At 40.3% G+C, this 72,089-nt stretch overlaps 2 protein-coding genes across 2 annotated transcripts; one reads left to right on the top strand and one right to left on the bottom strand.

Moving 5' to 3' along the window:
• The first annotated feature begins 30,418 nt into the window (after positions 1 to 30,418).
• LOC145045474 (uncharacterized) lies at positions 30,419 to 31,268 on the top strand. Its single transcript, XM_078993797.1, has one exon. It carries the CDS (start codon positions 30,514 to 30,516, stop codon positions 31,105 to 31,107), a length of 594 nt encoding a protein of 197 aa, XP_078849923.1. The 5' UTR covers positions 30,419 to 30,513; the 3' UTR covers positions 31,108 to 31,268.
• Positions 31,269 to 37,864: 6,596 nt separating this feature from the next.
• LOC145045014 (3-oxoacyl-[acyl-carrier-protein] synthase II, chloroplastic-like) lies at positions 37,865 to 41,362 on the bottom strand. Its single transcript, XM_078993367.1, has 13 exons — positions 40,562 to 41,362; positions 40,209 to 40,414; positions 39,933 to 40,136; positions 39,732 to 39,842; positions 39,510 to 39,605; positions 39,380 to 39,425; positions 39,219 to 39,298; positions 39,021 to 39,089; positions 38,799 to 38,883; positions 38,548 to 38,702; positions 38,385 to 38,465; positions 38,196 to 38,255; positions 37,865 to 38,095 (listed from the first exon to the last, which is right to left on the bottom strand). The coding sequence occupies exons 1-13, from the start codon at positions 40,974 to 40,976 to the stop codon at positions 37,976 to 37,978; spliced, it is 1,728 nt and encodes a 575-aa protein (XP_078849493.1). The 5' UTR covers positions 40,977 to 41,362; the 3' UTR covers positions 37,865 to 37,975.
• Positions 41,363 to 72,089: the final 30,727 nt, after the last annotated feature.

The following is a 72,089-nucleotide window of genomic DNA, read 5'->3' as shown; positions in this document are numbered from 1 at the left end:
AATTCAAGACTTAGGTACTCTCCTCCTCGATCGGATCGAAGCATCTTGATTTTCCGGCCCAATTGGTTCTCCACTTCATTCTTGAACTCTTTGAACTTTTCAAAAGTTTCTGACTTTTGCTTGATTAAGTAGATATACCCATATCTACTATAGTCATCGGTAAAAGTCACGTAGAAGCGGTTTCCATCCTTTGTGGTAGATCTAAACGGTCCACACACATCAGTATGTATGAGGTCCAATAGACCCTCACCCCTTTCGCACGTACCAGCGAAGGGTGACTTAGTCATCTTTCCAAGTAAACAAGACTCGCATGTGTCATCTTCCCTAAGGTCGAATGACTCCAACACTCCATCCTTTTGGAGTTGGGATATGCGTTTCTTGTTGACATGTCCAAGACGATAATGCCACAAGGATGCCTTATCCATACTATTGGAAGAATCCATGCATAAAACATCATTTCCTAAGTTATCAACAATCATAACAGTTTCATAAATTCCATTACACGGTATTGCTTCAAAATAAAAGACACCATTTAGATAAGCCAAAATAGAACCATTCTCAATATTAAAAGAAAATCTAAAACCTTGTCTAAACAAACCATTAAATGAAATGATGTTTCTAGCCATTTCTGGCGAATAGCAACAATTTTTCAAATCTAAACATAAACCATTCCTAAGCACTAAAGAATACACTCCAATCTTGGTCACAGGCGACGATTATTGTTCCCCATGATTAGACTTATCCTTCCATGCTCCACATCCCTATTTCTTCTTAGTCCCTGCACATCAGAACAAATGTGATAACCACAACCGGTATCAAGAACCCAAGAAATAGCATGAGATGAGTCGTTAGATTTAATTGTGTATATACCTGTGAAAGACGGCTTGATCTTTCCTTCCTTGATGGCTTGCAGGTACTCTGGGCAGCTTCTCTTCCAGTGTCCTATCTTGTGGCAGTGGTGGCACTTTACCTCCTATGGGTTAGGGCAGGGTTTATCAGGATCAACTTTGGTCGCACTAGAAGAGGCACCATCTCGGGGCTTAACCTTGCGATGGTTCTTAGACGAAGCCTTCCTCTTCTTTCCCCTTACTTGTCCAATAGCCAACACAGGAGCAGCGGGTGGATTGGGAGTTAGTGCAACAGACTTGTCCTTGAAGTTGCTTTCAGCGACCCTCAAGAGACCTTGGAGCTTGCTTAGGGTGACCTCTTCTTTGTTCATGTGGTAGGTCATCCTAAATTGATTGTAACTTGGAGGCAAAGAGTGAAGCACCATGTCGATCGCCAAGTCTTCCCCAAAGTCAACATTCAATTGGCGAAGACGGTCGACATACCTTTGCGTCTTTTGCAGGTGCACGGTAAGAGACTCTCCATGACCCATCTTAGCAGAAATCATGTTAGTGAAAATCTCATAAAGCTCTTGTCTCGCGTTTTGGTGGTATTTCTCCAACAAGTCTTGGTGCATTTTGTACGGATACATGTCCTCGTAGGACTTTTGGAATTCGGAGTTCATAGTGGCTATCATGATGCAATGAACCTTCGTTGCATCACTCTCATGAGTTTCAAAAGCAGTCATTTCAGCCGGAGTAGCGATTTCAGGGTTGATTTTCTCGAGCTTCTCATCGAGGACATACTACTTATCCTCATAGCGAGCAATCGTGCGAATGTATCTTATCCATTCGCTAAAGTTCGTTCCATCGAAGGTGACCTTTTGACAAAGGCTCATCAATGTGAATGAACTAGCAGCAGCGTTGTTAGCGTTCGACAACTACAAATAGAAAGGACAAAGATAGATTAGAATATGAATCCCTAATTATCACCCAATAAGAAAAATTAGGGCTAGGATCCAACAAAAATATTTACATATTAGAAAAGGGATGCCGTAATCTAACATGCAAACAATTTGAAGGTAAGTGAATGACGATTCACTAATTCTCCACCACAAAACATAACTTTAAGTCCTAAATGTATTGAGAATTCCTAGGCTTGGATGAGATTCATTGAAACTTTTCAATGGCATGTTTAAATCTCGATATGCCCCTCTTGTTTGTCACTGGGATACTGAGGATTACAAAGCGGGTGTGAATTACCATGCAAATTCACATGGTGCCTTCATTGTAACGATCACCTATTCGATGTGCCGATAAACCACACATGCTCCATCGAACTATGATAAACAATGAATCACCCTTTGCCACCTTCGCTTAGAACCAATTAGTGTGTCGGTAAACCACACACGCTCCACTAACTTCTTAGCAAGGTGCAAAGTGTAATTTCATGGAATTGCATCAATTCACTTTTCCTAAAGTAACTAGGATTGGGAAGTTTTGAAAACATTTAGTTACTTTATATTTCTTATTATACTTTTAATGAGAGGATGAGGTTGCCCTATCCTACCCGTTCGGCTAACGACCCTCCACCGATTAAGCAAGCGGTGGGTGTGAGTGTACACCCATTAAGTGCCATTTTATAGGCCGCAACCTTATACCCACCTTATAGATCGGCTTCGTGAATGAGGCCTACTAACGGTAAGACTAGCATTTAAGTTATACATATATACATATTAATCTTGTAATATTATATTAGTATAGGGTTAGATTTTAAACTTGTAAAAACTCTAGGGATTGAAATTTAAATTGTATAAATTAAACTTTTAATCACAAAACATAAATTTCAAAACTTGATGGCAAGTTTTAAACTTTTTAAAACATAAAGGATCAAATAACAAATAATTTAAATTAACAACTAATCACATAATTATCCATATTTGATATGTTTATGATTTCTTGAAAAACAATTTACCAATTTAATCAAAATAATTAATAATTATCACATAAGGAAATTAAATATTTTATTAATTGATAAATATCTTCAACTAGATCAAAAATATAGTCATATATATCATAAAATCGGATTTGGGTTGATCTAATATGATAAAGGTAAGTTTCCATAAGATAAATATCAAAAAATCCTGATTTTAGCTTTTCCTGACGCTTGGACTCGTCGAGTACCCACTATGGACTCGCCAAGTCAGGCCAACTTGCCGAGTCCACTATGGGACTCACCGATTCCATGACTCAGAAACAAAAAATTTGTATTTTGCAAGTAGAAAACAAACAATCATGCAACAATTTAATAGAAACCAATCTAGGATCTGATACCACTGATGGCTTATTTCCATATGAACATTCCTATGTGCACATGCAAACCCTAATGCTTGGATCTAGATTTCCTTAATTAAACATACATTGAATCCAAGACTTCTAATGACTAATAAGGTATAAGAACAATACAAAAATCAGAGTTAGAAGCTTACTTTGAAACACTTGTTTGATCTTCTTGTTCTTGGAGCTCTAGAGTCACAAATGCCACTCCTCTAATGGCTTACAAACACCAACTAGCAAGGAGGATGATTTGAGAGAGAGGACAAAATCGGCCAGGGTTCTTCCAAAGACACATGTGTCGATTTCCCCACCCCAAGAGGTATATTTATACTTGTAAGGCTCCTAGGGTTTCACCCTTAAACCCTAATTGGATAACTATTACTCAAAGCAATCCAAATCCTTTCCAAGATAAGCCTTGGACGAATTTGAGGCTATCCCAAGCCCTAGAATTCGTCCAACCCCTATCCCTTAAGGATTCACAGCCCAAAGTGTAACTATCAAACAAGTGATAGTTTATACCCTCTTATTTAATTAATCTCTTTAAATAACCAAATTAATTCCTAATTAATTTATGACTTATATTAATCAAATAATAATATTATTACTCCTTATATTATTCTCATAATATATTAATAATATTTATTCTCTCATAATAAATCATCCTGTCAAGTTGCTATGGTGAAGGCAACCCAAAAGGACCATGCACAATCGGGTCAAATACTTGTCTAATATAGTTGCAGCCTTAGATACTATTCCAACAAGGGATTCTCCACTTCTCATCTTAGCGGTGATCATGTTGGTGATGATCTCGTAGCGCTCTTGCCTTGCGCTTTGGTGGTACATCTCCAACAAATCTTGGTGCATTTCATAGGGATACATGTCCTAATAGGACTTTTGGAGTTCAAGATTCATAGTGGCCAGCATAATGCAATGGACTTTCATTGCATCACACTCATGGGTCTCAAAGACGGTCATTTCTTTGGGAGTAGTGATTTCCAAATTGATCTTTTCAAGCTTCTCGTCGAGGAAATATTCTTTGTCCTCGTAGCGGGCAATCATGCGAATGTATCTTATCCATTCGTTAAAATTCGATCCGTCGAATGTCACTTTTTGACATAGGCTCATTAGCGAAAATGAACCAGCAGCAGTGTTGTTTGCGTTTGCGTTAGACATCTGCAAATAGAAAGGGAAAAGTTTGATTAGAATTGAATCCCTAATTAAACACCCAAGATGAGAAATTAGGGCTAGGATCCAACAACATTATTTACACATTAGAAAAGGGATGTCGTAATCCAACTTGCAAATAATTTGGAGGTAAGTGAATGATGATTCACTAATTCTTCACCATGAAAAACATAAGGCTTATGTTTTAAATGTATTGAGAATTCCTAGATTTCTTGAGATTCACTGAACTTTTCAATGGTATATTTAAATCTTGATATGCCCCTCTTGTTTGTGACTGGGATGCCGAGGCTCACAAAGCGAGTGTGAATAACCATGCAAATATACATGGTGCCCTCATTGTTACAACCACCTATTCGATGTGCCGGTTAACCACACACGCTCCATCGAACTATGACAAACAACGAGTCACCCTTTGCCACCTTTGCTTAGAACCAATTAGTGTGTTAGTTAACCACACATGCTCCACTAACTTCTTAGCAACGGGTGCAAAGTGTAATTTCATGGGATTGCATCAATTCACTTTTGCCTAAAGTAACTAGAATTGGGAATTTTGTAAAAACGTTCAGTTACTTTATATAGTTTCATTATACTTAATAATGAAGAGAGGATTGCCCTATCCTACCCGTTCGGCTAACGACCCTCCATCAATCAAGGAAGCGGTGGGTAAGAGTGGATACCCATTAAACGGCCATTTTATAGACCATAACCTTATACCCCCCTTATAGATCGACTTCGTGAATGAGGTCTGCTAACGGAAAGACTAGCATTTTAATTATACATATATATTAATCTTGTAATAATATAATAATATAGGGTGTATTTTAAACATTTTAAAAATACTAGGGTTTTAATCTCAATTTAAAATTTTCAAAATTTATAACTTTTAAATTAAAATTTTAAATATTAAAACTCTTGATTTAATAATTATCTAAATTAAACAATTAAATCTAATTACTAAATCATAAAGGATTATTATAAATTAAACAATTAATTTTATCCTAACCCCTTATATCCCTCTAAATTTCGAAAATTAGGGAGGGGATAATTCAAAATCTTTAATTACCATATTTAACAATTAAAAGATAATTACAAGATATGGGATTATCCAAATCCCTAGATTTTAGGGACTTATCTTGTGGAGGAGGCAAATCTCGAAAAACTAGGGTTTGCAAACCCTAGATCTCGAAATCTTGGGCAACAAGGAAAAGGGTTTTAAAACCCTTCAAAATTTCGAACACAAGGGTTCAAGAACCCTAAAATCAAAATCCTAGCCTCCTAGGGTTTATTAGCCATAAGCCCTAAAGTGTCAAATTCATACAATTGTAAAATACTAATTGAAAACAATTCAACCAAAGGCTCTGATACCACTGATGGGTTTTGTACAAACAATCCTATGTGTGCATGCAACCCTAGGTTTGGATCTATGTTTTCTCTATTAGATACATAACTTTATAAACACAATAAGAACCCTAGCCAGCAGGTATATATTTCGAAATTTATATAGAAGAGTAGATCACATACCTCTTGTTGTTATATTGCAATAACAACACTAATCTTCAATCTCTTAGTCTTGAAACCAAGTACCATAAGTGTAGTACCTCTAATGGCTCACAAACACCACAAGCAAATACGTCCACCTCTCCCATAGGGCATCCATTTCCCTAATTTGCAACTATCAAATAATTACAATTCAGCCCCTGCAGTTTAATTAATTACATTTGATCACAAAAATAATTCTTAATTAATTATTGACCAATATTAATTAAACAAATATGATTTCTCCTATTAATATATTATTCCTATAATATATTAATAAATCATAATAACCTCTTTCTCTATTATTTCTCTAATCAAGTTGCTTTGGTGAAGACAGCCCAAAAGGACCATGCACAACCGGGTCAAGTACTTATCAAATATGGTTACGAGCTTAGACACCAATCCAACAGAGAATACAAGTAAAACACAAGAAAACTTGTGTTAAAATACAAACCGTTACATTTATATTTTTACAAAATATAAATATACTCATGGATACATATTTGATTACAATAAAACTTTAACCAATTTGTAATATGTCGAGCAAAAATGAATAATTATATAAGCGAAAATATATAATTATTCTGTTTCATTTTATTATCATGACAAAATTTTATAATAGTATACAAAGGGTTCACTATTTCAACGGAACATATATATAAACTATAATAAGTATAGTTTATGGAACATATACACTATTTTACCCGGTTGGGGGTACATAAAATAATTATTTAAAAGAATAATTATTTTATTGTTCACACTATGTAAACATTTCAAGAAAAATGAATTTCAATACATTATACGTAAACTGTTGATATAACTTTGTGAGACATTTTCTTCACGTACTTACCTAAGTATCAACAAAAGTATTATATTATAACCAGAGTCTCCTGCAGGGAGAACGTGACACTTGTGTACAGATCTATACGGGATTGACAATCTCGTACCTAAACTATTAGCTACAGTTAGACCAGCATGTCTGGGGTGATAAATGTTGTAACATTCTAACACCTGAAGAACATCGTAACAGGCCATCAGTCATCAAGTATGGTTATAATAACTCACAATTCGGTATTAACAATACATTTGGTTTACAAATACAAACATATATTCACTGATTTTATTTAACGATAAAACTACAAAATATTATTTTCCAGTACGATACAGTTCACATTTCTAAAAACATACATTTATATGGTTTTACAAAGATACAACTACAAAATATTATTTTATGGGAACAAGCATTCAAATGGTTTTATATAAGTATAAAACTTCATATTACTATTTTAAGTATGGAAAATACTTATACACAACGGCCTTGGAACATTTAAGACTACGTTACATACAAAACAAAATATTGGATTTTCTAGAAGCACACTACTATTTTCAAGGAACAAAGACACATATTTTTCATACAAAATGTTTATGAATCCGCCAACTTAAATATTGACACTTTTTCAAAACTACTTGTATTCTCAGTGAATCAATAAGACAGGTAACAACAAGCTTTTGAAGACAAGACGCTATGACGTCTGTCAAGACTTATATCATCATATTGTAATTGACTTTTGAAACAAGTCACACACACAAATCGTGTAGCTTTATCAATTATATTTGTGATATGTGTGTTTGTTTTAGTCTCTATTACTCAATTGCTATGATACTGTACATGACATCATCCTGCCTCCGGATGTTTCCGTTGTTTACTCAGTTCGAGGTGTGAGAGAAATTGATGAAGGAAGGACAAGGAGCGATCGACTGAATTTCGGTGTAGCTAGGTAAATTAGGATTAAAAATAAATGACTTTTCAATTCCATGTCGGGTATTTAGAACCGAATAAGCTCTTATTTGGGTAACCCGGACCGAAAACCCGAGAACCGAATAAGTCTAATATAAATATCCGAAATCCGAACCAAATTACTTATTTGGGCCTAATTCAGGTTTTCGATCCATAGGCTTATCCCTAATCCAAATTCTTTCATTTTTTTATGACAGTGTGTGTTGGTAATATTAGTGTCATCGTGTCATTTTAGTATAATGTAATTTATACATTATCAAAGAAGAGCAAATATTGATTTAAGACATGTTTATAGGTAAGACTAAACGGTGAAGGTCAAGGGTCTGTGCCCCCTTGCAGGGTTATAGGGGCAACCGCCATCCCTAATAAAGGTATAATATTATTTTTGGGAAAAAAAACTATGTAATTATCCTTGAAACCATCATCCATAATTAAATAGATACCATTATTATTTGATGTTGATTAATATTATCTTTGGTATTTAGAAGAATTTGAAAGGCTATAAATCCCTGGTTCTTGGCCTCGTATCAGTGCCTTGATAAAGACTGTTCCATGAAGATTGTCCCTATAATCCGAATTTCGTGTAACACATGCATATGGTCGAAATCTTTCAAGCAGATCTAAGCAATTCATCGATTTCAGAAACCTTCTTCTCATGCTCCCAAAACTTAACAATTTTCTAATCTAGATTTCGTATAACTCAAACATAGGGTCAAAATATCATATTTAAAAGGTTATCACATGATCCTTAAAGTAGATCCAAAGAATTCATCAATTTCATAAACCTTCTACTCATCATCCCAAATCCTACCAATTTTTTAATCTGGATTTCGTGTAATTCAAACACATAGTCAAAATATCATATGCGAAAAGTGTGAAGTAGGTCCAAACAATTCATCGATTTCAGAAACCTTCTTCTCGTCCTTCCAAACCCTAACATGATATCTTTATATCACATTTTGTACGGCAAAAACAAGTTCACCATAAAAAAATCATATTTCATTCATTTCAACATGAATTTGACCTCAATAACCTTAGTGTTATGCAAGAAAATGCATTAATTCTAATGTCACATAATTGATTATATGTGAGGTTATGTGTATTGATTTTCAACTTGAAAACTAATTTAACATATACGATAGAAGAAACCATACTGTTGAAGACTATTGTGTTGCGTCTTGGGCCCGTATGTTTTACAGCCGGATTGGGCTTGTCAATCCGTGTTTGTCTAGAATAGCCTTCTTTTTCTTAGGAAAACTGTTAGGGTTGTATTATAAATATATACATGCATGTATGCGTATAGTAAGGGTTGTCACTCTCATTGATTATTTGTAAACCCTAAAATCATCTACAGTTGATGTTCTTTATCGAGCTCTTCTGAGGATTGTTTATTAAATCATTCGATACCTTTTGATCCATTAGCTTGTTCTTAATTGTTTATCTGATTGTTTCTCTACCTGTTTCATAGATCTAATCGATCTTCAAGTTTGTTTTTAAACTCATCAATTGGTATCAGAGCAGGAGGCTGTGTAATCGATACACTTCTTTTTTGTGAAAAAGCTTCGATTAGGGTTATTCCGCATTCATTGATATTTATTGAGCCGTCATCTCATAATTGACGTATCTCAATATTTATTGTTTTTTCCCTAATTTGATATATTACAAGTCTGATCTTTGAACAGGTTACTCGATCAATTATGGACGAGTCGCAATCCAATCCCATCAATATTTCAAACAGCATTGGATCAACAACGAAGATTCCCATCCTGTACACCCATGATTATGAAGTCTGGGCGAATCACTTTGAAGATTATGTCATAGGATCTGAGGATAATGGATATCTCATATGGGAAGCAATTATCTCTGGACCGTTTTCTCATTCAGCAACTTCAAGGATTATTAAAACTCAAAAGGAGTATAATGATCTTCTGAAAGATGTTAAAGATGTAGCGCAAGACGAAAAAGTTAAATTTCAGTGCAATATCAAAGCGCTAAGATTGATTAGATTTGCCCTTCAATCCGATACTTTTAGGCTGGTAAGTTCATGCACAACTGCAAAAGAAATATGGGACAGGTTACGTGAATTGTACTCTACAGATGAAGATCTTGAACACTCCATTCAAACCTTACTCCTGTCTGAGTTTGGTGAGTTCAAGCAAGGAGCAGAAGAAACGGTGACTCAAACGTTCGATCGCTTCAATCATCTTCTTAGCAAGATGATCAAACATGACATTGAAAGGAAGCTTATTGAACAGAAGGTTACGTTTTTGAACAGGCTCAGGTCTGAGTGGAGAGCTATCGTGTCCATAGTCAAAGCACATGAGCAATTCAAATCCTATTCTTTGGCGAAACTGGTGGGCATCCTAAAATCTCAAGAAAAGATCGTACTGCAGGAGAAAACCATGGTTTCAAGTCTAGGTTCGTTGGCCCTCCTGTCGAAAAGCAAAGCTGTGATAGAGGACGAAGATCTCAACTTGGATGATTATGATCTCACGTCTGAAGACTACGCTATGATGGTGTCAAACCCTAAGAGATTCATCAAGAAGAGATTCCCCACCAACAGGAACCGAAACTGGCAAGGAAGCTATAGCGCTGAAAAGGTCAAGGATGAACCGAAAGCTGAAGAATCAAAGAAGGAACCGAAGGCAGAAGGAGATTCTGGAGTAAGCTGCTATTATTGTGGAGGAAAGAACCATTATGCAAAAGATTGCATCCTCAAAAAGATGGTAGATAAGGATGAAGAAAATGATGAAGAAGCTGTGTTGATGAAAAAGCTCGATGAGTTAAGGAAGAAGAAATATGCTGCTAACCCTTCCATGAATGCTTTAATTGTGCAGGGCTCGGTAGCTGATGATGAGTTCGGTGGCGTGGAGGTCTGGTCAACCGACTCCGAAGATGATGAAGTAAGGAAGCCTTCACATGGAAAGTCTTATGTAGCGAAAGAAGAAAGCAGTGGAGGAAGATGCTTGATGGTGTCCGACGTTTCTCAGATGAGGGGATACAACACTGATGGTGGAAATGATGACAAGGAACAGCAGAATCTGTGCTTTACTGCCAAACCACTCAGCGTGCAGTTCAGCGAACTTGATGAACTGATCAAGAAGGTACAATCAGTTTTTGTCTCATTTAAAGTCCCACTATGCTCTTATGAAAAGGAATTAAAAAGTGTTAATTCGAGAATCTCTCATCTAGATAGTAGTTTAACTCAAACTCGGGTCACCAATTCTAACCTAACTGATCAATTAAGCAGGGTGTCTTCGAAGAGTGAGGAACGGTGGATGTGGATCGAACTGAAGGAGTCGGAGTTAATCAAAATAAAATATGAAAACATTTATTTGCAAAGAGACAATTTAAAGCTTTTGAAACAGCGAAATGTTTTTTGTCTAATTGCCAAACGTCTTTATTCTAATATTACTCAGCTTCATTTGAATTGTGAAATAGGGCAAAAGATTCATCGCATGATTTTACCCTTTCTTGAGTTTAAGGAAGATGAAATTGATGCTGATGCTTATAATTGTGAGAGTATTATTTCGTCTGAGGATGTTAATCCAACATTTTTGTATCGACTGGACAAAATAGAATCTTTCACAAAATCCAAGGACCACAAGAACATGCTCAAAAACCTTTTGGATGAAAATGATAAACTGAAGCTAAGAACCGAAACCATACAAAAATTCGACTCACTGAATGTCAATTTAAGCTCAGAAAATAAGATTGATGTTGAAAATGCATCTAAGCTTAATGAAGATGATAATATGAGTGAAATTTCTGTAGAGGACACAGTTGATTGCTCAGAATTTGTCAAGAATGAACCCGAGAACCACAAAAATCTTATTTCAGAAAATTCTGTGGAGTTTGCTCGGTTGTCCCAACAAAAGTCCCCGATTCTTGAAGAGAAGGCAGTCGTATACCGAAAATTTAGAACCACTTCGAATCAGGTGTACAAAGTCACAGGTGTAACAGAACATCAGACTGCTGAACTAACAACTATTATGAACGAAGACAATGCTGATGGCTGTGACGAGTTCTTCTGGTCAGCTCCCATTGACAATGCTGATGAAACGGTAGGTCTGTCTGAAAGGACTTCATGGAAAAGCAAAGGCAGATACATACCAGAACCTTTAAATAAACCTGATGGCTTCAACGTGGCAAGTACCAGTGGAACTAAAGATGTCCCTCAAGAGAAAGAAATTCCTGCAAAAGAAGTCACATCTCCAAGTGAAACAACATCGGTTCAGAGTGGATCAGCCAATGAAAATCAAAAACATAAAGCTAACATCCATCATCAACCAAAGCAGATGACAAGTCAAAAACGGGAAAGGAATCAGAGATACAGGAAGAATCTCTCAGAAAGAAAACAATTTTGGCAATCGCAAAATGCCTATTTCTCACATCAAGACAGGAATTTGAAACCAGCGAAAAATCCTGTTGGATCGACGGAGGGTAATAACAACCGAAAGCAGAGTCTCGGTTCTGAGCGAAACAATAACCGAAAGCAGAGTCTCGGTTCTGAGCAAAACAACAACCGAACGGATAGATTCGGTTCAGAAAATAATATCAACCGAAAGCACAGGTTCGGTTCGGAGAGCAAAAGAGACCAAAAGTCTAGGTTCGGTTCCACTGATAATCAAAACCAAAAGAGTCACCTAGAATATCAAATCAAGAAATCATCTGAGTCTAAATTCTCTCATTCTAATTTTCATTCTTCTTCTCAATCTCATTCTAATTCTTCCAATCATTCCTCTTCTCAATCTCATTCTAATTCTCCAACTGACCTGAAAGGAAAATCTGAGGTTTCGTCAGTTAAATCAGAGACTAAACCAAAATCTCTAGATCTCACAAAGATTAAGGTTTACACCATCAAAAAGAAAAATGAAACAACTTCGATAAAAAGAACATTTTTTGTTGACATCTCTTTTTCTGCTCCTGTTTCTGTGAAAGGCTCACGTGGACCCAAGAAAATTTGGGTTCCTAAATCTGTTTAATTTGTGCAGGTTATCAGTGACGAGCAGTTTGACGAAGAATGGTACATTGATAGTGGCTGCTCGCATCACATGACAGGAAGGAAGGAAGAGCTAAGGGAATTCAAATCTCTTTCAAATGATGGAAACGTCAAATTTGGGAACAACTCCTTCGGCACCATCAAATGCTACGGGATGATTACAAACGATGATTTCTCAATCAGGAAAGTTGCATATGTAGAGGGACTACAACACAACCTCATCAGTGTATCTCAGCTTGTTGGAGGTACTGGTCTCAAGGTCTCATTCGATGATGATGGTTCAGAAATTATTGAGAAGAAGACGAACAAAGTTATTCTCAAATCAGAGCGCAAAGGTGAAATGTTTCCCCTAAATCTCAAACCAATCAAAGGAAACCCAGCCATCTGCCTGTTATCCAAAGCACAATCTGACGAAAGCTGGCTATGGCACCGAAGACTATCTCATCTCAACTTCAAAGATATCAACAAACTTGTAACTGGAGGTCACGTTAGAGGTCTTCCATTGCTCAAGTATGACAGAGATCATTTATGTGCCGCATGTGAAATGGGGAAGCAGAGTTGTCAAAGTCATCCATCTATAATTAACACTAAAGTTGTTGAACCAGTAGAATTACTTCATATTGATTTATGTGGTCCATCTTCTATAGAAAGCATTGGTGGTAGCAAGTATATTCTTGTTATTGTTGATGACTTTTCACGTTTTACATGGGTGTTCTTTCTGAAGCTTAAATCTGAAGCGACTCACAAACTAAAAGTGTTCATCAAGCAGATTGAAGTACAGCTGAAGAAGGTCGTTCATAATATCAGAAGCGACAATGGGTTGGAGTTCAAAAATAAAGAATTTGAAGAATTCCTGGAAGAAAAGGGAATTAGTCACAACTTCTCAGCTCCCTACACACCTCAACAGAACGGGATTGTCGAAAGACGAAACCGATCCTTATGTGAAGCTGCCCGAACAATGCTAAGTTTTGCTTCCTTACCTTTATATTTTTGGGCTGATGCTATTTCTGCTGCTTGTTTTACATAGAACAGGTCTTATCTTAACAAGCGCTTCACTCTCACTCCTTATGAGATCATCAACAACAAGAAGCCGAACGTGAAGTTTTTCCATGTGTTTGGTTCCAGGTGTTTCATTTTCAATTCCAAAGAACACCACAACAAGTTTGATGTCAAAGCCGACGAAGGGATATTTCTGGGTTATTCTCTTACTTCCAAAGTGTACAGGGTGTTAAACAAGCGTTCAAGGAAAATAGAAGAAACTTACTACGTGACTTTTGATGATAGCTATGTTAAAAAGCTAAAGGCTAACACAGACACAGCTGGAGAAATCTTTCCTCAAACTGGCCAAGTCACAGCCTCGATCGCTAATTTATTCGAGAAATTCATGGAGCTCTTTGATGAACCAGAGAAGGCCACTCTTTCTGAGGCCAGTGCAGCAGATAACAGGGTAGATCACTTGAAGCAACTTATTGACGATGCTGCAAGAAGAATGAATGAAGAAGAATCAGGTTCACAAGACCCACCCCAACACAATGCATCAGTCGAGGGGGAGTGTCCATAATCAGTCGAGGGGGAGGATCCACCTTCATCCCAACCAAGTTCAAAAGTTGAGGGGGAGCCAAGGTCTCAAACCGAAAGTGCTTCACCAACCGAAAGTGCTTCACAAACCGAAAGTGCCTCACCAACCGAACGTGTGTCACCATCTGAAAGGGCCTCACCAACCGAAGGTGCCTCAACGCCCGAATGCTCAACACCTCAAGAAACCACTATAGCTCAAGATTCACAAGACATTCCTGTAAGATCATCTGTCGAGGAGGAGCATGCTGATATGTCATACGACTTCGACAGTCTGTCCGAACCAGAAGAAATGATAAATGCTGAATTAGATCCATCTGTTGATCCAAACTTCCCTCCTCTCACCAAATGGACCAGAGATCATCCTGTCACTCAAGTTGTTGGTAATATCTCAGAAACAGTTCTAACTCGATCACAACTCAAGGCAAAACAAGCATCCTTGTTCTCAAAAGTTGAATTCTGCATGTTTAACTCATTCGTATCAAAAGTTGAACCAAAGACAGTTAATACTGCTCTTGATCACTCCGATTGGGTTCAAGCTATGCAAGACGAACTGAATGAATTAGAAAGGAACAAAGTCTGGCGACTTATTCCAACTCCTCCAGATGCCTTAGTTGTTGGTCTCAAATGGGTCTTTAGGAACAAACTTGACAAGGAAGGGAACGTTATAAGAAACAAAGCACGTCTGGTCGTAAAAGGATACTGTCAGGAGGAAGGCATTGACTATGAAGAGACTTTCGCTCCTGTAGCTAGGCTGGAGTCAGTGAGAATATTTCTTGCCTACGCTGCTCACAAAAACTTTGAGGTCTATCAAATGGACGTCAAGTGTGCATTCCTCAATGGCGATCTCGAAGAAACTGTGTATGTGGAGCAACCTCCTGGATTCGTGAATGAAAAGTATCCCAATCATTGTTACATTTTGGATAAAGCTGTGTATGGTCTGAAACAAGCACCGAGAGCCTGGTATGAAACGCTGACTAAATTTTTAAAGATGTCCAAATTCAAACAAGGATCGGTTGACCCAACCTTCTTTCGCAAAAAGGAAGGTAACCACCTTATGGTCGTTCAAATTTATGTCGATGATATCATCTTTGGCTCCACGAATCCTAGCCTAACAACTGAATTCAGGAAGCTGATGGAGACTAAATTTGAAATGAGCTCGATGGGTCCCATTAACTTTTTTCTTGGTTTAAATATTAGACAGGGACCTGAAGGCATCTTTATCAACCAGGAAGCTTACACAAAGACTCTCTTAGCTAAATTTGGCATGATGGGAGATTCAAAAGTCAAAGTCCCAATGGTGTCCGGCACTAAGCTCACCCCATCCCTAGATAAACCGGCTGTTGATATTACACTATATCGTCAAATGATAGGCTCTTTAATGTATCTTACTGCTAGCAGGCCTGACATAATGTTTTCTGTTTGTTACTGTGCTCGGTTTCAGGCAAATCCTCGGGAGCCTCACATGCTTGCAGTGAAAAACATATTACGTTATCTCAAAAGAACTACCTCTTTAGGTTTGTGGTATCCTTCTAACTCAGGCTTCTTCGTTCAAGCCTACTCAGATGCAGACCTTGGTGGTTGTGGTCTCGACAAGAAAAGCACCACTGGCGACTGCCAATTCCTCGATGGGAAGTTAGTTAGCTGGCAGTCAAAGAAACAAATGTGCGTGTCTCTGTCTACTGCTGAAGCAGAATACATCGCTGCTGCTTCCTGTACCTCTCAAGTGATTTGGATCCAGAGTCAACTCCGAGACTATGGACTCAATATGAAAAAGATCCCACTATATTGTGACTCTGAAAGTGCAATTAGGATTTGTCATAACCCAGTGCAACACTCCAAGACCAAGCACATCGCACTGAGGTATCACTTCATCAAAGATCACGTGGAAGATGGAAACATTGAAGTACACTTTCTTCGAACCACTGATCAGTTGGCTGATGTCTTTACCAAAGCTCTTCCTGAAGCGACTTTCAACAAAATTCTACAAGGCTTAGGTATGATGGTAGGATAGTCGGTCCCAAATCCTCAAATCTCTAACTAAGAATCAGGAACCGAAATAGCCAGATCGCTCGGTCTCTCTCTGCTCTGAAGATTTAATGGAACCGAAGTAGACAGACCGCTCGGTCTCTCTCTGCTCTGGTGATCTCATGGAACCGAAGTAGATAGACCGCTCGGTCTCTCTCTGCTCTGGTGATCTAATGGAACCGAAATACACAGACCGCTCGGTTCCTCTCTGTTCTGAAATTTTCATGTCACCGAAATACACAGATCGCTCGGTCTATCTCTGCTTCATCATTTTTTTATGTTGTACATTTTATCTTTCTGTTTTTATTTCTTTTTCAGAAACATTCCAAAATCACAAAAATATTTTATCTTTCTGTTTTTATTTCTTTTTCAGAAAAATTTTCAAAATCACAAAAACATTTTATCTTTCTGTTTTTATTTCTTTTTCAGAAACATTCCAAAATCACAAAAATATTTTATCTTTCCTTTTTATTCCGTTTTCTTATTCATTTTCAACTACTCGCAAGTTCTGGTTGGTATCTGCTTTGTGCAGGTAACTTCAAGTATCACCTTCGATAGTGTTCACCCAGGTATGTTCTATTTTTCTCTCAGATTAGTTAGTCGTCCCTAGAAGCATGCTGCTGTATGTTGTCACAAGCCTCTATGACCTTGAGTAAGCCTTAATGATTCGATCAATACCTATCGTTTCTTCCCGATCAGGTTATTTTTTAACACTCGGTCTAGAGCTACCTTACTCTTCTCATTTGAAACATGAGTTGCTCTGCTTTGTCCCACTTTTGTAGCAGAAGGTACATTCGGTCTCTTAACCACCTCCTCAAATTCTACATTTACCTTCAATTCCCTAAAGTAACCCTTGATGCTTTCGGTCTTTACCACTGAAGCTTATGGTTACACAACATATGTGTTTATGATCTTGGATTCGTTTACCACGTTCCTAGTGAAACCCAACATCCAATACCTAAAATGAATTGACGGTGTGTGTTATACTCAAAATGTTTCTTGGAAATCTCATTTTCTTTTTGCGTGATATTTTATGAAATCGTCTCTTCCTAAGACATTTCTTTCCAAAGAGGTCCAGCTTAATTTTTTTTGAGATTTCTGTTTATCCCATGCTTGTCACTAGATAATTCCCACCTACCTGTTCAACAGATCACATCGGTCTCACAGGTACCTCTGCCAACACTCAGTTTTATGTTGAGACTTGATGGTCGGTTAGAGGACAGCCACCCCACAGCCTATGCTCAAAAGATGCCTTTCATTGTTTATTAACAGACAATTGATCGTATTTCTAGGGAAACCACACAAGAACTTCAAGTCTCTCTTGGCTTTGAAGGAAGTGATTCTTGCCCGGAATCTTCCGCCTTCTGTCTTCTTCATAGACAACACTCACATCTCAAACACCTTTGATTTATTTCTTTATCTTTCACACTCTTATGCACGAAAATTAGTTTTTCCAACATTCTGATTGTTGTTTGGTATGTGGTTTTAAGTTACAGTTGTAACCAAACAAGGGCACAAGGGATTTCAAACGGTACAAAAATATGATTTGGGCACGTGCAGTTGATTCGTTTCACACCCACGTGTGCTGATGTATTCCTAGGATAAACCATAACATCCAATCGCGCTTTTTCAGGCGACGTTTTGGTTCCCTCATCATCACGATTTTCTCTCTCCAGTGAACGGTATAAATAAGGGGTGATCGTGTTCTTTGGCATTTACCACTCACGTAATCTCTCTCTCTGAAAAGTTTCCACTGTTCATCTTCTTCTTCAATTCAACAATGGCGACTTCTTCTTCTGCACAAGATCAAACTGCCTCGTCATCTTTGCTTTCCATCAAGCCTAATCAGAATATGATTATCGAGATGACCCCTTTCTTATATGATGCGTACATGCTCCATGTGGTGGAATGTCTCAAATATTCCCCATTGTTGTTGGCACTCACGTAGGTGGAAGCCGTTCCGATGTCCCTGCTTTCTCAAGTCTACACAACAGCAAGTTATGACAAACATAAAGATCGCATCTACTTCACCATCCATGACAAGAAAACCTCCGTATCAAAAACCAAGTTTTGCTCTCTTCTAGGGCTTGCAGTTGATTCTTCCGTCATCTCACCGGATTTTGTCACTACTACCCAACTGTTCTCGATGATGTACGAGATGGGCTATACCGATGTTCTTACAACAATCGCGAAGGTCAAGAAATCATGTCTTCCTTCTCAATGGAATGGCTTGCTTACCCTTTTAATCAAGGGTTTAGCGGAACGTTGTGGTGGTTCTGATACCACAAGTAAAGGATTTCTCACCATTCTTTATGGTCTTTACAACGGCATCAACCTCGATTATGGCTCCATAATTTGGTCTCAAGTCGTTCAGAGTCTAAACACCACCACCCGGTACTCCGAGATCTCTTGCGGATGTTTCTGGATGCTCATCACAAAGAAGGCCATGGATTCCCTAGAAATCCCTGTGATGAAGGATGCTCTTCTGGCTTCAATTACCTCTTACCACACGAAGAAGATTATCGTTTCTGATCCAAGTAAGTTTCTACATTATGGATTAATCCCTGAATCCATGTACAGATGTGTCACGCCTCACAGCCAGATCATGGCGGACTATAGCACCAGAATTCCCTTGCCTCCAAGGGTTCTGTCCGACGAACAAAAAGCCGCATTGGAAGCCCTTGATCAACCTGCCAACCGTGGCAAGAGGGCTAGTAAAAAGGAGAAAAAGGAGAAGAAAGAATCTGAATCGGAAAAGGAGAGAAAGCCAAGAGCCTCCAAGCGTAAACATGATGCAGATGATCTGAATCGGAAAAGGAGAGAAAGCCAAGAGCCTCTAAGCCTCCAAGCCAAGAGAAAGCCAACAGCATGCTAGTATAGGGCTAAGAATTTAGGAGAATGCCTTATGTGCCTGTTTATGTGTTACAGCTTTATGAGTATTGCATGCTAGAATTGAGTAGACAGCAGTAGGATAGCCTGGGTAGGTTATGCCTGATAGTACGAGCTTAGCATTCTATGCTAGTGCAGTTTCTTGTTATGAGAATAGTTGCTTGAGTCTGTTTTCCGTGTCCGAATGCTGCTTTCTTTGTGCTTAGTGGGGTTCCGAGTGATGGGAGTTAGCCATTAGGTGAACACGTCACACCACATGTGACTAGGATTGAATAATCTCAGAGTACTGGAACTGGCCCTATTGCGCAGCTCTTGTTTGAGTCCAACCGTTATAGGGACGGGTCTTTTACTCGAAGGATTATCTGATCCTCATCACATGTGATGGTGTTTAGGTAATGGATAATTGGCGTTATGAGGAAACCTTCAGCAGCTGAGGACCAGTGGTGTCGAGCTTGAAGTTTCCCTAGGGCAAGCCTAGGATGAGAATAGCAGAGAATGGCAGTAGTAGAAGTGACTTGGGGAAGTCAAGGCAGTTCTTGAGGAAAGTACGGATAGATGTAGAAGGTAGTAGGGGCCCATACTACTGAAAGCAGAGGATCCGTACTCGAATCAAGGAAGGCCAAGACAAGACCAGGAAGCTAGTAGTCGTATCATGATCCCTTGAAATGTTTCAGTGTTCTGATGTTGTTATGATATGTTTCAGAATGGTAGTTTTGCGTCCGAGGCCAGCAGCCGGCAGTTCATATGCCGGAGGGGGATCAGGATCGGGATCAGACCCGGAGGTCGGACAGATGGATGAGCAGACTAGGGAGTTCCTTTCTTCTGAGGTTACCCGCATCATACTAGAGCAGACTCCTGTGATCTTCGGTTCGATCAAGGAGGGTATTTTAGAGCTGATGGATGAGCGATTGAGTACTTTTCGGGCTGAGATGGCGTCCGTGATGGGGTCGCGCACTCTTACATTCAGGGAGTTCAGGGCGTGCGGAGCTCCAGACTATCATGGGGCGCGGGACCCCATAGCGAGTACTAGATGGTTGGTGGATGTGGCCAACACCTTCCGCACTAGCAGGTGTCCCGAGGGGGACAAGGTCAGATTAGCGTCCTGTCTACTGAAGGACAGGGCACGGGATTGGTGGGAGGAGGTCGGACACGCCATCGGGGATGATGCGGCGTTGGATGCTATGACCTGGACTGATTTCTCTACCAGGTTCAGGGCGGAGTTTGCACCGGTCATTGAGGTGCAGCAGCTAGCCAGGGAGTTCCAGGATCTTACTCAGACTACCGAGTCAGTGGCGGAGATCACCGCCAAGTTCAGGGAGAGGGCTCTTCTTGTTCCTCAGTATGCAGCCGATGAGGAGATGAAGAAGGCCCGTTATCATGAGATGTTGCGGAGTGATATCCGCATGTTTGTGAGTCGGTCCAGTTGTAAAACGCTGGACGACATGATTGCTAGAGCCAGGGAGAGGGAGATTGATCTCGAGATGGAGAGGAAGAGGAAACCGGAGGCGGTTTCGGGTTCAGGTAGTGCGGGAAAAAAGCCCAAGGTTTCAGATCGCAGGTCCAGGAGTCAGCAGAGCCACGGTCGGTGTGGCAAGTGTGGGAGGATGCACGAGGGGGCGTGCAAGGCAGGGAGTTCCGGCTGCTACAAGTGCGGTCAGGTTGGGCATATGAGCAGGGATTGTACGGCCCCTGCTACTGCGGTTTCAGCATCAGATCTGATTTGCTTTCAGTGCAATCAGAGGGGACACAAAAGGTCCCAGTGTCCCAGTTTAGCTGCAGCAGGGAAGGTGGTTGCACCTGCCCCTGCCACCTTGAGGATTACGGATGGCCGGCAGGGCCGAGCTGATGCGCCAGTGGCGAAGAGTAGGGCATTTCAGATGACAGTAGAGGAGGCGCGAGCGACTCCTGATGTGGTGACGGGTATGAATCTTTCCTTCATCTTTTGTTACTATATCGTTGTATATTATTTGATGATATGTTTTATTTAGGGTCGTTCTCAGTGAACGGCATCCCTGCTTTGGTATTGTTCGATTCGGGGACTACTCGATCATTTGTATCGCTTGCGCTTAGTAAGAGACTTAGCAAAGCTCCCGAGGAGCTGGATTGCCCACTAGAGGTTGAGATAGCAGATGATAGGACCGTGAGGGTCGGCAGAGTACATAGAGGGTGTTCCCTCCTGATATTTGATGAGCAGTTTCCAGTGGACCTGGTTCCTATTCCCCTGCGTGGGAATAAAGTTATTGTGGGCATGGATTGGCTGAGCCCCAATGGGGCGGTGATTGATTGTGAGCTACAGCTAGTGAGGGTTCGCACTCCCAGTGGGGGAGAGATAGTGATTCAGGGCGAGAAGCCCCAGCGAGGACCGATCTTCTGTTCCGCCGCGAGGGCGAGGCGCTATGTTCAGCAGGGTTGCGCCGGTTTTGTAGCTTACGTCTTGGATGCCCGGGAGAAGGGCAAGACGGCTATTGATGATGTTCCTGTTGTTTGTGACTACCCGGATGTATTTCCCGAGGATTTGCCGGGGATACCTCCAGAGAGGCAGGTTGAGTTCAGGATCGACCTAGTTCCTGGTGCGGCTCCGATAGCCAAAGCACCGTATCGACTTGCTCCCCCTGAGATGCAGGAGTTGTCTACACAGCTTCAGGAGCTGTTAGACAAGGGTTTCATTCGGCCGAGCAGTTCGCCTTGGGGAGCGCCGATCTTATTTGTGAGGAAGAAGGATGGGTCGCATCGTATGTGCATTGATTATCGGGAGTTGAACAAAGTGACGGTAAAGAACCGTTACCCACTTCCGAGGATAGATGACTTGTTTGATCAGCTTCAGGGAGCGTCTTGGTTCTCCAAGATCGATCTACGCTCCGGTTATCATCAGATGAGGGTTAGAGATGAGGATGTACAGAAGACTGCTTTCAGGACTCGGTATGGTCATTATGAGTTCGTGGTGATGCCATTTGGGCTCACCAATGCCCCAGCCGTGTTCATGGACCTCATGAACCGCGTGTGCAGACCGATGCTGGATCGGTCAGTGATAGTGTTTATAGATGACATCTTGGTGTATTCCAAGACCCAGGGGCAGCATGAGGAGCACCTGCGGGAGGTGTTGGAGACTTTGAGGAGGGAGAGACTTTTCGCAAAGTTCTCCAAGTGTGAGTTCTGGTTGCGCGAGGTGCAGTTTCTTGGCCATCTCGTCAACCAGAAGGGTATTCTGGTAGATCCGGCCAAGATTGAGGCCGTGATGCAGTGGGAGGTCCCGAGGTCTCCATCTGAGATTCGGAGCTTCCTAGGATTGGCAGGGTACTATCGGAGATTTATCCAGGACTTCTCCAAGATAGCGGTGCCGCTCACCCGACTAACCAAGAAGTCGGTGGTTTTTCGTTGGGGGCCTGAGCAGCAGGCGGCGTTCGAGACTCTCAGGCAAAGATTGTGCGAGGCTCCGATCCTTACCTTGCCAGAGGGTGTAGAGGATTTCGTAGTCTAATGTGATGCTTCGATCACAGGTATGGGAGCAGTATTGATGCAGCGAGGCCATGTGGTAGCTTATGCCTCGAGACAGTTGAAGCCTCACGAGGCTAATTATCCTACCCACGATTTGGAACTGGGGGCAGTTGTGTTCGCCCTCAAGATTTGGAGACATTACCTTTATGGGGTCCGCTGTACTATTTACACGGATCACAAGAGTTTGCGATATCTTATGGATCAGCCGAGTTTGAACATGAGACAGAGGAGATGGTTAGACGTGCTGAAGGACTATGACTGTGAGATCCTTTATCATCCAGGGAAGGCCAATGTGGTGGCCGACGCCCTGAGCCGCAAAGTGTCGACGGCCCCTATCAGAGATCTGTGTATGAGGATGACAGGGATCACTCCGTTGTTGGAGCGGATCAAGGAGGCTCAGATGGAGGGCCTCAAGGAGGAGAGGCAGAAGTGTGAAAGGATAGTGGGCCGAGTAGCTTCATTTGATTATGACAGTCATGGTTTGTTGACACTTCATGGTAGAATATGGGTACCGTACTGGGGTGGGGTACGGCAAGTATTGATGGACGAGGCTCATAAGTCTCGGTTTTCTATCCACCCAGGGGCGACGAAGATGTATCGAGATCTTCGATCGGATTATTGGTGGCCCTGCCTGAAGCGAGATGTCGCTTGGTATGTGGAGAGATGTTTGACCTGTCGGAAGGTCAAGGCGGAGCACCAGAGACCTCACGGCAAGATGCAGCCGTTAGACATTCCCGTGTGGAAATGGGAGGATATCACCATGGATTTTGTCACCAAACTCCCTAGGACCGCACGCGGGGTGGACTCGATATGGGTAGTAGTGGATCGGTTGACGAAGAGTGCCCATTTTATTCCGATTCAGGAGAGTATATCGGCGGAAAAGTTAGCCGATATCTATGTGCGAGAGATAGTGGCACATCATGGAGTGCCGGTATCGGTGGTGTCAGACCGAGATGTTCGTTTCACCTCCAGATTCTGGAAGCGGTTCCACGACAAGATGGGTACTCGTCTCCATTTCAGCACCGCTTTTCATCCTCAGACTGACGGGCAGAGCGAGAGGACGATTCAGACTCTCGAGGACATGCTTAGGGCATGTGTTCTAGACTTTGGGGGCAGTTGGGATACGTATCTTCCGTTAGCGGAATTCTCGTATAACAACAGTTATCATGCGAGCATTGATCGACCTCCTTTTGAGATGTTATATGGCAGGAAGTGCAGGACCCCGATTTGTTGGGGAGAGGTCGGTCAGCGAGTCATAGGGAGCACCGAAGTGGTGCTCAAGACGACAGAGTTGATCCAGCAGGTTCGTAGTAGGCTGCAGACTGCGCAGAGTCGGCAGAAGAGCTACGCCGACAGGAGGCGTTCAGACTTGGAGTTCCAGGTGGGAGATATGGTTCTTCTGAAAGTCTCACCTTGGAAAGGTGTCATCAGGTTCCGGAAGAGGGGCAAATTGGGCCCCAGATTTATTGGTCCTTTCAGGGTCTTGGCCCGGGTGGGTCGGGTTGCTTATCGGTTAGATCTTCCTGAGGAGCTTAGTCAGATCCACAACACTTTCCACGTGTCGCAGTTGAGAAAGTGTTTGGTGGATGAGTCAGCAGTCGTTCCCCTAGAGGATATTCAGGTTGATAGCAGCCTGAATTATATTGAGAGGCCGGTCGCGATTCTGGATCGGAAGATCAAGACCTTGAGGAACAAGGTCATTCAGCTAGTGAAGGTGCAGTGGCAGCACCGGAAGGGATCTGAATGGACGTGGGAAGCTGAGGAAGAGATGAGAACGCACTACCCAGAGTTATTCGCGGATCCAGCCGCAGCAGACTTCGAGGACGAAGTCTGAGTCAAGTGGGGGAGAATTGTAACGACCCGTTCCCGGTATGTTGATTTATTGGCAATTGTAGTGAGTTTTCTAGAGGGACTCGGCGAGTTCTAGCCTGACTCGCCGAGTTGGGTCGCATATTCTGTGCACGCGAGAGCCGGGGACTCGGCAAGTCCATATCCCGGACTCGACGAGTCCGTCCGTCTGGGTGAAACCCTAAAATCCCCGGGTTGCCCACTATTTAAACCACATTATAGCCCCCATTCTCGCCTCCCTCACCCTGAGAACGCAGTGATAGAGCCCCAAACCTCCATTGAAGAGCTTATATGTGTTTTGGTGCCATTTTGTGAAGGTTTGAAGAGGGAGAAGAAGGAAGAAGCAAGGAGAAGTGTTGTAGTGCAAAGATCCAAGGCCAAATCAGAGTTAATAGAGGTATTTTCGGAGTTCCATCTTGTTATATGCTTTAAACTTCCATTAGAGCTCTCCCAAGAGCTAGTTGATGCTTGTTCCAAGCCTTACACTTGCATGAATGTCTTATTAAGTCGGAATATCTATGGATCTGAATGATTGGGGTGTAGTAGAGCCCAGATCTACTGTCTTTTTGGAGTTATATTGCATGATAACCATAGATCTAACCATTTTATGCATCTTTTAGCCTTATTTCCCTTATTCATGAGGTTGTGCACGTAAAGTTGGAAACTTTACGTGGTAAAACAGCTTATTGGACTCAAATCTATCAATTGTATGCTTTGGATTCAAACAAAATCAAGTAAAAATCAGTTGCATGGCGGCGACTCGGCGAGTCGGAAGAACGACTCGACGAGTCGGGTCGCGAGTCCCGAGTCCTTCAGTTTTATCAGTGTCGAGTGGACGAGGTGAGTTAGAGAGTGGACTCAGCGAGTTGAGAGTGGACTCAGTGATGGAGGGACTCGACGAGTTTGTTCATACAACTCGGCGAGTCCAAGGCAATCTTCTTGGGATCAAGAACAACTCGTCGAGCCTATTCATACGACTCGGCGAGTCGGATGAAGATTGTCTGAGTTCTTGGATCAAGTGGGTACTCGTCGAGTCGATGCCAGACTCGACGAGTAGCAGTGAGCAGAAGTGAAAAGTGAGAGTAGGACTCGGCGAGTTGGGTGGCCAACTCGGCGAGTCAGCCCAAAAGAGAGTTGATTTTGACCAAGGGTAAAAGAGTCATTTTACCCCAAGCGCAGTGTTTAGTTTTTGATTGAGTGTGTTTATGGACTTGTAGCCGAGGAGATTCAGGAGCAACCGCCGTTAGCTTTCCGAGCCACACACTCAGCAGCCAGCTTACGAGGTGAGTTTCCTTCCAGTAGGGACGGGTCTAAGGCCACAATGCCGGCCCGTCCAGTTAGCAGTAGTTTCCGGACTTCGGTCCGATGTAGTAGCTAGTATGTTTGATGCCTTCGTGGCTCAGACAGGATTTATTGCTATGTTTTATGTGTTATGTGTTATGTGTTCCGGGCTACGGCCTGATGTAGTATGCAGTATATGTGTTCATGCTAGTTGATATGCTATGCTATGTTCGGTCAGTTAGTTCCGGACTTCGGTCCGATGCAGGGGACAAGGTCCCAGTTAGTTCCGGACCTCGGTCCGATGCAGTTAGTTCCGAACCTCGGTCCGATGCAGTTAGTTCCGGACTTCGGTCCGATGCAGTAGTTCCGGACTTCGGTCCGATGCAGTTTCCGGGCTTCGGCCCGATGCAGTGGGCAAGGCCCAATATGTGTTTATATGCTATTGTATGGTATGTGGTATTTTGGGGGAGCTCACTAAGCTTCGTGCTTACAGTTTCAGTTTTGGTTTCAGGTACTTCCGCAAGCAAAGGGAAGAGCTCGGGGTGACAGCATCGCACACACCACAGCATAGCTTTATCCTGGGGATGTCTCTTGATGTTTTGGATTGATGTAGTATGATACAGTTTTCCGCACAGTATTTTATTATGTTTTGGGGATACATCGCGTATGTTTTATGATTATGATACTATTATTATGGTTTTGATTATATGGAAAAAACGAAAATTTTTGGGTCGTGTTTTTGGGACGTTTCACTATCCCCACTCCAATCATCACCGAATCGGTTACTACCACCTCTTCTCAGCCACCAGTTACAGTCAATGTATCTGATACAGGGGCTACTACTGTGGTTGAAACCCCCGTCATCAACATCCCACAATCACCTTCTCCATCCTCACACTCCGGTGCTACTTTGGGCGGTGATGATGAAGAGTACGATTCTCTTTATTATAGCCCTTACCGGATTCCCACAGATACTGATGCCGATACCCCTATTACCAGTCAGCAGCTTCAAGAAATTCATGACAAACTCGATAGTTTGCTGGCTGACAATAAAGCCTATGGGGGTGTGGTGCTCAAAGCCTTCATCGAGTCTACGATCAAGACATATACGGATGCTCTGGACCGTTCTACTGATGCCATTGATAACTCAGCAGCTTCATGCTCCAAAGCTACTAAGGAAGTCTCTGAGGTTGTTCACACAACTCAGATCTTTCTTGAATCTCTCAAAGCACATGCTGATGCTAATGCGGCCAAGTTTCAGAGGTCTGTAGACTCCTTTTCCGCTACCCTTCAGGGTGAAACCTCCAAGTTTGAGGCTCTGCGTGCTGACCTCAAAACTGAATCCACCTCCTTTCTCAAATCTTTGGATTCACATTTTGCTTCTCTAGCAGCAGAGAGCACCTTAAAAGAAGATCTTGTCAAGCATCAGGCAACTATTGACCTTCAGAAGATACAACTAGCCCAGGCACAACAAGAAATCTCTTTGCTGAAAACTCAACGGGCTGTTCTTCAAGGTTGCGCTGGTGATGTCAAGAATATATTGACAACTGTCCTCGACACTCATGACCCCTTTCTTACCCTTACCATCAGACAGCATCTCCAGGCTAAACTCCTTCCTGCAATTAACATCTTGAGCGAAATGAAGTGTGTCTCGGAGAAGCTTGTTCTTCTGAGACAAGGGGGAGAGGAGGGTATCTCAAAGACAGAACCGAAGGTTAATTTAGCTTCGGGTTCTGGAAAACAGTTATTCGTTGAGAGCGAATCAGATTCTGATGAAACTATCGCTGAAGCTCTTCAACGAACGAAAAGAGACAAAGAGCTGGATGAAACAATGAAAATAGCTCGAGAGGCAGAGGCCAAAGAAAGAAAAATCAAGGAGGATGAGGATGCTCTACAAGCCAAGAAGACTCTGTTCCCAGAATGGGACAGAGACACACTCATCAATCAAGCGATTGAGTTTCCCTCCATATATTAGTTGGAACCGATTGCATCCTTTGAGTGTAAGAATACCAAAGACTCGCAGTTTGACATGCCAATCACACGAAAAGCTTTTACATTTCATTGCTTCGATGTCACTGCTGATGTCCCTCATCCAAACTTGAAGGTTGACAGAGAATTAATAGATTTTTATCTGAAGTATGGTCAACCACAGTACTTGACATGGAGTGCACAGAAGATAATTAAAGTCAAGGTACCGAAACCAACACAGGCTGGGAAATTTGTGAATGTTAACTTCAAAATCAACAGAGGAACGGCCAACACAGAACATTTTATTTCTCTGGCAGATCTTCCCAGTCTGAATCCTCATGATTGGATTCTGCTATACAACATTCTTCTCTCCAATCAAAGAGAGTATGAACCGATTCTGAAACATCTCAAAAGAATGTTGGCTTCCTATATCCATGAGCTCGCCACTATGGATCAGGAAATAGCTAAAATAATGAACAAGAAACCGACCGTCAAGCCTACTTCCAAGACAGGAGACGTATACAAAATGAAGTTAGGCCAAATTGACTCTTCAAATCTGACGGTCATGTTCACAAGAGGAGACAAGCACAAGTTTCTGTTTGCTCTAGTAGACAAGCATCTGTTTTCAACAGACTGTCTGGAGCATATCATAAACATCATTCACCGATGCAAGCAGAACTCCACAGCAGACAAGAAGAACTTCACTGATATGCTTCGATGGTATATTACCTTCAGGCATCACATTCTGGCTATTATACCGAGGATTTTTGAGACGGTGAAGAAGCCTTCTGCTGTTAAAAGGGAATGAAGGCTATGTGCCAAAGATGCAAAGGGGGAGATTGTTGAAGATTATTGTGTTGCGTCTTGGGCCCTTATGTTTTACAGTCGGATTGGGCTTGTCAATCCGTGTTTGTCTAGAATAGCCTTCTTTTTCTTAGGAAAACTGTTAGGGTTGTATTATAGATATATGCATGCATGTATGCGTATAGTAAGGGTCATCACTCTCATTGATTATTTGTAAACCCTAAAATCCTCTATAGTTGATGTTCTTTATCGAGCTCTTCTGAGGATTGTTTATTAAATCATTCGACACCTTTTGATCCATTAGCTTGTTCTTAATTGTTTATCTGATTGTTTCTCTACCTGTTTCATAGATCTAATCGAACTTCAAGTTTGTTTTTAAACTCATCACATACTACAAAAGTCGATTGCTACATTTTATATATAACTTGAAACATAAAATTGAAGTTGATTAATCCACCATAATTTATCCATTCTCGATTTGAACAGTAACATCGTAATAAATTTTTTGCCGAAATGGTCAACTTAAAAACTTGAAAACAAATCATTAAGTTTGGATTAAAGATTTTTATAAAGGTACGAAGGTGTACCATGACATACTCATTCAATTAAAGTATAAAAATGAGATAACAATAACGAGGAAGGGGGCTAACTCTTTGGATGATATACTAAGATGATGTTTGTTTTTTTGAAGCCAAAATATCCATAGTCTGCGGATCACATCTGCTGGGGTTGTTTGTTTTTTGTGTGAAGATCTGTGCAACCACTTTTGTCTGCGTCGTGCAGACATATGCCCTCGCAGATTGTTTGTTTTTTGGAAGTGCGCAGATCAGAAAACGTCTGCGCGAGGTCTTCCTGGCGCAGACATGGGCCACTATCTACAAAGGTCTCCAGACCTCATTTTAACCTAAAAAAAAAAAACATGGGCCACCGTGCAGTTTCTTTTTTCTTTCGTTTTTTTTTTTTTTTTTTGTTAAAAATGTATTTTTAATGTTTATGACATGAAATTAAGTTTAAAAATTCAATTTATTTTAACAGCCCGCAAACGTTAAAAACAAATTGTCTTCTTATTACAGACTGCAGACATTTGGTCCACCTCTTCTGCCGCAGAGGCGTGCAGATGTGGTCCGCAGACTGCAGACATTTTGACTTTAAAAAAACAAACAACACACAAGACTCAACGGCAGAAAATGTAGACCAAATGTCTACAATGCAATAAGAATACTGTTTGTTTTTAACGTCTGCAACTGTTGAAATAAATTGATTTTTCAAACTTAATTTCATGTCATAAACATTCAAAATGCATTTTCAGGAAAAAAAAACTAATGGCAATGTTTTTTTTTATTTTTTTGTTTAGGTTAAAATGAGGTCCGAAGATTTTTGAAGATAGTGGCTCATGTCTGTGCCAGAAAGTCCTCGTGCAGATGTTTTTTTATCTGCGCACTTTCAAAAAACAAACACTCTGCGATAATATATGTCTGCACGTTATCTGAACGACGCAGACAAAGTAGTTTGCATAGATCTTCAAAAAAAAAAAAAAAAAAAAAAAAAAAAAAAAAAAACAAACAAATAACCCTAATACATCATACAAGTCATAAATTTGCTTTTGGCCGATCCTAGATTTGAACTTAGTCACTCCTTAGGAAATGTTTATTATATTCTCTCCCACAACCAACTTTGTAATGGTTCATTTAAATATGGTCTAAATGAATTAATATTTTATGTAATAAAATGATAGGTGAAAAAAGAAAATAAGAGCATTTTTTACACTATAGAGGTATAAGGGATATATAGAAAGGATCTACAAATGGCATATAAATATGGATTCCTGGCATCTCTCTCCAGATCCTTCCTTCTCTTCTAATCTGACGGCTCTCCTTCATCTCCCTTCTCCTTCATAAATACAACGCCTTTCTCTCTTCACCTCACCAGACACACTTATCAACATGAGCATCGCCTTGGATTCTCCCATGGAGGCGATCGCCATCCACGGTATTCTCACCGCCGTTAACAGTGTATGGACATGGATAGCCTTTCTTACCGCAGCTATTAGCTTCTGGAAGATCAAATCCTCCATCCATCTCTCAACTCATCATCTTTCCCTACAATTATCACCAGTAGCAGCACCGCCGCCATCGCCGCCTCAACCCAAAACTTCCCCGGTGGCTGCTCAGCCTGATCAATCGGAGCTTCCTTCCACCAGCGCGAGATCTCCTTCCTCAACCTCAAAGAGACACACCACATTTTGTAAGTTAGAGAATAGGAAAAGCGGCAAGTTTAGCGTGTACTACTCACAAGATGACAAGACGAAAGGAGATAAGATTGATGGAGAATTCGAAGAAGACATTGATAGTGATAGAAAGATGAGTTCTATTACGAGAAATGGTGAAGAAGAGGTGAGAAAGATGAGTTCAGTTAGGTGTAACCATGGAGAAGATGGATGGGAAATGATATTGAAGATAAAGACGGCGGAGATGGGGTGGTACGTTAACCAGGATTTAACGGTGTTAAACGGTAATGTAGTTCGATTATGGAATTGAATCAAATCACATTATTTGCATGATGTGTTTTTGGATTAGAATCATCATCGTTCTTTTTATATAATTTTCAAGTGTATATACATGAAGATTGAAATCGTTTAGTTTTTGTAATTATGATTGCATAACTCCATTTGAGAATAAACAAGGAACGGTTTCATTAAGAGATTGGATGCACCTATGGCTATAAACGAGTCGAGTCAACTCAGTTATGTATTCTGGTAACAATCGCGATCTTATTCAGATTAGTTAATGTTGCTATTTATACCCCTTTATTTTATTTCATTCAAATTTACATAACTGAATCGATTTGAGCTCGCAAGTTTAATCGTATTTTCTTTCATTTTAATATAATATTATTTTTCTTAATAATGAACTGAATGAACTTAACATACTCAACAAGACTCCATTACACGTCACCATCACCATTGGTTTCCAGACCTAATTTGGATTAATTAACTACGAAATTAGGTGGTAGAGTGTCAAATTTGGCCCATCTATAATCCCACTTCCTCTTCCTATACGAAAATACTAATATTTGATTCTTAATTGGACGAATAAACAATGGATTTATGATTAATTTCACCAATATTTTATAATTGTTTGTTAGCTGATGAATTTAGAACCATAAACAAAACGTAATTTTGTGGGTAACATAAAAATAGAAAATTTTTTGTTTGTATTTAAATAGTTATAATATATAAGTGTTGGCTATGAAATTGGGGTATCTTGATGATGAAGGAGCCACTGCCAACCGAGCATGGCGTAGGCGTTAGTTGCGTGATTTGTGAATTGTTTTGTATTTTAAATAATTTGCGAATTTCCATGTTTCTGGTGGCCAAAAACCAAAATCTTCATGTCGTGTCTAGAATGCAATCAGAACATTCATGCATTTGTTTTTGTTTGGTTGGTCATGGTGTGTGCGTGTTACATTCGTTCACGTATGTACAAATTATCATTATTCTTTATACACATCCACATAATTATCTGAAATATTAAAATACATTAATAAAGTGCTTAATAGGATTGGAAAAAGATTGTATAGGATAATGAATTATGATTTTTATATATATTTAGTAACTTATCTTTTTAAGATTTATCATTAAATTTATATTTATTATAGTAAATTACACAAATCGTTCCTATGGTTTAGGGTAATTTGCACGTTGGGTCCCTAACTTATTTTTTTACTCGGAAGATCCATACTGATTGTTTTTGTTAAACACTTGGTCCCTACTGTATATTTTTATTACGCGCTTGGTCTCTGTCTTACTTAAAAAGATTATTATTTATATAGGAAAAAATGATGGGTAGGTAAAATAAGGTAAGAGGAGTGGGGTTGGGGTGTGTTTATTTAAATAAATTAAAAAATCAAAGAAAAAATAGACTTTTTAGGTATGATAGAGACTAAACGTGTAACAAAAACAAATAGTAGGAACCTTCCGAGTTAAACAAATAAATTAGGGATCAAACGCGCAAATTACCCTAAACCATAGGGACCATTCGTGTAATTTACTCTATTTATTATTAAAAATTACAATTTCCACCGGATGTTGCATTAGTAGCCGGTTTATAAGTTTGAGAAACATCATTAAACTCATATTTGTTGTTTAATAAATATCATTAAACTTACATTTTCACATATGATTTATCATTAAACTATGTTTTGTAGACAATTAATCGCTTTTATCTTTTTCGGTCATCATCAATCAGCAATCATTTCTCAGGCCAACACAACTCCAAAGATAACTGCAAATAGTTTATTGGTAAATTGTATAAAAAGACCATTAACCTATTTAACATTGTATATTTTAAATAGATCGAACAAGTTTTATGAAAAATCATTAAAAAAATTATAAATCATTAAAAAATAATTAAATATGTATAAAAGTAATAGTTCTTTATTCTACAAAAAACCTTAATGGACTATATACAAGTTAATTAAATTAAAAGGCACATCTCACTTTTTACATTAAAAACCAATAACAATCCAATCAATAATAATTGATTTGCTTATTAATCAATCTAATTTAGACAACAATTGATTTTCTCAGTAAGCAATCTAATCCAGATAACAATCAGATAACCTTGCATTATATGCACATGGTTTAGTTAATACAAAACATTCAACTTTGTTGACGTTAGGTGCTGAAAGGTGCAATCAAATCATGAAAGTTGTGCACTCCCATCTCAAAGAAAAAAAAACATATGATCGTTGTAATAATACCGTTTGATACCTCAAATGTCTTTTGACGAGACTTTAAGTTTAAAATTAACAATTAATTAGTAATTACATATCAAGCATGATATATATTACAAATAATTTGGAGTAAATAAGAGAAGTCTTTCATGGATAATCGAGAAATACAAAAAGAATGACAAGTTAAATGATAGCATAACTTTGTTCAATCGAGAGTTATCAGACTTAAAGTCTTCAAAAAATCTCCTTTTTTAATTGTAAAATGGCATGATTTCCGTAATTTCTGAAAATCAAATGATCATATAGCTATCTAATTTCAATAAAATAATGTCATTTTAAGTCTTCAGAATTTTGTTATATCTGCCAAATCGCCATATATAAATTGTTTATTTTAAGTTTGTAAGGACATCATTCAATAAATTTCCCCCTTCAGGTTTTTCCCAAACACTCATTGTTCTTTATTCATTACGCATCATAATCTTATTACAAAATACACGTTAAAGTTTTTTTAATGACACAAAATAAAAGGTTAACGTTGTATAATAGCAACCAAGTTAATTTTGTTCTATCTAGGTACCTCCAACTTTTTTTCAAGAGGTTTTACCACTTAATTTTTGTTTTTGTTTCACTTAAATACCTCATACTTATATTTTGTTCTATTTATATGACATTTAATTATATCTCGACTTGCTACCCGCTTAAGCTGTAAACTTCAAAATTATTTTTTCTTTTCACTTATTCCATTAAGTTCGAAAATCCTACCGATCATTAGCAATTGTTTATGTTTTTCGCTGGCTTCTATTCCCTTTTATCTTTTGGTTCATAAATTTAAAACTTTTAGAAAAACTTTAAGGTATTTAAATAAAAAAAGTTGAAGTTCATTACTATTTGATGAAATAATTTTAAATAAAGTTTGACACATCCTTGGCATATCATTTTTAAGTAAACAATTTTTGCAAACTACCCTTTTTTTCACTTAAATCGAACACAAACAAAAATGGAGTTGTAAAATCCCCTGAAAAAAAGTTTAAGGTATCTATCTAGGTTGAACAAAGTTGTAACTTGGTTACTAGGACATTAACCCAAAAACAAAAACATATTATATCCAATCGAATTCTGTCATAACAATTTACTAGTAGGAAATGATATTATATTCCATTGTTATTTTTGCAGCTTAAGTGATTGATTGTTCACATATTCTTAAGTGAATGTTCATTTATTTGTTGCATCACGTTTCCACCTGCCTATCGTCTATGGTCTACTCTGACACCAACACGAGAACATGTGTTATTTACAAATAGTGGAGATGTTGGTGATGGTATTGGTTGTTACCATTGTTGTGGGGATACTAATATGTGTGATTGTGTTTGTTGTTGACAAGTGTAATTAATGATTGAATGCATCAAAACAACAATAACCAAATGCAATTGAAAGCTCCTTAATCTGTTACATGTGCTTCCTCTATTTTTTAGGTTGTCAATTAGGGCCTACATCTAGATTGTAGGTTAAATGAAAAGACATTTATTTGTAAAACGAAAATGAAATTACAATCAATGTTACTAATGAGAAAATAGATAAATCACTGATAGCTTATTTTATATCCTTATTTTTATTAGTTTATTTTTGATTTTTAGGTCTTTTTATTAGTATTGCATTGTATATTCTTTATTTTCTTTATTATGGATCGTATTAGGGACTTTTTATTTTGCATGAGGAATTTTGCAAGATTTTGGAGCTTATTGTAGTTGCGGTTTGACTGGAGTTAGGCTTAATGGGCTTTCCGATTCATTATTGGGCTTGGTAGATCTAGCAAAGAAAATTTTGGATTAAAAAGCTAAAGGCTTGGATGAAGTGGGCTTGTGAAGATGAATCTTGGACTTTTATTTTGGGCTTGGAGCATCCACATTTGAAACTAAAAGATGATTGGTTAATTTAAATCATATGGGATATCGAGGGGACCAAGAGAATCTTTGGTAGTGGGATGGTTAGTGGAGGAAAATTGAGCCAATTGTATTCCAGCAACACTTGCGATGGTGGAATCTCCGTCGTGCGGGTACCTGCGCAACTACCCAGTTTTGGGCGTTTTGATCATTTGGCACACCATAACCTTGGGGGATCATATCTATCATCCATAACTTCGATTTTATACCATTGAAGACCAGGAGAAGGCGATTTTGAAGCTCAAGACTCATTTATTTTCATCTTTCCAAGTTATTGGTAGTTTCTTTATGCAATTAGACTTTTGTGATTGTTGTTCTATTGTCATGAGTGGCTAAACTCTCTATTTTGGTATACCTTGGCTAAAACCTCTGAATATGGTGGGTTTTTGAAGGATTTATGCTTATTTATCATTTATCTTATGTTTATGATTCTAGTTCATATTTCATATGCTTGTTTAGTGCTTTGATCATGAGTTTGGTACAAAGCAATTGTTGGTTTATTTCTTTGGTTTAGCATTGAATCATTGAATTTACTTAGAACAAGTGCTTTATGATGGTAGAAATCATCTCTAGCTTATGAATCATAACTCCTTTATGGATGTATAAGCATTGGCATCCTCTAGGAATTAAGGATTTCTTCATTCTTAAGGCTAATCAACGTCTTGGGTTCAATTGCTTCAATTAGATCTTTGATTTTGATTAAGAATGTGTTGTGGGCTTCCCCAACCTCCATACTACCTATGAGAAATCTTGGCATACCATGCTTCATGATTGCTATAACCAATTTGGGATGAATGATAAGTTTCATGTTAAATCCTAATGATAAACACACAAATATTCATTGAGTTAAACTGTCTTGGTTTACCAATTCTCTCCAATATTTAAGCATCTCGTTATCTTGTTTAATTGCAAGTTATCTAGTTATTGAAGTCTTTTAGTTTTCAAGCAATCATAACACCCCCCCCCCCCCCCCCCCCAACTTAAATTAATTATAGACTTAAATAAATTTTCTAAGTAAGATAAAAGTCCAATCTCAATTCACACATACAAATAAATTGTTCAAATAACATTACAGATATGTAATTTTTAAGTGACTTTTGAGAGTCTTTAGTGTTATCGATGCCACAAAAAAAATGGGAATAAGGATTCCATTTTTTAAAACATGAATAATAATATGAACATTATAATTTATAAAGTAATATTTAGATCGATACATGATAATATTTATAATTATTAAATGAAATATAAATTAAAGTTAAATGGGTTAATGAGTTGGAAACAGGTTGATAATGTTTATCCTATCAAACCTATTTAATTAAATGGGTACAGGTTGATCCATTTAACATAAGTAGGTTGAAAATCTCAACACAACCTATTAGTTTTGTGTTTGATTGGTGGGTTGGATCGATTTTTACCAGCTCTATTCATGTATTAACCATGATTTCTTTGTTTGTGTGGTTCGTCTAAATTTTGTATTGTACATCTTCGGATATACTATATGTTCGTTGGTGATATGATAAATAATCTTTAAGTATTAGGAAGCAATGTTTTCTTTTTTCATATCCAAACCGGTTTAAATGGTCGAATGTGTACTTTGACAACCGGACTTTAGTTTTCATCTGGTAGCATGTTAAAGATTTTGATGACAACATGGAAGTCTAACTTTATCTATCAAACAAATATTTTAGTTGCATATCAAGCGTCACAACTCCTTACATGAGCTTTTGGTCTTGTACTCTTTTATACCCATAGACCATGGTCAATGTGGCAAAATGATTGTTATAGTAAGTATCATCATATGGATTTTCCATCAATTTTCCATCAGCCAAGTAATGTTCTTGTTTCAATAATTATCCTAGAAGTGGTCATCTCAACTTTCTTTGTCAAGAAAGGACAAACACTAGACATATGGTCATGCTTTGTTTCACTAAATGACTTAAATGTGTATGATGCACAAATCACTTCAATCGTGCACATATAGATAATAAAAAAAGATCGACCGGATAAATGATCAACATTGTCAAGTCAGTTGGCGACCAACCAGATAAATGATACATTGAAACAAATTGGAAAATAAAATATCCAAATTAAGACAAAAAAATAATACAGTGTTAAAATTGAATTTTCGTATAACCTTTTGTGAAATTTGCCCTAAAAAGAATGACCAAAATTTAATGAAATACAACAATCTTTTTTCTTTGAATTTCTCTCAAACTCACTCTATTCTTGACATTAACATAGATACATTATACAGGAAAACAAAAGATAATCCTAATCTAATGAGAATTAGGGTTCATGTTACAGACGGGTAATAAACTATTTTTCCCATAAAATATCATTACTGAAAAAATATATATATATATATCATCAAAAGGTAAGCAAACAGAATTTTGTGTTCAACAAAATTTCATTATTTTAATAGGTTCTAGACTCTAGTAGTATTTTGTGGAAGCCCCTAGTTGTTTTAACTTTAACTATTCATGTGTTGGAAGAGGGAGAGGCACCATGGACAAAAGTCATATTACAACTTCATCCTCCCCCAGTTGTTACTTATTTGATCAATTCAAGATCACCAAATCATATATACACACACATAAATCAACCACCTTGCTCACACATAAAAGTGGTGAACCCTTGTTGTAATTATAATTTAAGATGTTGTAATTAATTATGCTTATTTTGGTTGCAACCTTACATTCCATGTTGTTTACAGCCACACAAATGCACCTTTTTAGGAAGCATAAGGCGCAAATAGTATCGATGAATTATGACCACCAAATCCAAATGAATTAGACAAAGCCACCTTTATATCCATCCTTTCTTTCTTCGGGCCCACCAGCACATTTGTATCCTAAATCATTTTCCAACATTTTACTTATAATAACTATATATATACTTTAAATATAACAATATATTTTTTTTTTATCATTAATGAAGGATCGAATTCATACCACCCCTTTCTCTGGATTCTCAAGATTCATGTTCGGATGAACCCAACCTGTTCGTATTGCCTACAAAAGTAACATTTATTTTAGACAGACTGATTCAATACAATTATCAAACCACTCATTTAACCTAAAAAAAAAAAAATAAGAAAATAATTTAAATTTAAATTTAAATTTAAAAAACAGGTTGAATACCTGTACAGTTGCTACAGCTTCAACAGCACCAGCAGCTCCCAGAAGGTGACCGATCATGGATTTTGTCGAGTTGACTCGCAACTACAAACATTCAAATTTTTTCATGATCAAATTAGATTTTTAGTAATTAAAAAAGTTTTATCATAATAAAAAGCTGATTCACCTCTCGATTATTCCCAAAACAACGAAGAAGAGCATCGTATTCCTTAAGGTCGCCAGCTGGCGTTGATGTGGCATGTGCGTTTATGTAGTTCACATCCTCCCTGGCCACCCCAGACTGAGATAACGCTTTCTCCATGCATAAAATAAGTCCAGCACCTATTCATCAATTAAACAGTAACATAATCAAAAAAAAAAAAAAAAAATCAAAATAATATATGATTTGTGATTTGTCAAATCACATTCTTTGTTTACCTTTCGGGTGAGGTTCTGTCATATGATATGCATCACAGGTGAAGCTTCCACCAAGAAATTCTGCATAAATTGTCGCGCCTCTTTTCTGTCCAATACAAACATATAATAATCAAATCAATAATATATGCGGTTAAAATTTAAAAAAGATGATGAATAAATAACAAATAACTGTTTAAGCTTTATGCATTAAGTCATGTAACTATTAAGTCAAAACAATTTTACCTTAGCATGCTCAAGTTCTTCCAATAGCAAAACTCCAGCACCTTCTCCCATAACAAATCCATCACGACCCTGTAATTCAAAAGTAAAATACAGATTTCAACATTGTAACTCATAAATTATCCATTTCAAATCAGAAATAAACTTCAAAAGTGGGAGAAATTATTATATATTATATATATATTATATAATGAATGTTACCATATCCCATGGGCGTGAAGCTTTAGAAGGATCATTGTTTCTTTCTGATAAAGCTCTACATGCAACAAAACCTCCCAATCCTGCATCATGAGTTGTACATATGTCCATATCATTTTACAAGTTCAATATAACTTGTAACAGAGGTAATAGTAATGGCATACCTATGGGTATAATCACAGCATCAGATCCACCACAAAGCATCATATCCTGCAACAAACAATGGAGGATGTAAGTTATAATTATATTAAGATGTTTTTACCTTTTTGAAAACATAAAAACAAAATCACTTACAGCTTCACCTCTAATGATGTGATTTGCAGCATTCAAGATACAGAAGTTGCTTGTGGCACAAGCTGTAGAGATTGAGTAGTTTGGACCCATCCATCCCTGAAGTTTCCATGTATAATAAATCACATATCAAGAGAGTGTATTATGTATTAAGTATTAATTATTAAGTATTAAGTATTAAGTATTAACAATTAGATTAGTTAAGATGATTGATGTTAATTTTACCAAATCCATGGCTAGCATTGCAGAACCCATATTAGTGGTGGCAAAAGGTACACAAAAGGGATTCATCTTCCTATATGACACCCTCAAAGCTTCAATTGCATCATTGAATACCTAAATAGTAAATATATCAAAAAAAAAAAAAAAAAGAAAATCATATTTCCATTTTGATTTCAAGTGTAGGGATAAATATCAAGAAGTTACCTTCATGCCACCCATAGCAGAACCTATCAAAACTCCACATCTGGTTTTATCGATATCTTTCATCAAAGCTTCTGTAACCCCACCATCTGCAAGTGCTTTCTTTCCAGAAGTAAGCATGTAGAGCATAAACCTGTCCATTCTTTTGGCGAGTTTTGGTGACACCCATCCATCTGTAGAGAAAGTTTTGATCTCTCCAGCAATTCTCTGTTATTCCAATTCTTAATTATCTAATAATAACTTGGAAAACAAAGAAAGAGAACAGGAATAGTGACATACAGTAGGATAGTTGGAGCAATCAAACGCTTCGATTTCACTAATACCACTCACACCTTCTAACAGATTGGTATAAAATTCATCTGGGGTATGACCAATTGAGGTCTCCACACCCATCCCTGTCACAACAACTCGCCTTTGTTGTGTTGGAAGCTTCTTTTTGGTCGTGGTCTCCATTGAAGGTTGCAGAGCTATAGCCATAGTTTCGCCTAATATTAAATTAACAAAGCACAAATTGTGGTCAGTATGCAAAAATTATTAACCTAAAACGCTCAGATCCATCATCAATCACCTTTATTGATGTGGATATAATTGTGCATTTATGAAAGAAAGTGAAAAACGAACCAAACGGTTACCAGAACGCAGGGGAGGAGAAAGACGACGACGACGCTGCCTGCGGCAGAGAGGCACGGTTCTCGATCCGAGAACGGAATCAGCCCCGAAAGAGTGAGAAGAGGAAAGTGAGAATCCATTGGAGTAATCGCAACGATGGCATGTAGAGAAAGAAGAGGACATGAAACCCTCGGTGGTGATACTATTGTTATTGGTAATGTTAGATACTCGTAGACTGGGAAAAGAGGGGTTTTGATTTCTGTTAGCGTTGCATTTAGATAAAAGCCTTCTTCTCCGAGCACATCTGCCATTGAATCCTGGTTTTGAAGAGAAAATGGACGAGTGTTGTTGGTGATTTTGGCAGGGGGCTGACATGCATGTCGCTACTAACCATGTACAGACAAGCGAAGATACCGATGCCGATGCCGACGCAACCATTTCCCTAATTGTTTTTCTCTCTGTACACAGAACAGAGTAGTAAACTTGATGGAACTACGAATGCAATCTAATAAAGATCAATAGCGATGCAAATTGGCATGAAAGCTGGTTGCTAGGATGATGTTGGAGTTGGACTGATAGGGAAGAATGTGGTGGCGCCGGTGGTGGTGAATCTGAGACTGACGACTGACGAGAGACTGAATCAAAATTGCAGTACGTGGGTTTGTGTGTTTTGAATCTTGATGAGAAGAAAGGCCAAGTAAGAGGGGCAAATGCAAAATCTTCCCACCGATCGCAAACCCAACCAAACAAACTCGGGCCCCTCACAAATGGCAGTGGGTCAACATTACCACTTACCTACACTCCCTTCTGGTTTAAAACATTACTTTTTTTGTAATACATGATTTAATTAGAGTTGATATATATATAGAAAATTTCTATCATGGTGATTTAGAGTCTTTTAAGATAGTCACATTTGGTAAGCCTAATAATAAAGTTCATTGAATACATTACTATCCAGAATTGACATCTTGTTTCTTTTATTATGCTCATGTGTTGTGTTTATCACAACGGCTTAGTTTTCAATGAAGTTAATGACATTAATTAAGAGAAAACCACAAAAATAAGAATTATGACACTGATTTAATAAAATTAATATTTTTTTGTAGAATTTTATATAAATGAATATGTGATAAGTCCATCTATTTAATATGAATAGATGTTCAGTGATATTGAACCATAGAATAGTTCTATTACATACATACACATACCAATGAAATCAAGAAATTACTAAACATGTAAATATAAACATTATATAATACAACTATTGCAAAGCTCGGCACATTACATAAACTAAACACACATATCAAAGAACAAAATTTATGTATTCTTGTTAAATGTGACTTGAGCATTTTGAACATTCTCATGGTGCATTTGAGTTTAATGGAGCACTTGGGGCTCAATGGAGCACATGGGGTTCATGGAACATTTGACAAATGAATGCATCATCCGAGAAGGGAATCGATAATCAGACAAACGAACGATCGTCTAAAAGGGGTATGGAGCACTTAGAAAGGGAATGGAGCATCTTGTGATGCTTCATAACAAAGATACGTCATCTAGAAATGGATGTGTCATCCTTGGAGGTAGATACATCACTCCATTATGATGCATGTGTGGAATATGAAAGATCTAGTGAATCATCATATGCATGGAGTAAATAAATCTGGTTTAAGCTCTCATTAGTTTGGTTAGAAAGAGTACAAATAGGTTTGCAAAATTCTCTATCTAAAACTAATGTTCTCTAAATGATCATTACATTAATGAGTGTTACTCACTTTTATTTATAGGAAAGACAACTCATTACACAATACAAGAGGGTAATCACAAATACATACAAGCGTGACTTTGCACCCTAACATTCTCCCCCTTAAAGTTAGGATTGCATGTCCCAGCTTCAATATCCAACAAGCTCGCACGATCAAGACCAAACCCCCCCTCGAAATGATACCGATCTTCAAATCCACAAATGAATACCCGAAGCTTTGAATACCCACTTATCATTCTCCCCCTTTTTATAATAAAAAAATGATTATAAAACTCATTAAAGGTGAGAAGCTCCTAAGGATTAATGTAACATCCCAAAATACAACTCAACATTTTTTTTATAATAAAATCATGTGTTGAACGTCATATCATAAATCCATACGTCAAATATCTCAAACCATAATAAAATGTCGTGATACAATTGTATCAAATCAAACTAAGTATCAAAACAATCTCCCAGGACAAAAACTGAAGCTGTGGTGTGTGCGATGCCATCAACCCAAGCTCTTCCCTTTGCTTGCGGAAGTACCTGAAACCAAAACTGAAACTGTAAGCACGAAGCTTAGTGAGCTCCCCCAAATTACCACATACCATACAAACATAAAACAACAAGTAGGCCTTGCCCACTGCATCGGACCGAAGTCCGGAACTAACCAGGGCCTTGCCCTCTGCATCGAACCGAATTCCGGAACTACTGAGGCCTTGCCTCCTGCATCGGATCGAAATCCGGAATTAACTGTATCGGACCGAAGTCCAGAACTGACTACATCGGACGAAGTCCGGAACTACTGAACATAGCATAGCATAAACATATCAACTAACACAACAACACATAACACGCAAACCTGTCTGAGCTACGAAGGCATCAAACATACTAACTACTGCATCGGACCGAGGTCCGGAAACTACAACTAGCTAAACGGGCCGGCATTGTGGCCTTAGTGTAACACCGTAAATTTCAAACAAATTTTTCAAATTTTCGTAAAATATAATTCATTTAATATTCATAAAACAACCATATTAATTATCCAATTCAAGTAAATACAAAATCCCAAGATCACAAATGTATAAACTCCGGGTGTGTGTACGGATCAAGCCGGCGCCTTCCCGCGGTCGTCACTAGTACCTGAAACAATAACATCAAACACTGTAAGCACAAAGCTTAGCGAGCTTCCCCAAAATACCATATATAACACATATTAGCCACTCGAGGCTATAACTCTGTGGGTCCGTGCACCCAAACTCTGTGAACCCTCAGGTTCTAACTCTGCAAACATGCACAACATAAATCACATAGAAATAATGTAGTACAACACATAACATACATAGCATACAAACAATCTATCACATAACTCTGGTTACCTACTCAAGGTAAAGTATAGTGAGAAGACTCACCTCGCGTCTCGGTAAGTCGTGAATCCTGAAATCACTAGTGCTCGATCCCCCGAGCTAAAGTTCTCCTATATCACAATACATCTCTAATTAACACTTTCCCAACTAAGGTTGACTACTCTTTAACAAGTCAACTTAGGTCAACAGTCAACGGTCAACTTTGACCGGACTAGGCGAGTGCACAATACCGACTCGGCGAGTCTGAGCGTATACACTGATTTCCCTGAAATCCTCCCTTGACGCGTCGAGTATCCTCCTAACTTGACAAGTTCCACCTGGCATGAGTTGTGGGGCCACCACGACTCAACTCGCCGAGTCTCAAGAACAACTCGGCGAGTCCATCTTGACTCAGTCCACCTGTCCACTCAGACTTCCCCCCTGACTCACTAAGTCAACCCTCCCCAACTCGGCAAGACCACTCGCTGTGTGGTCGGGCAACATTCATACTACTCGCCAAGTCTGTTCTTCGGACTCGGCGAGTCCGTGCCATGAAATGACTCAAACTTGCTCATAAGGTCAGATCTAGTCCATTAACCCATAGATCCAGTCCTTCCAAGCATATTTAGCACGTAAAGTCACTATTTTGATGCACATACAATCTCTATATGACCATAAATGATGTTTTTGTCTCAAATACTACAACCCAAGGTCATAAACTCCATTGCTATACATAAAGCTTGAAGAATGAGGCTCTCTGGACCTCTATGGATCCAGATCCAGAGCCTCAACACAAGAAGGGAACTATTTCGCATCAAATCATCCCATAAATGCCCATAAGAAACCCTAGATCCCATTATTCATCACAAAACAGAAAGTAATCCGAAATCATACCTCTAGATTGATGATCTAAGCTTCAAATCCACAGAATAGCAACCTCCTTTGCTTCCTCTTGCTTAGAATCTTCTCCTTCTTTGGTAAATGACACACACAAGGGTCAAGAATGCTTCCTTTCTCTCTCAAAACGTTCAAGCACACAAGGGTTTCTCTCTAAGGGTTGGGTGAGCACAAATGACGGCCATAAGGCCCTTTAAATAGGCCGCAAACCCCAGAAATTAGGGTTTCACCACACAACGTGGACTGGCCGAGTCCATTCTTGGACTCGTCGAGTCCGGACGCTAACCCGTGCCCAAATCTGCGATCCTACTCGGCGAGTCTGGGCTCCAACTCGCCGAGTTCACTCACAATTTCCATAAATAAATCCAAAATAATTACCTGAAAATTCCGGGCTGTTACAATTCTCCCCTACTATAACTAGACTTCGCCCTCGAAGTCTCACTCTGCAAATAACTCTGGATGCTGCTCTCGCATCTCACGCTCCGGTTCCTACATCATCTTGGACCCCTTCCGATGTTGCCACTGAACCAAGACCAAAGGTACCTCCTTGTTCCTCAGAACCTTGATTTTCCGATCTCTGATGGCCACTGGTCTCTCAGCATAATTCAGGCTCGCATCCACCTGAATATCGTCTAATGGAACCACTGCCGACTCATCGGCTATACACTTCCGCAATTGCGATACATGGAAAGTGTCGTGAATCTGCCCCAATTCTGCCGGCAAATCCAGGCAATAGGCTACCCTGCCTACCCTCGCGATTACCCAAAATGGTCCGATATATCAGGGCCCCAACTTGCCCCTCTTCCTAAATCGGATCACTCCCTTCCAAGGAGAGACCTTCAGGAGCACAAAATCACCGACCTGGAACTCAAGTTCGGACCGGCGTCTGTCCGCATAACTCTTCTGTCGACTCTGAGCAGTCAGTAACCTCTGTCTGACCTGCTGTATTTGCTCTGTCGTCTGAAGCACTATCTCCGTATTGCCCATAACACGCTGCCCGACTTCTCCCCAGCAAATGGGGGTTTGACACTTCCTCCCGTACAACAGCTCAAAGGGTGACATACCGATGCTCGAATGATGGCTGTTGTTGTAAGAAAACTCGGCCAACGGCAAATACGTATCCCAACTTCCCTTAAAATCCAATACACATGCTCGGAGCATGTCCTCGAGGGTCTGAATCGTCCGCTCACTCTGTCCGTCTGTCTGGGGGGTGATATGCAGTACTAAAATGCAGCCTAGTAACCAACTCCTCGTGGAACTTCTTCCAGAACCTGGAAGTGAAACGCAAGTCCCGGTCGGAGACAATCGAGATCGGCACCCCATGCCGAGATACCACTTCCCTCACATATATCTCTGCTAACTTCTCTGCGGAAGAACTCTCACTGATGGCAAGGAAGTGAGCGCTCTTCGTCAACCTATCCACAATCACCCAAATTGCATCAACTCCCCGAGCAGTCCTTGGCAGTTTAGTGATAAAATCCATGGTGATATGTTCCCACTTCCATTCGGGAACCTCCAATGGCTGCAACTTACCATGCGGCCTCTGATGCTCGGCCTTAACCTTACGGCAGGTTAAGCACCTCTCGACGAACCACGCAACGTCTCTCTTCATACAGGGCCACCAATACTCCTTCCTTAAATCCAAATACATCTTAGTGGCCCCAGGATGGATTGAGAATTTCGACCGATGAGCCTCTTCCATCAAAATGGTACGCGTACCTCCCACGAACGGTACCCAAATACGCCCCTGAAAAGTCATAAGCCCCCGACCATCAGTAACGAACTCCAATACCAATCCAACAACTCGCTCTCTTGTAACAACACAAATTTTCAAACAAATTTTCCATTTCAAATAAAGTGACTTTATTCAAATTAAATATAATTATTCCAAGTTTTAGGTCAAAATATAATCATAAAATCCCCAAGATCTCAAAATATCGAACAGTGTGTACGCATCACGCCGGCGCCTTCCCACGGTCCTCGCTAGTACCTGAAACACATACATAACAACTGTAAGCATAAATGCTTAGTGAGTTCCCCAGTATACTACTTACACATATACGCCTTTCCAGGCCCTGACCTTCCGGTCCACAACACAACGTTTTCCGGCCCGTAACATAATCGCCTTCCGACCCATAACATATTCGCCTTCCGGCCCATAACATATTGCCTTCCGGCCCATAAAACATACACAGCACATATAATAATTAACTTACCACATATAGCACATATATCACCTATCATATCCGACCTTCCGGTCACACAGTCAAACCCTTCCGGGTACAGTATAGTGAGAAGACTCACCTCGTGAATATCGAAAGCTAGCAACTCCTGAAATCACTCGTACTCGATCCGCCGAGCTACAGACTCCCTATAATATCATATATCCCTTATTAACACTTTTATCATTCAAGACAACTACCCCTAAGAAATCACATGTAGGTCAACTCTGGTCAACGGTCACTTGACCGGACTCGGCGAGTGTTATGGCGACTCGGCGAGTCTAGACGTCTTCACCAATTCCCTGATGTTCCCTTTCTACTCATCAAGTATCCTTCTTGACTCGACGAGTTCCTCGTGGAAGAATCGCGGGGCCACCCCGACTCCACTCGCCGAGTCTGAAGAACAGCTCGATGAGTCCCAGTTATTCTCCAAGCTACTCGCCGAGTCTGTTCATTGGACTCGGCGAGTCCATGCCATGCAGTCGATCAAACTGCTTCCTAAGATCAGTATTGTCCCGACCATTCATAGATCTGGTCCTCCTAAGCTGGTCCATCACGTAAGGCCTTCATTTAGGTGCTCATGCTACACCCCAAGACTTATAATTTACATTTTGACTGAAGGCATAAGGATTCCAATCCAAAACCTCTCTTAATTCCCGAAATGCACAGGCATGGGACATTCTGGACCTCTAAAGGTCCCAGTACAGGGTTCCAATCGTTTGGGGACTAAGGTACATTCAATCTAGCCACCAAAAGGGTTCCATAAACCCTAAATCCATATACACATTATCATGGAAGAGTGTAATTCGATTTATTACCTGAATAACGTGTTCTCTGCGTCCCCAAACCTCAGAACGTGATTCTCTTGCTGTTCCTTTAGCAAAGCCCTTCTCTTCCTTGCACAACAACTCTTCCAAACTCAAAAATGATCTTCAATCCTTGCTCCAGATGCACACAATCGGTTTAGGGTTCTTCTCAGTAGGCTAAAACGGACAATGACGGCCTATAAGTCCATTTTATACGTTCCAAAACCAAACGGCTAGGGTTTCCGCTGAACAGCGCAGACTCGCCGAGTCCATATCTGGACTCGTCGAGTCTAGTCGCGAACCCGCGACCAAGTCTGTGGTCCTACTCGGCGAGTCTGGCTCCAACTCGCCGAGTCCCTTCTTAAAACACCCCAAAAACATAATTATAACAATACCTGAAATTCCGGGTTGTTACATCTCTCTTCTGGTTTTCCGACCTCACTGCCTCAGCCTGTGCTCCTCGAATGGTGTCCAACACTGGAGTCATCACGGTCAAACGCAAACATACACCTTGCAACGGGGCACTCTCCGCCCGACGACTCAGGGCGTCGGCTACCACATTAGCCTTGCCCGGATGGTGCAGGATCTCACAATCATAATCCTTGACCACATCCAACCACCTCCTCTGCCGCATATTTAGGTTGGGCTGATCCATCAAATACTTCAGACTCTTATGGTCCGTGTATATCGTACACCGAACTGTTGGATTAGTGTCTAAGTCCATAACTATTTTGGTATGTACTTGACCCGATGGTGCATGGTCCTTTTGGGTTGCCTTCACCAAAGCAACTTGATAGGATGATTTATGGAGAGTAAGGATTAAATATGATTTATTAATATATTATGGGAATAATATATTAAAGGAGAAATCATATTGTTTAATTAATATTAGTCAATAATTAATTGGTAATTAGTTTTGTGACTAAAAGAGATTAATTAAACTTAAGGGACTAGAATTGTAATTATAAGATAATTGCAATTTGGGCCATGGATTGCCTTGTATTAAGGGATGGACGAATTCTAATGGGAAACCCATAAGGAAATCGTCCATGGGCATAATAAAAGGAGTCTATGGGTTGCTTAGGGCTTAAGCATCCAAATTAGGGTTTCCTTGTTAGATAACCCTAATAGCCCAACTATATAAAGATCCCTTAAGGCTCAAAAACGTGGCTAATGTTCTTGTAAGGGTTTACACACGTTTTTGGCAGCCTCCAACCTCTCTCCTCTTCATCCTCTTGCTTATGGTGTTTGTGAACCATTAGAGGAGTGACATTTGTGACTCTAAGCATTCCAAAGTCAATCCAAGGTGGAGTTGTGATTGTTATTGCTATATAACAATCAAGGTATGTTCTTAAACCTAATTATATGTTAATGTCGATTTCCATATGTTAGAATTAGGGTTTATAGTCTTGGATTCAAAGCATGTACAATAGAGAAACCTAGATCCAAGCATTAGGGTTTGTATGAGCACATAGGATGTCTTATGACCAAAACCCATCAGTGGTATCAGAGCCTTGATTGGTTTCTATTGTATTGATGCATATTTGATCGTAATAAGCACTGAAAATCGTTTTTTTTTTAGTTTTGAAGGTTTGACTCGCCGAGTCACTTGGTGAACTCGCCGAGTCAGCTGATCTCGACGAGTCCAAGCCCGACTCGACGAGTCAAAGTATCTGACAGCTCGTTTTCGCGATTTTCTTCCTGTTTTGGTTTTGGATAATTACCATAAACTCGTTTTTGTGATAAAATCCGAATTTTTTCATTATTATGTGATTATCCTTACCTAAATAGAAGATAATTGTCAAAATTTAGATAATCACTTGTTTTATTAGATAAAGTTTGATTATTTGTAATTTAGATTTGAATTATCTTGTGAAATAGTTTCAATTTATCCCTTTAGGTTTTATAGTTTAAATTTGAACCCCAAAAGTTTTGTTGTTTTGAAATTTAAATAGTTAAAACCGTAATGTTTTGAAAAAGGTTTCAAAACTTGCCCTCAAGTTTTGGAATTTAAAAGTTGATTAAAAGTTTAATTAGCAATGTTAAATTCTAAAACTCTAGTAATGTTTTGAAAAGTTCAAATCACACCCTTATGGTTTTATTAATTAATTAAGGAGTATAATTAAAAGAGATTTAATAAATCCATAAAAGTTTAGGTTAACCTTTTAATTGAATTAAAAGTGTAATTGTTAAAGTTAACCACATAGTATTTTAAAAGTATAAAATACACCCTATACTATATATAAGATTGAAAGTCTAACGTTATATATATGTATGAGTAAAAGTCAGTCTTACCGTTAGTAGGCCTCATTCACGAAGCTGGTCTATAAGGGGTGTTTAAGGAAATTGCCTATAAAATGGCGATTGAATGGGTATCCACTCTTACCCACCGCACTCTTGACTAGTGGAGGGTCGTTAGCCGAACGGGTAGGATAGGACGAAACCTTCCATTATAAGTATAATGAAATACAAAGTAACTAAATGTTTTTCAAATTCCCAATCTTAGTTACTTAGGCAAAAGTGAATTGATGCAATTCCATGAAATTACACTTTGTGCCCTTGCGAAGACGTTAGTGGAGCGTGTGTGGTTTACCGGCACACTAAATGGTTCTAAGCAAAGGTAGCAAAGGGTGACTCAATGTTTGTCATAGTTCGGTGGAGCGTGTGTGGTTTACCGGCACATCGAATAGGTGATTGTAACATGTGAGGGCACCATGTAGTTTGCATGGTTATTCACACCCGCTTTGTGATCCTCAGCATCCCAGTCACAAACAAGAGGGGCATATCGAGATTTAAACATGCCATTGAAATGTTCAATGAATCTCAAAGGATCTAGGAGTTTTCATAGATTTAAAACTTAAATTTCCTTTTCGTTTTTCATGGTGGAAACTAGTGAATCGTCATTCACTTACCTTCAAATGTTCTGCGATTTGGGTTACGGCATCCCTCTCCCGAGTTGTAGGATATTGTGTTGGGTCCTAGCCTTGGAATTTCATTTGGGTGATTTACCAAGGACTCAATCAATCAACTAACTTGAATTCGTTTTTCTCCCGATGTCAAAGTTCGACAACTATGGTCTTCTCAAATCCCGTGGAACAAGCATTCCACGTGAAGATAATATTCCACGATTCGATCGAGGAACAAGAAATCATGCTTCACTTCCTCCTCCTCCTCCAATTATTCTCCCTAACCCACAAGTTCAAAGGCTTGAAAAGTTCAAGATCACTCAAGCCCTTTTGGCAAGTGAACATAAAGAAGGAAAGTCGGTGTGTGCACACATCCTAGGGATGAAGTCACACTGTTGGGATCCGTTGTCTGTGAGGAAATGGCTGTTGATTGGGTTCTTCAGTCACTTCCTAACTCATGTAGTGAGTTCGCAAGAGAGTACTATATGATAGACCACGACGTGACCCTTATAGATCTCACCTACATGCTTATTGCTGCTGAACCAACAATGGTTTGGCGTAATAGAAAAGCAAAGTTGATTGGTGAATCTGCCTTCAAGACCTCTATGGATATAGACAATGGCAATGAAAGACATGCAATGAGTGAAAAGTTTGATCATAAGAGAAAGGCGATGTCTGAAGTAGTTCCATGTGTTGTTCCAAAAGAGTCAATTTGCTTTTATTGCCAAGAGAAGGGGCATTGGAGATGAAGTTGCCCTATTTACCTAAGAGATCTAAGAGATGGGAGAGTCAAAAGTATGACTACGCTTTAGGTAAGAATCCACTATCTAACTCCATTAAGTTCCTATTCATTGATTCTTAATACATGATGTGATAAGATTGCATTTAAATGTTTTGAAGGATCGGTGAAAAGAAAGGAAGCTTGATAAGAGAGCAAGATGAATCTAATCACAAGAGATGGATCTCGATCTCATGGACTTGAAGATTGGATTTTGAGCTTAGATAGTTATGATAGAGTTGTTAGAAATTTTCGTTTACATAGTTTTCAATAGATTTTGCATTGTAAGGACAAATGTTTTTCCGCTGCTTTTATAAATAAAATAAATTTTGTTTGACTTATTTATTTATTTGTTTACTTCCTTGCAATGAAATCGTTATGTGAAAATTGATGTTTGCATATTTCTACAACAAATGGATATGATTCTTAGTTATGTTAATTATGGAAATGTCAAGAATTTACCAAATAGGGAGAGTTTCTCATCGCCCAAGTTTCAATTGGACAGAAACTTGGAATCATGCAACTTGGTTGCATGATGAATGAGAAAATTCGTATTTGGAAATTGGACTAATTCATTGACAAAGTGTCAAGTGAAGGACTAGGAGATCGAGTACACAAAGTTGTGTGTTGATCAAGTTCACCATAAGAGTAACAAAGATATTCATCATGATTTACTAAAGGCTTAGTAAATATGATTACACTTACAAGATTAAGTGTAATTTTGAATTGATTAAAGGGTTTAGATCAATAGCAAAACGAATAAGAAGAATCAAGTAGGCAGAAAGATAAGAGTTTCTCCATTCTAAGAAGAAGGGAGAATAGCTTTTATGCTTTATGATAGGTTTTAATGATTAAGAACCATATCTCAATTGATCCTCTAATGAGTCTTGGTACAATTGTATGTCCAAGAAGAGAATCGTATATGTCAAGGAGTCAGTGGGAGTCTTAATAGTCTTGAAAAGTTTCAAGAACAAATCAAATAAGCCTTATCGATCATCACTAGCACTCGAGTACGCACCCACGGATCACCTCCGTGGCATATATCGCCTTCTCGTCAGCTATAGAAACTCTTAGAGGCCGACTCAGCGCCTCGCGACTAATACTGATGTGCTGACTAAAAGCCAAAGATACAAAGGACCGACTCACACCCGAGTCAAATAATACCAAGGCGGGTACAGAATTCACAAGAAAAGTACCTACGCATAACATAATATAAGCATAATATTTCAACATTATAATAAATATACGAAAGAATACATACCAACCACGACATCGAGCGCTGCGCGGACCTCCTCCGCGGTCAACTGAAATGCTCTCCCATGTGCCCTCGGCGCCTCGGCCTTCATTGGCCCACTCCCGGTAGCTCTGATGGCGGCAGGGGCAGATCCCTGAGGTGCTCCCTGAGCTGATCCCCGAAACTGCGGACACTCCGTCTTCCGGTGTCCGGTCTGGTTGCAGTGAAAACATACTGCAAACCCCTTGGGGTAGTCCTTGGCCATATGCCCCTCCTTGCCACATTTGTAGCAAGATCCCGCTCTACACACTCCATCATGACCCTTGCCACATTTTCCACAAATGCGGCCCTTCTGGCTCCCTGATTTAGGATCAGCGGGCTTAGCCCGCTTGGCTGCCGACTGGAATTGTACCGGTCGCCGATCCTTCCCCTGAGACTCAGCCTCCTCCCTAGCCTGGGTCTCCAGCTCAATCTCCTTCTTCCGGGCATTTGCCTAAAGCTCGGAAAATGTACGGTATGAGGAGTTCGCCACGAACTCCCGAATGTCCCATCTCAAAATACTCAAATATCGACTCATACGTGCCTGCTCAGTGGACACATGCTCAGGGCAGAACATCGCCCTCTCATGAAATATCCTGGTGATCACTTTAACAGACTCAGTACCCTGCTTAAGGGTCAGAAACTCCTAAGCCAACCGCTTCCGCTCCACCTGAGGAACATACTCATCTCGGAACATGGCAGTGAACCTCTCCCAGGTCACTGCCGCAAGCTCAGCAGGTGAAAAGTGTGCTGTGACAAACTTCCACCAGTCCTTCGCTCACAAGCGAAGCTGGTTCAGCGCGAACCGTACTCTCAGATGCTCAGGAGATGAGCAAATGAAGAAACACCCCTCTATGTCATAAATCCATCTCATGGCCGCCACCGGGTCCTGGGTCCCATCAAACTCCGGTGGTTTCGTGTTGCTGAACTCCCGGAACAGCAACGCGTCACCACCCTGCGACCTAGCAGCAACAACAGCTGCAGTGGCCACCGCAACCGCAACCTCAGAAAGAGTGGCATATCGCTCGTCGAAAGTCTCGATCAGCGCGGTCTTAATAGACCCGAACATCTCTGGTATCTCTGCTCTGATGACCGCAGCCACCTCCTCATGAATGATCTGTCGGATCTTCTCATCACTAGCCTCGACATCCTCCGGCATATGATGTGTCCTCACCATGATCAACCTCTGAAATATAACATACGATAAATTAGAATCCGCTCGAGCATACTCACACTCGACAACCCATCCCTCCTTGATTCTTGGTATTCCAAAGATTCTTATTTGGACCGTGCACCGCCCCGGTGCTTTCAGTAGTACCAGCCCAATACTACTGTCCACACCGTCTCAGTACACACCCCAAATCGTCCTCTTTGGATCCCCAATTCCAAGTACTCTATCACTCTCTAACAGATCTCTCATAAGCTCTACGCTGCTACCTATTCGTTCTCAAGCATCTCATAGCAGCTCACATCTCCCTAGGCTAAGGCTCACAAATCAGGGCACTCTAGTCCTAATAAGAATACCTAGCCTACTCTAACAAGAGAATACACCATAAACATATAATATAAGGGTATTTTGGGAAATCACCGTTCGGGCGCTGACTGATCGTACACAAGTTTCTTCCTTGAATTTCTCTAAAAATCTTTTACTCTTAGAAAAGTTAAATTTTCTTTTGAAAATATTTTTCCGAATCCTCTGATACCAAATTGTAACACCGTAAATTTCAAACAAAATTTTCAAATTTTCGTAAAATATAATTCATTTAATATTCATAAAACAACCATATTAATTATCCAATTCAAGTAAATACAAAATCCCAAGATCACAAATGTATAAACTCCGTGTGTGTGTACGGATCAAGCCGGCGCCTTCCCGCGGTCGTCACTAGTACCTGAAACAATAACATCAAACACTGTAAGCACAAAGCTTAGTGAGTTTCCCCAAAATACCATATATAACACATATTAGCCACTCGAGGCTATAACTCTGTGGGTCCGTGCACCCAAACTCTGTGAACCCTCAGGTTCTAACTCTGTAAACATGCAGAGCATAAATCACATAGAAATAATGTAGTACAACACATAACATACATAGCATACAAACAATCTATCACATAACTCTGGTTACCTACTCAAGGTAAAGTATAGTGAGAAGACTCACCTCGCGTCTCAGTAAGTCGTGAATCCTGAAATCACTAGTGCTCGATCCCCCGAGCTAAAGTCCTCCTATATCACAATACATCTCTAATTAACACTTTCCCAACTAAGGTTGACTACTCTTTAACAAGTTAACTTAGGTCAACAGTCAACGGTCAACTTTGACCGGACTCGGTGAGTGCACAATAGCGACTCGGCGAGTCTGAGCGTATACACTGATTTCCCTGAAATCCTCCCTTGACACGTCGAGTATCCTCCTAACTCGACGAGTTTCACCTGGCATGAGTTGTGGGGCCACCACGACTCAACTCGCCGAGTCTCAAGAACAACTCGGCGAGTCTAGCTTGACTCAGTCCACCTGTCCACTCAGACTTCCCCCCTGACTCACTTAGTCAACCCTCCCCAACTCGGCAAGACCACTCGCTGTGTGGTCAAGCAACATTCATACTACTCGTCGAGTCTGTTCTTCGGACTCGGCGACTCCGTGCCATGCAATGACTCAAACTTGCTCATATGGTCAAATCCAGTCCATTAACCCATAGATCCAGTCCTTCCAAGCATATTTAGCACGTAAAGTCACTATCTTGATGCACATACAATCTCTATATGACCATAAATGATGTTTTTGTCTCAAATACTACAACCCAAGGTCATAAACTCCATTGCTATACATAAAGCTTGAAGAATGAGGCTCTCTGGACCTCTATGGATCCAGATCCAGAGCCTCAACACAAGAAGGGAACTATTTGGCATCAAATCATCCTATAAATGCCCATAAGAAACCCTAGATCCCATTATTCATCACAAAACAGAAAGTAATCCGAAATAATACCTCTAGATTGATGATCTAAGCTTCAAATCCACAGAATAGCAACCTCCTCTGCTTCCTCTTGCTTAGAATCTTCTCCTTCTTTGCTAAATGACACACACAAGGGTCAAGAATGCTTCCTTTCTCTCTCAAAACGTTCAAGCACACAAGGGTTTCTCTCTAAGGGTTGGGTGAGCACAAATGACGGCCATAAGGCCCTTTAAATAGGCCGTAAACCCCGGAAATTAGGGTTTCACCACACAGCGTGGACTCGTCGAGTCCACTCTTGGACTCGTCGAGTCCGGACGCGAACCCGTGCCCAAATCCGCGATCCTACTTGGCGAGTCTGGGCTCCAACTCGCCGAGTCCACTCACAATTTCCATAAATAAATCCAAAATAATTACCAGAAAATTCCGGGATGTTACACTTAGACCCGTTCCTACTGGAAGGAAACTCACCTCGTGAACTAGCTGTTGAGTGTATGGCTCTGGAAGCTATCTGCTGCTGCTCTAGTATCTCCTCGCCTACAATTCCACAAACACACTCAATCAAATACTAATAACTGCATTGGGGTAAAATGACTCTTTTACCTCTGGCTAAAGTCAACTCTCCCGGTCATAGTCAACTTTCAGTTGACCTGACTCGCCGAGTCCCTACTCTCACTTCTCAACGCTGTTCGCTGCTACTCGTCGAGTATGGCATCAACTCGACGAGTTCCCTTTCGATTCTAGAACTCAGGCTATCTGCATCCGACTCGCCGAGTTGTATGAACAACTCGACGAGTTGTTCTTGAATCTATGAAGATTGCCTTAGACTCGCCGAGTTGTATGAACAACTCGTCGAGTCCCTCCATTACTGAGTCTGACCTCCGGCTCACTGAGTCCATTCTACTACTCACTGGTCCCCACTCGGAATCACTCAAAAGGGGAAGAATCGGGGACTCGCGGCTCGACTCGCCAAGTCGCATGCATGCAGTTACTAAAAAGTCGATTCTGCTTGAATCCAGTGCATATAAGTTGTAGATCTGGGCTTCTTATGCACGATTAACACGTAAAGGTTCTATCTTTACGTGCCCATAAGCATCCATGAAGATTAAAAGGCTCAAAAGGCATAATAAAGGCTAGATTTAGGGTTCTCGTGCAAGGCAACTCGAAAAAGGAAATAGATCAGGGCTCTAAAGCTCCTAAATGAACAGATCTAGGGATATCTCGATCCAACAAGGCATCCATACAACTAAAAAGCTTGGAAAATACATTAAACTAGCCTTAGAGGTGTTCTAATGGAGGTTTTAAGCACAAAACAGAATAATTACGAGATATACCTCAATGAACTCTGACTTTGGCCTTGGATCTTTGCTCTACACTTCCTCTTTTTGATCCTTTCTTCTTCTTCAATCCTTCAAAAATCCGCGCAAAACACTTTAATCATACAAGGAATGGTTTAGGGTTTCTCACAAGCTCTATGAGGGTGAAGGAGGCAAGTAGGGGCACAAAACATTGCTTAAATAGTGAGCAAACCCGGGGATTTAGGGTTTCTTCCTAGCAGGCGGACTCGCCGAGTCCCGAATATGGACTCGTCGAGTCGCCGACTTACACGTGCTCGAAATCTCCGTCTCTACTCGACGATTAGGGCTATAGGCTCGCCGAGTCCCTCTTGAAAACTTCTAAATAAATAACATGGAAACAACATACCAGGGACGGGTCGTTACAATTCTCCCCCACTTGACTCAGAATTCGTCCTCGAAGTCTGCTACGGCTGAATCTGCAAATAACTCCGGATAGTGCTCTCTCATCTCATCCTCAGCCTCCCACGTCTACTCAGACCCCTTCCGGTGCTGCCACTGCACCTTCACTAGCTGAATTACCTTGTTCCTCAAGGTCTTTGTCTTCCAGTCCAGACTCGCGACCGGCTTCTCAATATAATTCAGGCTGCTATCAACCTGAATATCTTCTAAGGGAACAACTGCTGACTCATCCACCAAACACTTCCTCAACTGAGACACATGGAAAGTGTTGTGGATCTGGCTAAGCTCTGCCGGAAGATCCAACCGATAAGCAACCTGACCCACTCGGGCCAAAAACCCTGAAAGGACCAATGAACCTGAGGCCCAGCTTGCCCCTCTTCCGAAACCTGATGACACCCTTCCAAGGTGAGACCTTCAGAAGGACCATATTGCCTACCCGGAACTCCAAGTCTGAATGCCTCCTGTTGGCGTAGCTCTTCTGCCGACTCTGCGCAGTCTGCAGTATACTACGAACCTGCTGAATCAACTCGGTTGTCTTGAGCACCACCTCCGTGCTCCCAATGAATCGTTGACCGACCTCGCCCCAAAAAATCGGGGTCCTGCACTTCCTCCCATAAATCATCTCAAAGGAAGGTCGATCAATGCTCGCATGATAACTGTTGTTATACAAAAATTCCGCTAACGGATTGTACGTATCCCAACTGCCACTGAAGTCTAGGACACATTCCCGGAGCATGTCCTCGAGAGTCTGAATCGTCCTCTCGCTTTGCTCGTCCGTCTGAGGGTGGAAAGCGGTGCTGAAATGGAGACGAGTACCCATCTCGTCGTGAAACCGCTTCCAGAATCTGGATGTAAAACGGACGTCTCGGTCTGACACCACCGATACCGGTACTCCATGACATGCCACTACCTCCCGCACATAGATATCGGCTAGCTTTTCCACCGATATGCTCTCTTGGATCGGTATGAAATGAGCACTCTTCGTCAACTGATCCACTATTATCCAAATCGAATCTACCCCACGTGCGGTCCTGGGAAGCTTGGTGATAAAATCCATGGTGATGTCCTCCCATTTTCACACGGGAATGTCTAACGGCTGCATCTTGTCGTGAGGCCTCTGGTGTTCTACCTTGACCTTCCTGCAGGTCAGGCACCTCTCTACATACCAGGTGACATCCCGCTTCATGCAGGGCCACCAGTAATCAGGTCGGAGATCTCTATACATCTTCGTCGACCCTGGGTGGATAGAAAATCGAGACTTATGAGCCTCGTCCATCAACACCTGCCGTACTCCGCCCCCGTACGGTACCCACACTCTCCCATGAAGGGTCAACAACCCCCGACTATCATAATCAAACGAAGCTACTCGGCCCACTATCCTCTCACACTTCTGTCTCTCCTCCTTGAGGCCCTCAACCTGAGCCTCCCTGATCCGTTCCAACAACGGAGTAATCACTATCATCCTCAGACATAAGTCTCTAATAGGGGCTGCTGTCACCTTGCGGCTTAGGGCGTCGGCCACTACGTTGGCCTTCCCTGGATGGTAAAGGATTTCACAATCATAATCCTTCGGCACATCCAACCACCTCCTCTGTCTCATGTTTAGACTCGGCCTAATCCATAAGGTACCTCAAACTCTTATGATCTGTGTAGATGGTACAACGGACCCCATAAAGGTAATGTCTCCAAATCTTGAGGGCAAACACCACCGCCCCCAGCTCTAAATCGTGGGTAGGATAGTTAGCCTCTTGAGGCTTCAACTGTCTCGAGGCGTAAGCTATCACATGCCCTCGCTGCATCAATACTGCTCCCATACCTGTGATTGAGGCATCACAGTAGACTACAAAATCCTCTATTCCCTCTGGCAGGGTAAGGATCGGAGCCTCGCACAATCTCTGCCTGAGGGTCTCAAACGCCGCCTGCTGCTCAAGCCCCCAACGAAACACCACCGACTTCTTGGTCAATCGGGTGAGCAGTACTACTATCTTGGAGAAATCCTGAATGAATCTTCTGTAATACCCTGCCAAACCTAGGAAGCTCCGAATCTCGGATGGAGACTTCGGGACCTCCCACTACATCACGGCCTCTATCTTGGCCGGATCTACCAGAATACCCTTCTGGTTGACGAGGTGACCAAGGAACTACACCTCACGCAACCAGAACTCGCACTTGAAGAACTTTGCGAAAAGTCTCTCCCTTCTCAAAACTTCTAGCACCTCCCTCAGGTGCTTCTTATGCTGCTCCTGAGTCTTCGAATATACCAAGATATCATCTATGAATACTATCACAGACTGATCCAACATCGGTCTGCATACGCGATTCATGAGATCTATGAATGCGGCTGGAGCATTAGTGAGCCCAAAAGGCATCACCACGAACTCGAAATGACCATAGCGGGTCCTGAAAGCAGTCTTCTGCACATCTTCGCCTCTGACCCGCATCTGGTGATATCCGGATCGTAAATCGATCTTGGAGAACCAAGATGCTCCCTGAAGCTGATCAAACAAATCGTCTATCCTCGGGAGGGGGTAACGGTTCTTCACCGTTACCTTATTCAACTCCCAGTAGTCTATACACATACGGTGCGACCCATCCTTCTTCTTCACAAACAGGATCGACGCTCCCCAAGGTGAACTACCCGGCCGAATAAAACCCTTGTCTAGTAGCTCCTGCAGCTGCGTAGACAACTCCTGCATCTCAGGGGGAGCTAGCCGGTATGGTGCCTTAGCTATCGGAGCCGCACCAGGAATTAGGTTGATCCCAAACTCGACCTGCCTCTCAGGAGGTATTCCCGGTAAATCCTCTGGAAATACATCCGGGAAGTCTCGCACCACCGGAACATCATCAACTGTCGTCTTGCCCTTCTCTCGGGCATCCAAGACATAAGTTACATAACCGGTGCAACCCTGCTGAAAATAGCGCCTCGCTCTCGCAGCTGAACAAAAAGCTGGTCCGCGCAGTGGCCTCTCGCCCTGAATCACTAACTCTCCCCCACTGGGAGAGAGAACCCTCACTAGCTGCAGCTTGCAATCAATCACTGCCCCGTTGGGACTCAACCAATCCATGCCCACTATAACCTTATTCCATCGCAGGGGAATAGGGACCAAGTCCACCGGAAACTGCTCGTCGAACAACTGAAGAGAACATCCTCTACGCACTCTGGTGACCCTCACGGTCCTGTCATCTTCTATCTCGACCTCTAGTGGACAATCCAGCTCCCCTGGAGCTCTACTAAATCTCTTGCTAAGCACTAGCGATACAAACGATCGGGTAGCCCCCGAATCAAATAATACTGTAGCAGGAATGCCGTTCACAGAGAACGACCCTATAAAAAACATATAACCATAAGCAATAATCAATAATAATATAGAGATGAAGGGAAAATACATACCCGTCACCACATCAGGAGTCGCTCGTGCCTCCTCTGTTGTCATCTGAAAAGCTCTACTCTTCACCACTGGCACCTCGGCTCGGCCCTGCCGGCCATCTGTAATCCTCAAAGTAGCAGGGGCAGGTGCAACCACCTTCCCTGCTGCAACTAAACTCGGACACTGGGACTTTTTATGTCCCATCTGATTGCACTGAAAGCAAATCAAATCTGATGCTGCAATAGCGGTAGCAGGGGCCGTACAATCCCTGCTCAAATGCCCAGTCCGACCTCACTTGTAACAGCCAGAACTCCCTGCCTTGCACACCCCATCGTGCAATCTCCCACACTTGCCACATTGACCGTGGCTCTACTGACTCCTGGATCTGTGATATGAAACCTTGGGCTTTTTGCCCGAATTACCTGTACCCGAAACCGCATCCGGTTTCCTCTTCTTCTCCATCTCAAGGTCAAACTCCCTCTCCCGATCCCTAGCAATCATGTCATCCATCATTTTACAGCTGGACCGACTCACAAACTCACGGATATCGCTCCACAATATCTCATGATAACGGGCCTTCTTCATTTCCTCATCGGTTGCATACTGAGGAATGAGAAGAGCCCTCTCCCTGAATTTGGCGGTGATCTCCGCCAGGGTCTCTGTAGTCTGGGTGAGGTCCTGAAACTCTCTGGCTAACTGCTGCACCTCAATAACCAGTGCAAACTCCGCCCTGAACCTGGTAAAGAAATCAGCCCAGGTCATGGCATCTAGCGCTGCATCATCTCCAATGGTATGTCCGACCTCTTCCCACCAATCCCGTGCCCTATCCTTCAGAAGACAGGACGCCAATCTAACCTTGTCCCCCTCGGGACACCTGCTCGTGCGGAATGTGTTGGCCACATATGCCAACCATCTAGTACTCGCTATGGGGTCCCGCGCCCCGTGGTAATCTGGAGCTCCACATGCCCTGAAACTCCCTGAACGTAAGCGTGCGCAACCCCATCATGGCCGCTACCTCAGCACGGAAAGTACTCAGCCTCTTGTCTATCATCTCTAAGATACCCTCCTTGATCGAACCGAAGATCACAGGAGTCTGCTCAAGTATGGTGCGAGTAATCTCTGAAGAGAGAAACTCCCTGGTCTGCTCATCCAACTGCCCAGCCTCCGGGCCTGATCTTGATCCCCCTCCGGCACCTGAACTGCCGATTGCTGGTCTACGGCGTAATTCCACCATTCTGAAACACAACATAATAAATGTTAGGAACACTGATATATCTCGAGGGATCATTGATACCAATACTAGCTTCCTGGTCTTGTCTCAGCCTTCCTTGATTCGAGTACGGATCCTCTACTTTCAGTAGTACGGGCCCATACTACCTTCCACATCTATCCGTACTTTCCTCAAGAACTGCCTTGACTCCACCAAGTCACTTCTACTGCTACTGATCTTTGCTACTCTTATCCTAGGCTTGCCCTAGGGAAATCTCTGACTCCACTCAAACCAGTCCTCAGCTGTTGAAGACCTCCTTGTAATGCTAATTAGCAATCACCTGAATACCATCACATGTGATGAGGCTCAGATAATCCTTCGAGTAAAAGACTCGTCCCTACAACGGTTAGACTCAAACAAGAGCTGCGCAATAGGGCCAAATCCAACACTCTGAGATTATTCAACTCTGAGCACATGTGACGTGACGTATTCACCTAACGGCTAAATCCCATCACCAAGAGTTCTACAAGACACAAAGTAAGCAGCATTCGGACACAGGAAACTACTCAAGCAAATCTATTCTCATAACGAGAAACTGTACTAGCATACAATGCTAAGCTCATACTATCAGGCATAACCTAAACAGGCTATCCTACTATTGTCTACTCAATACTAGCATGGAAATCTTGTAAAGCTGAAACACATATGGCAGGCACATAAGGCATCCTCCTAGATCCTTAGTCCTATTCTAGCATGCTGTTCTACTGAAACTAAAACTGTCAATCATAACATAACTTGTATGGGTAATTTGGGAGTACTTACTTGAGCTCGGCTGATCGCATGCACCACACCCTTATCTCGTTTAAAAATTCTTTTCTTTCTAAGTGCTTTTCAAAACCTCTTCCGAATATATATATATATATATATATATATATATATATATATATATATATATATATATATATATATATATATATATATATATTCTTAAAATCTTTTTATCTTTCCCTTAGTTTGAGTTCAGATACACCCGGAAGTGTACCCGAATCCCTCAAACCAAGGCTCTGATACCAACTTGTAACATCCCAAAATACAACTCAAAATTTTTTTTATATATAATAAAATCATGTGCTGAACGTCATATCATAAATCCATACGTCAAATATCTCAAACCATAATAAAATGTTGTGATACAATTGTATCAAATCAAACTAAGTATCAAAACAATCTCCCAGGACAAAAACTGAAGTTGTGGTGTGTGCGATGCCATCAACCCGAGCTCTTCCCTTTGCTTGCGGAAGTACCTGAAACCAAAACTGAAATTGTAAGCACGAAGCTTAGTGAGCTCCCCCAAATTACCACATACCATACAAACATAAAACAACTACTGGGCCTTGTCCACTGCATCGGACCGAAGTCCAGAACTAACCAGGGCCTTGCTCTCTGCATCGGACCGAAGTCCGGAACTACTGAGGCCTTGCCTCCTGCATCGGACCGAAATCCGGAACTAACTGCATCAGACCGAAGTCCAGAACTGACTGCATCGAACTGAAGTCCGGAACTACTGAACATATTATAGCATAAACATATCAATTAACACAACAAACACATAACACGCAAACCTGTCTGAGCTACGAAGGCATCAAACATACTAACTACTGCATTGGACCAAGGTCCGGAAACTACTACTAGCTAAACGGGCCGACATTGTGGCCTTAGACCCGTTCCTACTGGAAGGAAACTCACCTCGTGAACTGGCTGCTGAGTGTATGGCTCTGGAAGCTATCTGCTGCTGCTCCGGTATCTCCCCGGCTACAATTCCACAAACACACTCAATCAAAATACTAATAACTGCATTGGGGTAAAATGACTCTTTTACCCCTGGCTAAAGTCAACTCTCCCGGTCAAAGTCAACTTTCAGTTGACCTGACTCGCCGAGTTAGGCCGCCAACTCGTCGAGTCCCTACTCTCACTTCTCAACCCTGTTCGCTGCTACTCGTCGAGTATGGCATCAACTCGACGAGTTCCCTTTCGATTCTAGAACTCAAGCTATTTGCATCCGACTCGCCGAGTTGTATGAACAACTCGACGGGTTGTTCTTGAATCTATGAAGATTGCCTTAGACTCGCCGAGTTGTATGAACAACTCATCGAGTCCCTCCATTACTGAGTCTGACCTCCAGCTCACTGAGTCCATTCTACTACTCACTGGTCCCCACTCGGAATCACTCAAAAGGGGAAGAATCAGGGACTCACGGCTCGACTCGCCGAGTCCGAATAACAACTCGCCGAGTTGCATGCATGCAGTTACTAAAAACTCGATTCTGCTTGAATCCAGCGCATATAACTTGTAGATCTAGGCTTCTTATGCACGATTAACATGTAAAGATTCTATCTTTACGTGCCCATAAGCATCCATGAAGATTAAAAGGCTCAAAAGGCATAATAAAGGCTAGATCTAGGGTTTTCATGCAAGGCAACTCGAAAAAGGAAATAGATGAGGGCTCTAAAGCTCCTAAATGAACAGATCTAGGGATATCTCGATCCAAAAAGGCATCCATACAACTAAAAAGCTGGGAAAATACATTAAACTAGCCTTAGAGGTGTTCTAATGGAGGTTTTAAGCACAAAACAGAATAATTCCGAGATATACCTCAATGAACTCTGATTTTGGCCTTGGATCTTTGCTCTACACTTCCTCTTTTTGATCCTTTCTTCTTCTTCTTCTTCAATCCTTCAAAAATCCACATAAAACACTTTAATCATACAAGGAATGGTTTAGGGTTTCTCACAAGCTCTCTGAGGGTGAAGGAGGCGAGTTGGGGCACAAAACATTGCTTAAATAGTGAGCAAACCCGGGGATTTAGGGTTTCTTCCTGGCAGGTGAACTCGTCGAGTCCCGAATATGGACTCGTCGAGTCGCCGACTTACACGTTCTTGAAATCCCCGTCTCTACTCGACGATTCGGGTTATAGACTCGCCGAGTCCCTCTTGAAAACTTCTAAATAAATAACATGGAAACAACATACCAGGGACGAGTCGTTACAATTAATCTTCATATAACTCCCCCTTGATGTGTGCCAAAAATGAAACACTGAAAAACTTGCATGGAAAAACAATCACGAAAAAACCTTGAAAATTTTCCAATTTGTGAAAATTTTCAACTTTTGGGTAAGATGTAACGCCCGTAGATCCGGGCTAGTCAATTTAGAGGTAATAGGGGTCCAAAATGACTTGTTGACAAAAGATTATTTAGAATAAATAATCTTAACCAAGTTGTAGAATATGTTACAAGGTTTTCGTATATATAAAGAGCATCGAAATCCGAGTTATAATGAAGAAGTTATGACCCGTCGAAGTTTCACGACGAAACCGGCATGGCACCAGGAAGCGTAAATAGTGATTTTACAATGGAGGACTTTTTAGCCTTAGTGATCTAAACAAAAGTCGTAGAATATGTTAAACCGAGAAAATCCATAAAATGAACGCCCAAATATGACTTCGTATGAAGAAGTTATAATTTTTCTAAGATTCGGCTTAGCAGTGCACGGCCCGAAACTCGAATTTTAGTTCGAGCCATTTTTTGCTTATGTGACTTAAATGAGAGTTGAAGATCTCATTAATAGGAACTTAACAGTAAAAATACAGACGAAAACAGAGTCCGTATGAAGGAATTACGAATTCTTCGCGGTCATTTAACAGTCTAAACGCCTCGTACTGTTAAATTTAAGATCGGTCGAGAATTAGCCGACGGAGTCAAAATGAAAGTTGTAGATATTATTTTTACCTACGCGTGGATATAAAGAACGTCAAAAACGGAGGTCGTATGTGAAAGTTACGGATTTTAGAAGTCGGAAGTGTGCTGTGCGAAAATGGGTGATGTGGCACAATCTTGGCCATTGCTTTCTCCCCAAGTCTTGCCACTAGATGGTGACATGTGGCACCAAGTTCAGCCATTTTCACCCTATAAATAGAACATCTCCCACCCTCATTTTGTTGACACCTTTCTCATTCTTTCTTCTCTTTACTCTCTCTCTCTCTCTCTAGAACCTCTCTCTAGCCCCGAAACCCCCCGAAAAGCCTAGGGAACCTCCCTAGCACGAGGCGGAAGCCCCTGAGTGCTCAACGGCTCAGAGAAGAAGAGCTTTTCCGCACGGGAATGTTGCTCCAAGCAAATTCTGGTTTTCTATAAAACCCGCTGTTTCGTCGAATGAAATTATTTTTTTTCAAGAAGTAAAGCGCTATCTGCGTTCGGAATCACCACCTTTTCAAGTGAGTGCATAGTTACTTTCATCTTACACATAAATATGAAGTATTTTATATAAATTACATGCTATGTGTGTATATTATCTGAGTACTTGTTGTCTATGCTAAATGAACGATTTTATACATGTTTTAAATGATTTAAACTGTATATGTATTTTATATCTACGATAATGTTGGGGTAAACATGGGTAGATATAATAGATGGAATATGAGTTGAATGATGATTTGAGAGGTGTTATAGACCATGAGGTGAGGGTGAGAGGTGGACGATGTGAGAAGCCTTTTTCCCAAATGATGGCCTCGTCATTCAGCAGAGTATGGATGACAACCACGGACTATTCTAGATAGTCTAGTGGAACACTAGTAGGCTCGCAACCTGTAGGTGTTGTGAACGATGTGTTCACCCGGTGTACTCTAAACCATGGTGATCATGCAGACTTGATGCCTAAACCCTGGTGATCATGCAGACTTGATGCCTAAACCCTGGTGATCATGCAGACTTGATGCTTAAACCTTGGTGATCATGCAGACTTGATGCCTAAACCCTGGCGACTATGCAGACTTAGTGCCCGTTGTGTAAACCGTGGCAACGATGGACTTTGTGCCGATTCCTTAGGATGATCCTTAGGAATGAATGAACGAGGAATAGCTGATTCTTAGGGTAGATCCTTAAAATTAAAGAAGATAATGGGGATGGGTAATTGGGTTGATTGTTTGATTGTTTAAACATAATAATTATATTATTGTGGGTTGAAAACCCTATGTACTCACTAGGTTTCCCAACCTGACCCACTCAGTTTATTTATATCACAGGTGTTGATATGAAGTCACATTACATTGAGAGATTAAAGAGATTTAGATCACTAGTGTAAATAAATGTAAGTTCTGTTTATGCTTATGTTTATGTATTGACGATGACATCCCAAACATTTTAAAATGAATAAAATACGTTTCTTCGAAAATATTTTGATAACATATTTATCGTATCTTTCTGGGAACAAATTCCGCAACATTTTTATGAAAAAAAGTACTCTGATTTTTATAAAGCATAAACAAAATCGGTCTTTTCTGGCTGTGAAAATGGGGATGTCACATAAGAGTTGCAAAATTTTCCAAAATCTAGGTAAAAACTGTCACTTTTTGAATTCTGCAAGGACCCATTGCGCCACAAACAACTTAAGATGCGAAACACTCCCCCGTTTGTGAAATTGGATATAAAGCGTTGAGTTGCATTAACTGTAAGGACTGAACTTGTAAATTCTTCAATTTCTCATTTAGTCCAATTTTGAAGTGAGGTACTTTCTGCTAAAATGTCAAATTGCAGGGACTAAGTGAGAAATATTGATCGTTCTTCCCAATTTGTACTCCAAAATCGAAGTTGGACCATTTGTGCCACTTCATCAAAAGTGCAGGGACATAAATCGAAAATCGTTGTTTTCTTCACCAATTCACTTCGTTACCATACAACGAATTCACTTTTCATTGAGAATGCTTCATTATCGAATCACATTTGAACATCGACAACGAAGCATTCACGAGTCCTCGACAACGAAAAACGAATCCACAACCTTCGTTTGTACACATCGATGCTCGACTCCAAGTTTGTGATTCCTACTCATCTTTTCAAAAGACACTGAGTATCAATTAGGCATCCAAAGCATTTGACCATCAAACTACGCAATCAAAGATATCAGCATTCGTTATCAGCCTCTCCATATCGACCCCAAATCTTTGTTTCCATAGCTTTCGTTATCAAGTCTACCCAATCGAGATCCAAATCCATTTTTACTATGAAACCATGTTCGAATTGATGAAAACTTCAAAATCAAAATTATGACTGTGAAACCAAGATATTCGATCTACAATTAATCCCTTCAAGTGAAGTCGATTGTCGAATATGTAGCCAAAGCCTTAAATGTCGTCATAATAATTTATCAACAAATTGGACCCCAAGACATCGATGCCATGTAAAGGACCTTCAAACCTAAATCAAATTCATTATAATTCAATTTCACCAAATGAATAAAAGGTACAAAAGACGAATTCGCTGTCAGGTAATAAGTTTTGACCATCAAAGTCAATCTAATACGAGTTTGACTCCAATCGATTCTAACATTTCTCAATTCATTCCAGGGCTTCAAATACCATCAACCTTCGATTCTACAAATCAATTAACCAAATGCTAATCTAGTTTGACCATCAAAACCACTTAATATGTGAACCCATCAACTTTCGCACATCGAAACAACATCGAATACCCATTTTCAATACAAAATAATCTTCAAACATTACATTCAATTTCACGATGTCGACTCCAACTCAAACATGTTTCAGTCAAATTCGACTTGATTCCAAGATTTACTAAAATCAAAATCAGTCAAAGAGTGGAATAGAATAATGTAATCAAAAAATGACTTCAAACAACATGATTCTATTCCGATCAAAATCAAATTGATATTGTGTTCGACTTGCATCCGCACTTAATTTCGTATGCGAACAATTAGTCCTAATCAGTTGAAGATGAGTTCGACTACAAGGATTTTTGAATTCGATTCATGAATAAGCTCCAAGCAATGAATGTCGTCAATAAATAAGTTTCCAAATATTAATGAAATTGAATGTTGACTTTTCGTTTGAAACTCGTCTATTGTCTGTAATTCATGACATATGATGTCGTATTGGACTCAACTAATGAACAGTAATGGACTAATGATTTGGGCTAAAAACAATATGAAAAAAAATAGAAAATGTTTGGGCTCAACATTCGGATTTATGAACAGTGAAATTAAACAAAATGAGTTTAATTTGGTTTTGATCTAAACAAAAAAAATTGGATCAATCAATAGGGTTAAAATGGATTTAATCCAATGAGGCAAATCGATCAAAAATGAGAAACGCAAAATACGAATCGAAATCATGGAAGTTTTGGGATCCATTTGAGAATTTGTGATACTTTTTTGACGATCCGAGTTCTATTTTCAACAAACAAGTCAAATTTAGAAGATCTTGGTTCTTATGTTGGAACGAGAAAATCTCCAATTTGAACATTGTACCACCCACGATGCGTGTTGTACAAATCGTTCTTCTTGTTCTTCAACGATCTAAGAACATCTTCATAAGAACCATCTAAAGGGTTTTAAGCATTCTAACACTCCTAAGGTGTGCATGCAACCCTAGAAACCTTGGATCTATATTTTCTCTATTATACACGCAAACTTTCATTTTTTTCAAGGTTTCATCCTAACTAGCATACTATGAAGTATATGTAATACAAAAATCTAGTAGAATGACATACCTTTTCTTATAGCTTGATACCTTAAGCCTTTAAGAGCCTAGCACCCCAAGTGTGACACCTCAAATGCTCCACACAACACCACCAACAACTGGAAGAACTAAAGAGAAGTTTACTTGCTTCACAAAATCGGCTACAACTCTCTAAGAACACTAGGGTGCCATTTTGGTAGCCTAGGGGCTTTTTATATAGTGTGGTTGAATTAGGGTTACACCATGTAAGCCTTAATTGCCATGACTTTCCACATTCCTCATGCTCCATGGGTTTTAACCTCCATGGAGCATCCATGGGTCACCACATGGGTTTAGCCCAATATAAGGAATCATGGATCATAAGCCCACTTTATAAGAATGAATGATTTTTGAAATCAATCCTCATATATTTAATTAGTCTCTTTTGATCACAAAATTAATTCCAAATTAATTCTTGATCAATACTAGTTAAATAATATGATTTCATATTAATATATTAGAACTTATAATATATTAACAAATCATAAATAACCTCTTCTCAATTATCCATCCTTCAGATTGTTCCGGTGGCATGCAACCCAAATGGACCATGCTACTCTCGGGTCAAGTACATACTAATTATAGTTATGGGCTTAGACACTAATTTCAACATTCTCCCACTTGGATAAGTCTAATAACTATAACTGCAAGTACGAATTAAAACACCGACTAGTAATCGTAGCTCTTAAAAGCCTTTGTCGAACTGAGACGCTACATTTTAGATAAGTGAGCATATAATCCTATGTGCTCAAGATATCAGCCAGACAAATACATGGAACAATGTCATACTTATTGTCCAACAGTTTGTTTCTCGGTCTCCAATTTGTTTGACATAGAACTTAATCGAACACATCAATTTAGTTCTGACCGGGCCCGACACATAAGTCAAAACAAAATCATCGAGGGGCCTAATATATCGCTTTTAATCCTCCAAGGACTAAAAGGAACGAATAAACATTAACAATATATGCTTGTACTAACTATTCATTGAATCATACACAACCGCACGTTTTATAACATTGAGTTACCGATGTGTTTTCATACTATCAATGCATAACCAACTCATAGTCAACAACTCATATATATACATATATATATATATATATATATATATATATATATATATATATATATATATATATATATATATGTTTGAAGACTTATATGATATTATCGTCTCACAATCGCTCGAGAGTATGCCTAAACCCTCAAACCAAGGATTTGATACTAACTTGTGACATCCCAAAAAGAGTAACAAAAAATTTCATTTTTATAATATTAAAAACCATCAACCAAACATATTTATAAAAATCATAAAGGAAATCAGATTATATCATCTATCATCCAAAAATACATCAGAGTTAAATAAGTCGGAAAAATCATGGTGTGTTTGATGCGATCATCCCAAGCTCATTCCCTTCGAACCGGAAGTACCTGCAACATAAAATGAAAACTGTAAGCACAAGGATTAGTGAGTTCTCCAAAATATTACATACCATGCATACAATAGGCCCCACCCGTCATCAGGCCCTGCTCGGCATCCAATCCCGCTCAGTATTCATAACATGCGGGCATACAAGCAAGAGTTACACAGACAACAAGCATATAACGACACCTAGAGTCGTACAGTACAATAAGATGACTCACCTCACAAGCAGATCAAAGGTAAAAAACTCACAATAAATCGAAACTGATGCTAAACGCCACCTAAAAACATACACATGAAAGACCCTTAGTCTTTCTTTCTAAAACTAGACATTTGGCCAAAGTCCACAAGTTAAAGTCAACCTCTAAAAGTCAATAGTCAACAATCTTGGCCAACAGTCAAACTTCTCACTTCAGCGCCATGCCATGTCGTGGCACCAAATCTAATAAAACGGTCGACTGATCCCAACACGCCACAACATGGTGATACGTCTGAATGGTTTCATCAAGTTAAGCCGCTTTTAACTCATTTCTAAGGGTTCAAAAACATAGATCTGTTCCTTCTCAATGCCTTAATGGATAAAGTTCCCAAATTTATCCATTAAGACACTCCGTTAAGACAAGATCTCTAATCAAAGGTCTAATAAGGGTAAAATCATGAGATGGGCTTAACCATAAAGCACCTTTCCTCAAAGTTATTAGCCCAAACAACTCCAGAAGAGTTTATAATACCAGATCTAGCATAAAGTTGGGTGATTTATGGCCAAGCATGCACAATGCATGTCTAGAACCATTTTAGGTTAAAATAGGTAAAAAGGTGACAAAACTCATGCATGGATGTCAAAACTCAACCAAATATCATATCCATGAGATATAATGTTCTTGGGACCCTTAAGAGTCATTAAGTTGCAAAATTTATCTCTTCTACCTTGCCAAATACAACCAAGAGTAAAAAATAGGCTAAATCTCTAGATCTATGAAGATAACACTAACAATAATGGAACTAGAATGCTCACCAAAGGTCCAAAGAGTAAACACAATGAGTGGAGAGAGATTTCTTGCTGAATCGTGCACCATACTTCCTTCTTTTTTATTCAAGGATCACCAAAAGAACTAAAATGAACTCACAATATGCAAAGGATGCAAGGGTTAGGGTTTCTGAGTGTGGGACGATGATGGAGGTTGATAAGGGGTTAAACCCTAGCTACTACTTCCATTAAATATGGCTCAAAGTCTGGAAATTAGGGTGTTTCTCAAACATTCGTCGCCACATCGTGGCCAATACTTGCCACACC

The sequence above is a fragment of the Lactuca saligna genome, chromosome 5, assembly GCF_052625555.1.
Source record: "Lactuca saligna cultivar CGN05327 chromosome 5, ASM5262555v1, whole genome shotgun sequence".
In the NCBI taxonomy this organism is placed as follows: domain Eukaryota; kingdom Viridiplantae; phylum Streptophyta; class Magnoliopsida; order Asterales; family Asteraceae; genus Lactuca; species Lactuca saligna.
This window is presented reverse-complemented; position numbering and strand designations above follow the sequence as displayed.

Excerpts from the sequence above, each read along its gene's own strand:
- LOC145045474 (XM_078993797.1), top strand. The coding sequence starts at position 30,514 with ATGAGCATCGCCTTGGATTCTCCCATGGAGGCGATCGCCATCCACGGT.
- LOC145045014 (XM_078993367.1), bottom strand. The coding sequence starts at position 40,976 with ATGGTTGCGTCGGCATCGGCATCGGTATCTTCGCTTGTCTGTACATGG. Across the intron at positions 39,606-39,731 it reads CAATGCTAGCCATGGATTTG|GGATGGATGGGTCCAAACTA; the intron begins GTAAAATTAACA and ends TGGAAACTTCAG. Across the intron at positions 38,466-38,547 it reads GTTTTGGGAATAATCGAGAG|TTGCGAGTCAACTCGACAAA; the intron begins GTGAATCAGCTT and ends GAATGTTTGTAG.